This window comes from Salvelinus fontinalis, chromosome 34 (assembly GCF_029448725.1).
Source record: "Salvelinus fontinalis isolate EN_2023a chromosome 34, ASM2944872v1, whole genome shotgun sequence".
NCBI classification, from domain to species: Eukaryota; Metazoa; Chordata; class Actinopteri; order Salmoniformes; family Salmonidae; genus Salvelinus; species Salvelinus fontinalis.
The window spans coordinates 6,023,512-6,080,051 of NC_074698.1; the positions used below are offsets into that span (position 1 = coordinate 6,023,512).

The window sequence follows — 56,540 nt, forward strand, 5'->3', positions numbered from 1 at the left end:
CCATTAGGGTTCTTAAAGCAAATGTACAATCAGAACCGCTGCCTTATGCGGTGGGCTCTGATTGTACACGGATATAATGTGCAGATAGCCTATGTGAAGGGCTCGGCGAATGTGGTTGCCGACGCTCTATCACGGGTTTACTAACTGGGGAAGCGTTGGGTTTTGTTATTACAAACTATGTTTGCAATTTTTGTGGTGGGCGTGTTACGTTCCCCAGTTTCTGTGTTGTGTTTTGTATTTGAGTGTGTGTGTTTCAGGAGATGGCTTCCTGAATTCTTCCCAACCAGCTGATTGGTCGACTCCATGGCTAATTGATGATTGGAGAGCTGACCCCGCCCCTTCGTCAAGAAGCAGCTGTTTCTAATTACCCATTCCGTCTGAAGATATAAAAGTGTGTGTGTGTGTGTGTGTGTGTGTGTGTGTGTGTGTGTGTGTGTGTGTGTGTGTGTGTGTGTGTGTGTGTGTGTGTGTGTGTGTGTGTGTGTGTGTGTGTGTGTGTGTGTGTGTGTGTGTGTGTGTGTGTGTGTGTGTGTGTGTGAGAGATATCTCATAGGCAGGCAGGCAGAGAATAGGCAGGCAGAGAGTTCATTGTAGGCTGAGATTGAATGTTATATAGATCATTGCTGAGAGAGAGGTTTATGGCTGAGGGGTTATAGCATGTTGGTCGTGAGTATGTACTATGTTAGTTGTTGTTGGTAGCTGCTTTGCTATGTTCTGTGTTTGTTGCTTTGTCAGAGCTTCTTTAGTGACCTGAGTTTTTTCTCAGTTTTGTTGTGAAGTGGATTGTTTGTTATTCTGTTTCATTTGTTCCCAGGGGGGAAGGAGAAGGCACTTTGGGAGTGTTTAGGCAAGAGGCCCGTGGGCATACATATACCCGTAGTATATTCACTGTCTAGGCACACTAGGTAAGACCTGGGCGGACCACCCCCTGTATTTTGGTTAGGGCACCAGGTGGTGCTAAGTTAGGTAAGTAGTGGGTAGGCAGGTTAGATAGGAGAGGGGGGGCGTTGATATTTACTTTCTTTGCTTTGGTTCCGTCCAGCCCCTTTTCCCCATATTACCGCGTAAGGAAATAAATCCTAGTAAGCGGTCAATTCTGCCTTTTTGTCATCCTTACTCGCACCTACAGTCCATACCTCTTTCGCTTCATGGAGAGTTGAGTTGTAGCAGGGTGTTGTGTTCCCTCTTCACAGAGGTGTGCGTAACAGTAGATAGTTTTTGTTATGATACTTTAAAACTCTGTTATTTTCTGCTGGTGTTTGAAAAGATCGATGACTATCAAACCAAACATAGTCACCACAGCCAAACCTATCTGAACATACCACAGATCTCCTCCTCTTCCACCCTGGGCAGCTGTGGGGCCCTGGCAGCGTGGCGTGCCACCCTTCCCCTGTCCTTCCCCCTCCGGACCACACCCTCCCACAGCTTCATTAACTTGGCTGCCTCCATCACTGCCCGCAGGATGGAGTATTCTGAGAGCCGCACACTAGGGTGAGACATTATCACACACACAACTCCTCTCTGCCCCTCTGTCTTGTCAGCCCCTGTTAACCAGAGATGATTCTAAAGCCCCACTTTCCTAATCTCAACTTCAATAACCTTCAGTGAACATGTGGTTGGCTTGAAATAGACCTGAGCATATTGTATCTTTCCTATATCACAGTCCAATGTTTACTCCTGACTTCTTTTTTTTCAAGTGGACCTGAGCAGCCCTTTGAGCATCTTCTTGATGTATCCCCTTTTCCTTCCCCATCCAGTTAATATGACCTTACTGTAAAATGACCCTACAGTATGTTTTGCTCTACGACCCCCACAAGTGTCCTGGGACTCGTCTAAAGGTAACCCATACAAGTTAATGGAAGTATGGAGATAGTTTTGTGCAATATATATATACAGTACCAATCAAAAGTTTGGACACACCTATTCATTCAAGGGTTTTTCTTTATTTTTACTATTTTCTACATTGTAGAATAATAATGAAGACATCAAAACTATGTAATAACACATGAAATACTGTAGTAAGCAAAAAATGTTAAACAAATAATTAAAAAAAAGGTGATTTTTCAAAGTAGCCACCCTTTGCCTTGATGACAGCTTTGCACACTCTTGGCATTTTCTCAACCAACTTCACCTGGAATGCTTTTCCAACAGTCTTGAAGGAGTTCCCACATATGCTCAGCACTTGTTGGCTGCTTTTCCTTCACTCTGCAGTCTAATTCATCCCAAACTGTCTCAATTAGATAAGAACAAATTCTTGTTTACAATGACGGCCGACACCGGCCAAACCCGGACAACACTGGGCCAATTGTGCGCCACCCTATGGGACTCCCAATCACGGCCGCATGTGATACAGCCTGGATTCAAACCAGGGACTGTAGTGACGCCTCTTGCACTGAGATGCAGTGCCTTAGACTGCTGCGCCACTCGGGAGCCCTTATCCTTATGATTTATTTTTTTACAATCTTTTTTTGCTGTTTATGAATGTTTTTGTTATTCAATGCATTTATATAGGCTATAGCAGTAAAGGCCAAATTCAATATTTTATCAAAAAAAGTTTTTAATATTATTTTTTGATACCTAAAGGGGTCGTAAAATTCTAAATCAAATAGCTAAATGATCCATGGTATGACATTTCTAAAACAATTCCATATGTCAGCTTAGATTAATAAATGACATATCTATCTACACCGAGAATCCCTATCAACGGGATCAGTGTCCCCCCCTCGCGGGACGGTTGTGCTAACGTGATTAGCATGAGGTTGTAAGTAAAAACAAAAAATCCCAGGACATAGACTTATCTGATATGGGCAGAAAGCTTAAATTCTTGTTCATCTAACTGCACTGTCCAATTTACAGTAGCTATTACAGTGAAATAATACCATGCTATTGTTTGAGGAGAGTGCACAATTATGAACTTGAAAATGTATTAATAAACCAATTAGGCACATTTGGGCAGTCTTGATACAAAATTTTGCACATACACTGCTGCCATCTAGTGGCCAAAATCTAAATTGCGCCTGGGCTAGAATAATACGTTATGGCCTTCTCTTGCATTTCAAAGATGATGGTAAAAAACAAAACTTTAGAAAAAAATTATGTTTTTTTTCTTTGTATTATCTTTTACCAGATCTAATGTGTTATGTTCTCCTACATTAATTTCACATTTCCACAAACTTCAAAGTGTTTACTTTCAAATGGTATCAAGAATATGCATATCCTTATTTCAGGTCCTGAGCTACAGGCAGTTAGATTTGGGAATGTCATTTTAGGCAAAAATTGAAAAAAAGGGTCTGATCCTTAAGAGGTTTTAAAACTACAGTCTGGGATTTGGGAATCTGTTCAATGGTAATCTCAATTCTTGATATACCCATTGATTCCTTTGAAGAATATAACTGATAAATTCACTGCTCGAGTTACAGATAATTAATTGTATGTGTGGGGTACAGAGATGAGTTAGTCATGTTAAAATCATGTTCAACACTATTATTGCACACAGAGTGAGTCATGCAACTTATTATGCGACTAGTTAAGCAAATGTTTACTCCTGAACTTATTTAGGCTTAAACCATACCACAACTGTCTGTCTTTATCATATCCCAAAATGTAAGGTTTTATTACTCCATTGTGAACAAACAACACTGTAAACAAAATGTTTAGCTTCAAAATATGGTTAAATCTATCACGTGGAAGTTGGTCCTTGCATCTAGAGCACTGTCTATGAATCTGAGAGGGGCTGAAGATCCCTAGCCCCATCCCTCAGCTGTTTAACAAAAACAAGTGGCGGGGACCTCATTTAGTTATTTTTCAAATCACATACTGTCCCTTTAACGCTCACTGGTCCAAGATGTCTTCTGTTACACTTGTATAGCCACTCCCATGACCAACCTTAGAAATAATCCATTCTTAATGCTCACCTGTCAACACATTGAAATGGTTTTCTGACATTTTTTCCAAACATAGAAGTCTAGTATTGGACAAAAAGTCTGATGTTCAATGCAAATTTCGCAAGGTTCTTTTGGATACATTTTGATCTAACATCAACTAATAATAGAGGGGTTCATAGTATGTCAAATATATGCCTATACATAGCAAGGAAACTAGGTCAAACAAAGATTTGCCTAAATTAATAACCAATACGTGCAGCAAATAACAGATTTTGTGTGACAGTGAAATTAGGGAAGTGCCTTGAAGGGAGCTACATTATATTTTGATGTGTACCAGTCAGATAAGGCGTTTCTTTCTGCATTGTGAGCCTGCATTCTCTTAACACTATAGTAGCAGTACATATCAACAATTTATCTTACATTTAAAGGGTTAACTTGTTCTAAATTATAGTCTTATAGAAAACTACAGTGCTTTTGGAAAGTATTCAGACCTCTTTACTTTTTCCACATTTTGTTAGGTTACAGCCTTATTCTAAAGTTTTCCCTCATCAATCTACACACAATACCCCATAATGACAAAACAAAAACAGTTATTTATTTATTTTTGCTAATTTTTTATTTTTAAATAACTGAAATATCACATAAGTATTCAGACCCTTTACTCAGTGCTTTGTTGAAGCGCCTTTGGCAGCGATTACAGCCTCGAGTCTTCTTGGGTATGACGCTACAAGCTTGGCACACCTGTATTTACATTTACATTTAAGTCATTTAGCAGACGCTCTTATCCAGAGCGACTTACAAATTGGTGCATTCACCTAATGACATCCAGTGGAACAGCCACTTTACAATAGTGCATCTAAATCTTTTAAGGGGGGGGGGGGGGGCAGAAGGATTGCTTTATCCTATCCTAGGTATTCCTTGAAGAGGTGGGGTTTCAGGTGTATTCTTCTCCACATCCTCTCAAGCTCTGTCAGGTTGGATGGGGAGCATTGCTGCACAGCTATTTTCAGGTTTCTCCAGAGATGTTCAATTGGGTTCAAGTCCGAGCCCTGACTGGGCCACTCAAGGACATTCAGAGACTTGTCCATAATCCATTCCTGTGTTGTCTTCGCTGTGTGCTTAGAGTCATTGTCCTGTTGGAAGGTGAACCTTTGCTTCAGTCTGAGGTTCTGAGTGCTCTGGAGCAGGTTTTCATTAAGGATCTCTCTGTACTTTGCTCCATTAATCTTTGCCTCGATCCTGACTAGTCTCCCATTCCCTGCCGCTGAAAAACATCCCCACAGCATGATGCTGCCACCACCATGCTTCACCGTAGGGATGGTGCCAGGTTTCCTCCAGACGTGACACTTGGCATTCAGGCCAAATAATTCAACCTTGGTTTCATCAGACCAGAGAATCTTGTTTCTCCTGGTCTGAGAGTCTTTAGGTGCCTTTTGGCAAACTCCAGGCATGTTGTCATGTGCCTATTACTGAGGAGTGGCTACCGTCTGGCCACTCTACCGTAAAGGCCTGATTGGTGGAGTGCTGCAGAGATGTTGTCCTTCTGGAATATTCTCCCATCTCCACAGTCACATAGCAAATGGTCTGAATACTTATAAGGTATTGTAAGGTATTTCAGTTTTTTATTTTTAATACATTTGCAAAAATGTCTAAAACTGTTTTTGCTTTGTCATTATGTGTGTAGATTCTTGAGTGTAGATTCTTGAGTGTGTAGATTTTTTTTATTTAATTGAATTTAGAATAAGGCTGTAACATTAAAAAAAAATGAAAAAAATGGGTCTGAATTTTTTCCGGCACTGTATGTTCCCAAATATGTCAAACCAAATCCAACTTACATTTTGCATATCGCACAAGCTAAGTAAGCATTTTCATATCGCACAAGCTAAGGATAATTACACTTCACCCTTTTGCAAAAAGATCAATTTACATAGTGTTCTCCACCGTCAGAAAAATATGTGTGCTTGACATTGAAATGTGCTGACAAATGACATTTAAAATAAGATTGACATCAAATTTACAGAAAGGCCATGTCATGTAACAGCGGGCTCTGAAATTGCTAACGATATCTATTTGCTTTGATATCCTAGTTTAAATTCTTACCCTGCCTCAACACACAGGTGCCTTCTCGTGGATGCACACATACAGTACCTTCAGAAAGTATTCACACCCCTTGACTTTTCCACATTTTGTTGTGTTACAGTCTGAGTCTAAAATGGATTCATGTTCAAGTGGAATTATGATTTTCGAAATCTTCAGGCAATAAGTATTCAACCCCTTTGTAATGGCAAGCCAAAATAAGTTCAGGAGTAAACATTTGCTTAACTAGGCACATACGTTGCACGACTCACTCTGTGTGCAATAATAGTGTTAAACATGATTTTAACATGACTAACTCATCTCTGTACCCCACACATACAAGTATCTGTAAGTTGAGCAGTGAATTTCAAGCACAGATTCAACCACATATCAGTGAGGTTTTCCAATGCCTCGCAAAGAAGGGCACCTATTGGTAGATGGGTAAAACATTTTTAAAAACAATCATTGAATATCCCTATGAGCATGGTGAAGTTACCACTAAGGGATTTTACCATGAGGCCGGTCATAACTTAATATAACTTAAAACAGTTCAATAGCTGTGATAGGAGAAAATTGAGGATGGATCAACAACATCGTAGTTACTCCACAATACTAACCTAAATGACAGCGAAAAGAATGAAGCCTTCTTATACTATTAAAATATTCCAAAATATGCATCCTGTTTGCAATAAGGCACTAAAGTATAACTGCAAAAAAATTACATAAGGTCTTGAATTCAAAGCATTATGTTTGGGGGCAAATCCAAAACAACACATCACAGAGTACAACTCTTCATATTTTCAAGCATGGTGGTGGCTGCATCATGTTATGGTTATGCTTGTCATCGGCAAGGACAAGGGAGGTGCTTAGGATAAAAATAAACGGAATAGCGCTAAGACCAGGCAAAATCCTATAGGAAAACCTGGTTCAGTCTGCTTTCCAACAGACACTGGGTGTCACGCCCTGGCCTTAGTATTCTTTGTTTTCTTTATTATTTTAGTTAGGTCAGGGTGTGACATGGGGAATGTTTGTGTTTTGTTGGTTTTGGGTGTTTTTATGGTAAAGGGGTTGTTGGGTATAGTATATGGGTTTGTGTTGAGTACATGTGTCTAGTGTTGTCTATGTCAGAACGTTTGTAGCCTGTTGTATGTGCACGACGTTTATTAGCTTCACGATCGTTTGTTGTTTTGTTAGTTTGTATTAAGTGTTTCGTGTTTATTTTTCGTCGTCTTTAAAATAAAAGAAGATGGCTTATTTTCCAAATGCTGCGTTTTGGTCCGTCAATCCGCCACACGATCGTGACAGAACTACTCACCAATACAGGACCAAGCGGCATGGAAAGCGGCAACAGGACCCACCTACACAGGATTCGTGGACATGGGAGGAGATACTGGATGGTAAGGGGCCGTGGGCACAACCGGGAGAATATCGCCTTCCTCGTGAAGCGCTGGAGGCAGCTAAAGCCGAGAGGAGGCGATATGAGGAGGCAGCACGGAGACAAGGCTGGAAGCCCGTGAGTACAACCCAAAAATTTCTTGGGGGGGGGGGCCTTAAAGGGAGTGTGGCGAAGTCAGGTAGGAAACCTGCGCCTACTCCCTGTACTTACCGTGGAGAGCGAGAGTACGGGCAGACACCGTGTTACGCAGTAGAGCGCACGGTGTCTCCTGTACGCGTGCATAGCCCAGTTCGGTACATTTCAGCTCCACGTATCGGCCGGGCTAGACTGAGCGTTGAGCCGTATGTCATGAAGCCGGCCCAACGCATCTGGTCACCAGTGCGTCTCCTCGGGCCGGCGTACATGGCACCAGCCTTACGCATGGTGTCCCCGGTTCGCCTACATAGGCCGGTGCGGGTTATTCCACCTCCCCGCACTGGTCAGGCGACGGGGAGCATACAACCAGGTAAGGTTGGGCAGGCTCGGCGCTCAAGGGAGCCAGTACGCCTGCACAGTCCGGTATGTCCGGCGCCACCTCCCCGCCCCAACTCAGTACCACCAGTGCCTCCTCCACGCACTAGCTATATGGTGCGTGTCTCCAGCCCTTTACCACCAGTGCCTAAACCACGCACCAAGCCTCCTGTGTGTCCCCAGAGTCCTGTGCGTCCTGTTGTTGCTCCCCGCACTAGCCCTGAGATGCGTGTCCCCAGCCCGGTGCCACCAGTCCCGGCACCACGCATCAGGCCTACAGTGCGCCTCAGCCGGCAGGAGTCTGCCGTCTGCACAGCGATGCCTGAACTGCCCGTCTGCCAAGCGCCATCTGAGCCATCCGTCTCCCCAGCGCCATCTGAGCCATCCGTCTCCCCAGCGCCATCTGAGCCATCCGTCTCCCCAGCGCCATCTGAGCCATCCGTCTCCCCAGCGCCATCTGAGCCATCCGTCTGCAATGAGCCTGCAAAGCCGCCCGTCTGCCATGAGCCTGCAAAGCCGCCCGTCTGCCATGAGCCTACTGAGCCGTCCGCCAGACAGGAGCCGCTAGAGCCGCCAGCCAGACAGGAGCCGCTAGAGCCGTCCGTCAGACAGGATCTGCCAGAGCCGCCAACCAGACAGGATCTGCCAGAGCCGCCAACCAGACAGGATCTGCCAGAGCCGCCAACCAGACAGGATCTGCCAGAGCCGCCAACCAGACAGGATCTGCCAGAGCCGCCAATCAGACAGGAGCAGCCAGATCAGTCAGCCAGCCATGAGCAGCCAGATCCGTCAGCCAGCCATGAGCAGCCAGATCCGTCAGCTAGCCATGAGCAGCCAGATCCGTCAGCTAGCCTTGAGCAGCCAGATCCGTCAGCTAGCCTTGAGCAGCCAGATCCGTCAGCTAGCCATGAGCAGCCAGATCCGTCAGCTAGCCATGAGCAGCCAGATCCGTCAGCTAGCCATGAGCAGCCAGATCCGTCAGCTAGCCATGAGCAGCCAGATCCGTCAGCCAGCCATGAGCAGCCAGATCCGTCAGCCAGCCATGGGCCGTCCCTCAGTCCGGAGCTGCAGTCCCTCAGTCCGGAGCTGCCATTCCTCAGTCCGGAGCTGCCATTCCTCAGTCCGGAGCTGCCCCTTATCCTGGTGCTGCCCCTTATCCTGGTGCTGCCCCTTATCCTGGTGCTGCCCCTTACCCTGGTGCTGCCCCTTACCCTGGTGCTGCCCCTTACCCTGGTACTGCCCCTGACCCTGGTACTGCCCCTGACCCTGGTACTGCCCCTTACCCTGGTACTGCCCCTTAGTCCGGAGCTGCCCCTTAGTCCGGAACTGCCCCTTAATGCAATGGGGTTAATGTGGAGGGGGGTCATTTGGAGGAAGCCTAGGAGGTGGTTAGGGACTGTGGTGACGTGGGGACCACAACCAGAGCCGGAGCCGCCACCGTGGATGGAAGCCCACCCAGACCCTCCCCTAGACTGTGTAATGGTGCGCCCGGAGTTCGCACCTTAAGGGGGGGGTTATGTCACGCCCTGGCCTTAGTATTCTTTGTTTTCTTTATTATTTTAGTTAGGTCAGGGTGTGACATGGGGAATGTTTGTGTTTTGTTGGTTTTGGGTGTTTTTATGGTAAAGGGGTTGTTGGGTATAGTATATGGGTTTGTGTTGAGTACATGTGTCTAGTGTTGTCTATGTCAGAACGTTTGTAGCCTGTTGTATGTGCACAACGTTTATTAGCTTCACGATCGTTTGTTGTTTTGTTAGTTTGTATTAAGTGTTTCGTGTTTATTTTTCGTCGTCTTTAAAATAAAAGAAGATGGCTTATTTTCCAAATGCTGCGTTTTGGTCTGAAGATCCTTCTCTCCTCACCTCGTCCGAGGATGAGGAGAGCGACAGCCGTTACACTGGGAGACAAATGAACCTTTCTGTAGGACAATAACCTAAAACAGAAGGCCAAATATAGTCTGGAGTTGCTTAGCAAGATGACATTGATTGTTCCTGAGTGACCTAGTTCCAGTTTTGCTTTAAATCGTCTTGAAAATCTATGGCAAGACTTGACAATAACTGTCTAGCAATGATCAACAATCAACTTGACAGAGCTTGAGGAATTTTAAAAATAAAAATGTGCAAATATTTTACAATCTAGGTGTACAAAGCTCTTAGAGACTTACCCAGAAATACTCACAACTGCAACCGGTGCCAAAGGTGATTCTAGCATGTATTGTCTCAAGTAGTTTAATAAATATCTAATTAAGATATATTCGTGTTTTATTTTTCATAATTTAGTTTTTTACAAACGTTTGAATTTTCTTCCACTTTGACATTAAAGAGTATTTTGTGTAGATCTCTGACAAAACAACAGTGGTGTAAAGTTTTTGTATCTGTACTATACTTTACTATTTATATTGTTGACAACTGTTACTCTCACTCCACTACATTCCTAAAGAAAATCATGTACTTTTTACTCCATACATTTTCCCTGACACCCAAAGGTACTTGTCACATTTTGAATGCTTAGCAGGACAGGAAAATCGTCCAATTCACACACTTATCAAGAGAACAACCCTGGCCATCCCTATTGCATCTGCTCTGGCGGACTCACTGAACACAAGCTTAATTTGTAAATGATGTCTGAGTGTTGGAGACTATCTGTAAATCATTTAAAAAAACAATAAAATGTTGCCGTCTGGTTTACTTAATATAAGTAATTTGAAACGATTTATACTTTTACTTTAGATACTTAAGTATATTTTAGCAATTACATTTACTTTTGATACTTAAGTGTATTTAAAACCAAATACTTGTAGACTTTTACTCAAGTAGTGTTTTACTGGGTGACTTTCACTTTTACTTGAGTCATTTTCTATGAAGGTATCTTTACCTTTACTCAAGTATGATAACTGGGTACTTTCCACCACTGCCAAACGATTGTAAAACAACAAAACGTGGAACAAGTCAAGGGATGTGAATATTTTCTGAAGCCACTGTACATGCACACACACACTGTTCTCCCACTCTAACTGCACCTCACGAGAAAACAAACAGGTTTTAGGATTTTTTAAAGTATCTTTAACCATACTGACTTGTCAATTCCGGCAATGACTTTTAAGTTTCATATTTGGTATACCGTAAATCCCCAATCTGAAGCAATGACTTGTAAGTTTCAGCAATGTACGTTTTTCAGGAAATGTAAATTAACAAATTATTTTTTACATTTCAGTGTGAAATAGCTGTCAGCCAAGATTCCATAATGGTTGTGAATTTGTAGAAGTTCATGAATATGATTCAAAAGGTGATTTAAGACATACATTATGTCAAACTGAGCACCAGATCCCTATTACTGACTACATAATTGTGTTTATAAGTCCAGGGCATGTTTTTCGCAGATTGCTTGGTTTCATCTTGTCTGTAGCGAAGATTAAGTATTCATATTGCTATAATTGGCACAGCTTGTACAAACAGTCGCATTCCACATTGCCAAACCACATTCAAAGTTTTATGAACTCATGTGCAAATGTGCAAAGTAAGCATTAGTTTACGAATGCCTTGATACTAGTGTCAAAAGGCCTATGGCAACTTTTTTGAATTTAGTGTTCCCCTGTTTCCTCAGATCTTTCTCATCCCTCTCTTTGTGTAAGACGCTGTATAAAAGGAACAGGGGTACCTCCCTCCTATACTCCCTCCTCTTTACAGACAGTAAGACAGCTGCAGCCTCCATCACCATGATCTCCTTCTCCAGCAGCAGCTTCATGTTCTCTGGTGGATCCGTGAGGGGAACATCTATCGGCACCTCTCTCCTCTCCATGTCTGGATTTGGCAGCCGTATCAGTGGCATTAGGAAAGAAGTGCTTACCGAGATGCAAGTGTCTCTGGGGTACCTCCAGGTCCTTCTCTGCTGGTGGTGGTGGTGGATTCGGCTTCGGCGGAGGTGAAGGAGGAGGCTTTGGTGGAGGAGGCATGGCCATGTCTGAAGCAGCGGACAACAGTGTCAGTGGGAAGTTCGCCATGCAGAACCAGAATAACCATTTAGCCACCTACCTGGGCAAGGTGGCCACGCTGGAGAAAGCCAACGCTGATTTGGAGATGAAGATCCACCTGTTTCTGATGAGTAAGACTCCCCCTGACTTCTCTGCTTTCTATACTATCATTGTTGACCTCCAAGCAAAGGTACATCAGGTCAACCTTTTTTTGTGTGATTTAGCAGTAATGTGCTCAATATACACTGTGTTGTTGGATTGGGGTTATGTACACTGGGTTGTTGCTGATTTAACTTTTGGGTCTGTCGTGGCAGAGATGGACCATGTTACAAAGATTTGACTAGACAGCTGAAAATGCCCTCAGGCCCATCAAACCCAGAGTTGATGATGATGAGGAATATTTCAATAGAGCAGATAATCTGTTGAAAGGATTCATATTGCATCTGATTGATTTATCTTGAATATGGGTGTTGGTAATTAAAGTTGTTGTTAAGACTGAGGCGTAGGTCATGCCAAGCAACACCGCTTAAGAATGTTCACAAAATACCACCAGGCCCCTTTGGGCCTTATTGCTTGTATAGTCATGACGATGACCTTTTCATTTCCTGGCTGCCATCCATCTAAAAGGAACTATTCTTCTGAGCATCGACAACGCATGACTGGCCCATGATGACTTCAGGGAGAAGGAGCTTTTCAAACCATATGTCACCCATGTGATCATATGTCATCAGGACATTCATGTAAACGCATGCAGGTATTAATAACATAGAAACGATAGACAAATCTTAATAAACCTCATATTATCATGACATTGAACACTTTTAATAAAATCATATGCATATGATGATGTGCATGATGTTATGATTTGGATGGTATGTTATATATATGGTTATTGATAATCATAACCTGTAATGTCTTTGGCTTCTGAAAAGATGAAGATAACCCTGTAGAATATTACATGCAGTAGGTCTCATATGATTTTGTTGACTATTATCTTACATGTTGAAATCTACTAAAGTGATATCTACATGCTAATAAAGCTCAATTCGATGTAATGAGTTGTATGCAGTAAGGTGGAGTAGCACTCCATCCGATTGGCTCAGGCTCTATAGTAGGATAGTTCCGACACTAGATCGCCTCCAGTCCCAGTCTCAAGTGCAAGATCTTTTCATATACAGTGCAGTCGGAAGGTATTTTGTTATGTCACAGCCTTGTTCTAAAATGGATTCAATATTTTTTCCCCTCTTCAATCTACATACAATACCCCATATGTCACGCCCTGATCTGTTTCACCTGTCCTTGTGCTTGTCTCCACCCCCTCCAGGTGTCGCCCATCTTCACCATTATCCCCTGTGCACTTATACCTGTGTTCTCTGTCTGTCTGTTGCTAGTTTGTCAAGTCAACCAGTGTTTTGTTTCTCAGCTCCTGCTTTTCCCCAGTCTCTCTTTTCTCGCGCTCCTGGTTTTTACCATTGCCGGTGCTGACTCTGAGCCCGCCTGCCTGACCACTCTGCCTGCCCCTGACCCTGAGCCTGCCTGCCGTCTGGTGCTTTTGCCCCTACTCTGGATTACCGACCCCTGCCTGCCTTGACCTGTCTTTTGCCTGCCCCTGTTGTTGTAATAAATATTGTTACTTGACACAGTCTGTACTTGGGTCTTACCTGAAATGTGATAGTACGAACTGGCCCTGACTGACCAAGCAGACTTGGACCAGCTCCGCAATGCCATCTCCTCCCAAGGAGCCCTCATTGGTAGACACGAGGTGTTACTTTGAGGTCTGATGGAAGGGTTCCAGGATGTGGCCAAACGTCACGACCTAGCATTGGATGCTTTGCGGGAGCAATTCCATGGGTTGCTTACTAGGCAGCCTACCACGACAGTAACCTCCCAGCCCCTCAGTAACCGAACTGGTAGCAGCGCCATGACCCCGGTTTCCCGGGAACCTCCCCCGGAGCGCAACGATGGAGATTCCAGAACCTGCCTGGCATTTCTCTCCCAGTGCTTCCTCGTTTTCGAGCTGCAGCTTTCTTCGTTTCCCTTCGACCGCTCGAAGATACGAGGTATAGGAGGTATTTGTGTCGGAGGTGAGAAAAGTTTAAGGCTACGGTGTCCGGTAGTGAGGCTGCCCGGAAGTTACTCCAGCTTCAGCAGGACTCCCTCTGTGTATTTCCGCATGCTAGCAGCGGAGGATGCCTGGAACCCGGAAGCGCTGTTTGACACGTTCCTGCACGGATTATCAGAGGAAGTAAAGGATGAGCTTGCAGCCCGGGAACAACCGACGGATCGACTCACTCATCACTTTAACCATCCGGATCGATGGTCGGCTACGGGAACGTAGGAGGGAGAAGAGGTCTGATTTTTTAAAACATATTTAACCTCTTATTTTTGTTGCCACAACTACCTCAGTACTTCCATTCGTTTGTATGGGTAAAAGGCTCTGCATGGTAAATCTGCCTTCTAGCATTTACTGTGATACAGCCTCTGCAGAAGTATTTTTTAAAACATTTTATTTCACCTTTATTTAACCAGGTAGGCCAGTTGAGAACAAGTTCTCATTTACAACTGCGACCTGGCCAAGATAAAGTAAAGCAGTGCAACAAAAAACAGCAACACACAGTTACACATGGGATAAACAAACATACAGTCAATAACAATAGAGAAAGCTATATACAGTGTGTGCAAATGGAGAAAGGAGGTAAGAAAATAAATAGGCCATAGTGGCGACGTAATTACAATTCAGCAAATGAACACTGGAGTGAACGATGTGCAGATGATGATGTGCAAGTAGAAATACTGGTGTGCAAAAAAAAGTAAATAAAAACAACATGGGGATGAGGTAGGTAGATTGGATTGGCTATTTACAGATGGGCTGTGTACAGCTGCAGCGATCGGTGAGCTGCTCAGATAGCTGATGCTTAGTGCTAGTGAGGGAGATATAAGTCTCCAACTTCAGCGATTATTTCTTTTTTTTTTTTTTTGTTTTTTTTTTGCAATTCGTTCCAGTCATTGGCAACAGAGCACTGGAAGGAAAGGCGGCCAAAGGTGTTGGCTTTGGGGATGACCAGTGAGATATACCTGCTGGAGCACGTGCCATGGGTGGGTGTTGTTATGGTGACCAGTGAGCTGAGATAAGGCGGAGCTTTACCTAGCAAAGACTTATAGATGGCCTGGAACCAGTGGGTCTGGTGACGAATATGTAGCGAGGGCCAGTTGACGAGAGCATACAGGTCGCAGTGGTGGCTGGTATATGGGGCTTTGGTGACAAAACAGATGGCACTGCGATAGACTGCATCCAGTTTGCTGAGTAGAGTGTTGGAGGCTATTTTGTAAATGACATCGCCGAAGTCAAGGATCGGTAGGATAGTCAGTTTTATGTTTGACAGCGTGAGTGAACGAGGCTTTGTTGTGAAATAGGAAGCCGATTCTAGATTTAATTTTGGATTGGAGATGCTTAATATGAGTCTGGAAGGAGAGTTTACAGTCTAGCCAGACACCTAGGTATTTGTAGTTGTCCACATATTCTAAGTCAGAACCGTCCAGAGTAGTGATGCTAGTCGGGCGGGTGGGTGCGGGCAGCAATCGGTTGAAGAGCATGCATTTAGTTTTACTAGAGTTTAAGAGCAGTTGGAGGCCACGGAAGGAGTGTTGTATGGCATTGAAGCTCGTTTGGAGGTTTGTTAACACAGTGTCCAAAGAAGGGCCAGAAGTATACAGAATGGTGTCGTCTGCGTAGAGGTGGATCAAAGAATCAACCACAGCAAGAGCGACATCATTGAAACCAAGGCTGTTGAGTCTGCCGATAAGAATACAGGGATTGACAGAGTCAAAAACCTTGGCCAGGTCGATGAAGACGGCTGCACAGTACTGTCTTTTATCGATGGCGGTTATGATATCGTTTAGTACCTTGAACGTGGCTGAGGTGCACCCGTGACCAGCTCGGACCGCGGCAGCTTTCCAATCTTTAGGAATCTTAAATGATACGAAAGAGAGATTGAACAGACTGGTAATAAGGGTTGCAACAATGGCGGTGGATAATTTTAGAAAGAGAGGGTCCAGATTGTCGAGCCCAGCTGATTTGAAGGGGTCCAGGTTTTGCAGCTCTTTCAAAACATCAGCTATCTGGATTTGGGTGAAGGAGAAGCTGGGGAGGCTCGGGCACGTAGCTGCGGGGGGTGCGGAGCTGTTGGGAAGGGTAGTAAAAGCATTTATACTTCTTGCACTTTTGTGAAGGAAGTTGTCAAGGAAGTAAGTTTGTGTTTATACTGGACCTCCCACCACCACCTATCGTCAACCAATCATGTCAAGCTATACAGAGCTACACGGAGCCCTCCGCATTGTTACATATATATATACTACAGGTAAAAAGTTTTAGAACACCTACTCATTCAAGGGTTTTTCTTTATTTTCATAATTTTTTACGTTGTAGAATAATAGTGAAGACATCAAAACTATGAAATAACGCATATGGAATGATGTAGTAACCAAAAAAGTGTTAAACAAATCAAAATATTTTTTTTTATTTGAGATTCTTCAAAATAGCCACCCTTTGCCTTGATAACCTCGTAATGATGCCCCAAGATGGCATAGCAGTCAGACGTCCTTTGTCCTCGTCTTGTCATGTCCCGTGTATATATATATTTACATTTTTCTTCGCATATCTTTTATATATTTTCTTTTCCAAAAACTAAACTTCAAAACACTCTCCTCACCAATTATTTAAAAAAAGTATTATTTACCTCAAATCTGAAATCCACAATAGAAGCTAGCCAGAAGCTAACCAGAAGCTACCCAGAAGCTAACCAGAAGCTAGCCAGTTTACTGGCTAACGTTAGTATTCAGCTAACCACGGTTTGTGGTCATCAGCTGTCCTTTAGTTTAAAGCTATTGCCAGTTTTGTACAACGTGACTCAGACCAGAACATACCGGACCTATTTTTCTCTCCATATCCCCAGATTTCAACCGCAAGCTCTGGACATTTACACCTGGATCTCGCAGCTAGCTAGCTGCTATCCGTGTGACTATTGGCTTACATCGATCCCGGAGCAAACATCAATTATTCCAGAGCTAGCCAGCTGAAGAGTTCCATCAGCCACTCCTGGGCTACAATCCGGACCCGTTTTACTGCCGATGCGGAGCCCCACCGGGCCTTCACGACTGTACTACCGACGTTATCTGCCCGAGGGAGTTATCCAACTGGCCCCTCCGTCGCGGCGTTACCTGAACGCCCATCTGCGGCCCGCTAATCGTTAGCTGTCTTATCGGCTGCTATCTGAATAGGTCTATCTATCGGACAATTTTTCTTGGGTCACTATAACTATATCTATTTTGCCAATTGGATTGATCCCCTCTACCACACGGAACCCAACTAATCTACCGTCGGAAACGCACGAGGTGGCTAAAAGCAGACTTCCATCCTATGCTAGCTTGCTACCGATGGCTCAGCTAGCTGTCTGAATCGCCGTTACCCTAACCAACCTCACTACTCACTGGCCCCTTATGATCACTCGGCTAAGCATGCCTCTCCTTAATGTCAATATGCCTTGTCCATTGCTGTTCTGGTTAGTGTTTATTGGCTTATTTCACTGTAGAGCCTCTAGCCCTGCTCATTATACCTTATCCAACCTTTCAGTTCCACCACCCACACATGCGATGACATCACCTGGTTTCAATGATGTTTCTAGAGACAATATCTCTCTCATCATCACTCAATACCTAGGTTTACCTCCACTGTATTCACATCCTACCATACCTTTGTCTGTACATTATTCCTTGAAGCTATTTTATCGCCCCCAGAAACCTCCTTTTACTCTGTTCCGGACGTTCTAGACGACCAATTCTCATAGCTTTTAGCCGTACCCTTATCCTACTCCTCCTCTGTTCCTCTGGTGATGTAGAGGTGAATCCAGGCCCTGCAGGGCTTAGCTCCACTCCTATTCCCCAAGCGCTCTCTTTTGATGACTTCTGTAACCGTAATAGCCTTGGTTTCATGCATGTTAACATTAGAAGCCTCCTCCCTAAGTTTGTTTTATTCACTGCTTTAGCACACACTGCCAACCCGGATGTTCTAGCCGTGTCTGAATCCTGGCTTAGGAAGACCTCCAAAAATTCTGAAATCTCCATTCCTCCATTCAACATTTTCAGACAAGACAGAACGGCCAAAGGGGGCGGTGTTGCAATCTATTGCAAAGATAGCCTGCAGAGTTCTGTCCTACTATCCAGGTCTGTACCCAAGCAATTTGAACTTCTACTTTTAAAAATCCACCTCTCTAAAAACAAGTCTCTCACCGTTGCCGCCTGCTATAGACCACCCTCTGCCCCCAGCTGTGCTCTGGACACCATATGTGAACTGATTGCCCCCCATCTTGCTTCAGAGCTCGTGCTGCTAGGCGACCTAAACTGGAACATGCTTAACACCCCAGCCATCCTACAATCTAAGCTTGATGCCCTCAATCTCACACAAATTACCAATGAACCTACCAGGTACCACCCCAAAGCTGTAAACACAGGCACCCTCATAGATATCCTCCAAACTAACTTGCCCTCTAAATACACCTCTGTTGTTTTCAACCAGGATCTCAGCGATCACTGCCTCATTGCCTTCATCCGTAATGGGTCAGCGGTCAAACGACCTCCACTCATCACTGTCAAACGCTCCCTGAAACACTTCAGCGAGCAGGCCTTTCTAATCGACCTGGCCGGGGTATCCTGGAAGGATATTGATCTCATCTCATCAGTAGAGGATGCCTGGTTATTTTTATAAATGCCTTCCTAACCATCTTAAATAAGCATGCCCCATTCAAGAAATTTAGAACCAGGAACAGATAGGTCTGGAGAGAACCGAGGGCTATGACTGCCCTTAACCAACACAAAAACATCCTATGGCGTTCTGCATTAGCATCGAACAGCGCCCGTGATATGCAACTTTTCAGGGAAGCTAGAAACCAATATACACGGGCAGTTAGAAAAGCCAAGGCTAGCTTTTTCAAGCAGAAATTTGCTTCTTGCAACACAAACTCAAAAAGGTTCTGGGACACTGTAAAGTCCATGGAGAATAAGAACACCTCCTCCCAGCTGCCCACTGCACTGAGGACAGGAAACACTGTCACCACCGATAAATCCACTATAATTGAGAATTTCAATAAGCATTTTTCTATGGCTGGCCATGCTTTCCACCTGGCTACCTCTACCCCGGTCAACAGCACTGCACCCCCCACAGCAACTCGCCCAAACCTTCCCCATTTCTCCTTCTCCCAAATCCAGTCAGCTGATGTTCTGAAAGAGCTGCAAAATCTGACCCCTACAAATCAGCCGGGCTAGATAATCTGGACCCTTTCTTTCTAAAATTATCTGCTGAAATTGTTGCAACCCCTATTACTAGGGTGTTCAACCTCTCTTTCGTGTCGTCTGAGATTCCCAAAGATTGGGAAGCCGCTGCAGTCATCCCCCTCTTCAAAGGGGGATTTCTAATGTCTTCAAAAGCCAAGTCAACAAACAGATTACCGACCATTTCGAATCCCACCATACCTTCTCCGCTTTGCAATCTGGTTTCAGAGCTGGTCATGATTGCACCTCAGCCATGCTCAAGGTCCTAAACGATATCCTAACCGCCATCGATAAGAAACAATACTGTGCAGCCGTATTCATTGACCTGGCCAAGGTTTTCGACTCTGTCAATCACCACATCCTCATTGGCAGACTCGATAGCCTTGGTTTCTCAAATGATGGTTCACTAACTACTTCTCTGATAGAGTTCAGTGTGTCAAATCGGAGGGCCTGTTGTCCGGGCCTCTGGCAGTCTCTATGGGGGTGCCACAGGGTTCAATTCTTGGACCGACTCTCTTCTCTGTGTACATCAATGATGTCGCTCTTGCTGCTGGTGAGTCTCTGATCCACCTCTACGCAGATGACACCATTCTGTATACCTCTGGCCCTTCTTTGGACACTGTGTTAACAACCCTCCAGACGAGCTTCAATGCCATACAACTCTCCTTCCGTGGCCTCCAATTGCTCTTAAATACAAGTAAAACTAAATGTATGCTCTTCAACCGATCGCTGCCGGCACCTGCCCGCCCGTCCAACATCACTACTCTGGACGGTTCTGACTTAGAATATGTGGACAACTACAAATACCTAGGTGTCTGGTTAGACTGTAAACTCTCCTTCCAGACTCACACCAAACATCTCCAATCCAAAGTTAAATCTAGAATTGGCTTCCTATTTCGCAACAAAGCATCCTTCACTCCTGCTGCCAAACATACCCTTGTAAAACTGACCATCCTACCGATCCTCGACTTCGGCAATGTCATTTACAAAATAGCCTCCAATACCCTACTCAATAATTTGGATGCAGTCTATCACAGTGCCATCCGTTTTGTCAGCAAAGCCCCATATACTACCCACCACTGCGACCTGTATGCTCTCGTTGGCTGGCCCTCGCTTCATACTCATCGCCAAACCTACTGGCTTCAGGTCATCTACAAGACCCTGCTAGGTAAAGTCCCCCCTTATCTCAGCTCGCTGGTCACCATAGCAGCACCCACCTGTAGCACGCGCTTCAGCAGGTATATCTCTCTGGTCACCCCCAAAACAAATTCTTCCTTTGACCGCCTCTCCTTCCAGTTCTCTGCTGCCAATGACTGGAATGAACTACAAAAATCTCTGAAACTGGAAACACTTATCTCCCTCACTAGCTTTAAGCACCAGCTGTCAGAGCAGCTCACAGATTACTACACCTGTACATAGCCCATCTATAATTTAGCCCAAACAACTACCTCTCCCCCTACTGTATTTATTTAATTATTTTGCTCCTTTGCACCCCATTATTTCTATCTTTATTTTGCACATTCTTCCACTGCAAATCTACCATTCCAGTGTTTTACTTGCTACATGGTATTTACTTCGCCACCATGGCCTTTTTTTGCCTTTACCTCCCTTATCTCACCTCATTTGCTCACATTGTATATACTTATTTTTTTCTACTGCATTATTGACTGTATGTTTGTTTTACTCCATGTGTAACTCTGTGTTGTTGTATGTGTCGAACTGCTTTGCTTTATCTTGGCCAGGTCGCAATTGTAAATGAGAACTTGTTCTCAACTTGCCTACCTGTTTAAATAAAGGTGAAATATATATATTTTTTTAAAATAGCTCCACAATGAGATGGGTGCAGGCCAGGCAGCAGGCTGTTAGACTGCCAGCTTAGTGGCGTCTGCCACTAGCACAGTCAGTGTAGTCAGCTCAGCTATCCCCATTGAGACTGTGTCTATGCCTTGATCTAGGTAGGCCAAAACTAAACATGGCGATGTTCGCCTTAACAATCTCACTGGAATAAAGACCTCTTCCATTCTTGAAAGAGATTGTGATATCTCACATCTCAAAATAGGGCTACTTAATGTTAGATCCCTCGCTTCCAAGGCAGTTATAGTTAATGAAATAATCACTGATCACAATCTTGATGTGATTGGCCTGACTGAAACATGGTTACACTAGTGACCATATCCCCTGCTCATCCCACAAAGGCGGAGGTGTTGCTAACATTTACGATACCAAATTTAAATGTACCTAAAAAAATACTGCGTTTTTCGTCTTTTGAGCTTCTAGTCATGAAATCTATGCAGCCTACTCAATCACTTTTTATAGCTACTGTTTACAGGCCTCCTGGGCCGTATACAGCGTTCCTCACTGAGTTCCCTGAATTCCTATCGGACCTTGTAGTCATGGCAGATAATATTCTAATTTAATATTCACATGGAAAAGTCCACAGACCCACTCCAAAAGGCTTTCATCATTGACACAGTGGGTTTTGTCCAACATGTCTCCGGACCTACTCACTGCCACGGTCATACTCTGGACCTAGTTCTTTCCCGTGGAATAAATATTGTGGATCTTAATGTTTTTGCTCATAATCCTGGACTATCGGACCACCATTTTATTACGTTTGCAATCGCAGCAAATAATCTGCTCAGACCCCAACCAAGGATCATCAAAAGCCGTGCTATAAATTCTCAGACAACCCAAAGATTCCTAGATGCCCTTCCAGACTCCCTCCATCTACCCAAGGACGTCAGAGTACAACAATTGGTTAACTACCTAACTGTGTAAATTAATTTACCCTTGCATAATACCCTAGATGCAGTCGCACCCCTAAAAACAAAAAACATTTGTCATAAGAAATTAGCTCCCTTGTATACAGAAAATACCGAGCCCTGAAGCAAGCTTCCAGAAAATTGGAACGGAAATGGCGCTACACCAAACTGGAAGTCTTACGATTAGCTTAGAAAGACAGTACCGTGCAGTATCGAAGAGCCCTCACTGCTGCTCGGTCATCCTATTTTTCCAACTTAATTGAGGAGAATAAGAACAATCCAAAATTTATTTTTGATACTGTCGCAAAGCTAACTAAAAATCAGCATTCCCGGGGCCTCCCGGGTGGCGCAGTGGTCTAGGGCACTGCATCGCAGTGCTAGCTGCGCCACCAGAGTCTCTGGGTTCGCGCCAAGGCTCTGTCGCAGCAGGCCGCGACCGGGAGGTCCGTGGGGCGACGCACAATTGGGCTAGCGTCGTCCGGGTTAGGGAGGGTTTGGCCGGTAGGGATATCCTTGTCTCATCGCGCTCCAGCGACTCCTGTGGCGGGCCGGGCGCAGTGCGCGCTAACCAAGGGGGCCAGGTGCGCGGTGTTTCCTCCGACACATTGGTGCGGCTGGCTTCCGGGTAGGAGGCGCGCTGTGTTAAGAAGCAGTGCGGCTTGGTTGGGTTGTGCTTCGGAGGACGCGTGGCTTTCGACCTTCGTCTCTCCCGAGCCCGTACGGGAGTTGTAGCGATGAGACAAGACAGTAATTACTAGCGATTGGATACCACGAAAATTGGGAAGAAAAGGGGATAAAATGTATTTTAAAAATTAAAAAATAATTTAAAAATCAGCATTCCAGGGCCTCCCGGGTGACGCAGTGGTCTAGAGCACTGCATCGCAGTGCTAACTGCGCCACCAGAGTCTCTGGGTTCGCCCCCAGGCTCTGTCGCAGCCGGCCGCGACCGGGAGGTCCGTGGGGCGACGCACAATTGGGCTAGCGTCGTCCGGGTAAGGGAGGGTTTGGCCGGTAGGGATTTTCCTTGTCTCATCGCGCTCCAGCGACTCCTGTGGCGTGCTGGGCGCAGTGCGTGCTAACCAAGGGGGCCAGGTGCACGGTGTTTCCTCCGACACATTGGTGCGGCTGGCTTCCGGGTTGGAGGCGCGCTGTGTTAAAGAAGCAGTGCGGCTTGGTTGGGTTGTGCTTCGGAGGACGCATTACTTTCGACCTTCGTCTCTCCCGAGCCCGTACGGGAGTTGTAGCGATGAGACAAGATAGTAATTACTAGCGATTGGATACAACGGAAATTGGGGAGAAAAGGGGATAAAATAAAATAAAATAAAAATACATGAAAAAAAAAAAATAAAGAAATAAAGAAAAAAAATAATAATCAGCATTCCCCAAGAGAGGATGGCTTTCACTTCAGCAGTGAAAAATGAATGAACCTCTTTGACAAAAAGATCATGATCATTAGAAAGCAAATTATGGACTCTTTAAATCTGCGTATTTCTCCAACGCTCAGTTGACCTGAGTCTGCACAACACTTCCAGGACCTAGGATCAAGGGAGACTCAAGTTTATTAATACTATATCGCTTTACACATTGATGAAAATAGTCATGGCATCTAAACCTTCAAGCTGCATACTGAACCCTATTCCAACTAAACTACTGAAAGAGCTGCTTCCTGTGCTTGGCCCTCCTATGTTGAACATAATAAACGGCTCCCTATCACCGGATGTGTACCAAACTCACAAAAGGTGTCAGTAATAAAGCCTCTCTTGAAAAAGCCAAATGTTGACCCAGAAAATATTTAAAAAACATTGGCCTACATCAAATCTCCCATTCCTCTCAATTTTTGGGGAAAAAGCTGTTGCGCAGCAACTCACTGCCTTCCTGAAGACAAACAATGTATACGAAACGCTTCAGTCTGGGTTTAGACTCCATCATTGCACTGAGACTGCACTCGTGAAGGTGGTAAATTACCTTTTAATGGCGTTAGACCAAGGCTCTGCATCTGTCCTCGTGCGCCTAGACCTTAGCGCTGCTTTTGATACCATCGATCACCACATTCTTTTGGAAAGATTGGAAACCCAAATTGGTCTACATGGACAAGTTCTGGCCTGGTTTAGATCTTATCTGTCAGAACGATATCAGTTTGTCTCTGTGGCTGGTTTGTCTTCTGACAAATCAACAGTAAATTTCAGTGTTCCTCAAGGTTCTGTTTTAGGACCACTATTGTTTTCACTATATATTTTACCTCTTGGTCATGTCATTCAGAAGCATAATGTTAACTTTCACTGCAATTCGGACAATACACAGCTGTACATTTCAATGGAACATGGTGAAACAACAAAATTGTCCTCTCTGGAAGCCTGTGTTTCAGACATAAGGAAGTGTATGGTGGCAAATGTTTTACTTTTAAATTCGGACAAAACAGAGATGCTAGTTCTAGGTCCCAAGAAACAAAGAGATCTTCTGTTGGATCTGACAATTAATCTTGATAGTTGAACAGTCGTCTCAAATAAAACTGTGAAGGACCTCGGTGTTACTCTGGACCCTGATCTCTCTTTTGACAAACATATCAAGACTGTTTCAAGGACAGCTTTTTTCCATCTATGTAACGTTGCAAAAATCAGAAACCTTCTGTCCAAAAATGATGCATAAAAATTCATCCATGCTTTTGTCACTTCTAGATTATACTACTGCAATGCTCTACTTCACGTCTACCCGGATAAAGCACTAAATAAACTTCAGTTAGTACTAAAACACGGCTGCTAGAATCTTGACTAGAACCAAAAAATGTGATCATATTATTCCAGTGCTAGCCTCTCTACACTGGCTTCCTGGCTAGGGTTGATTTCAGTGTTTTACTGCTAACCTACAAAGCATTACATGGGCTTGCTCCTACCTATCTTTCCGATTTGGTCCTGCTGTACATACCTACACGTATGCTATGGTCACAAGACGCAGGTCTCCTTATTGTCCCTAGAATTTCTAAGCAATCAGCTGGAGGCAGGGCTTTCTCCTATAGAGCTCCATTTTTATGGAATGGTCTGCCTATCCATGTGAGAGACGCAGACTCGGTCTCAACCTTTAAGTCTTTATTGAAGACTCATCTCTTCAGTAGGTCCTATGATTGAGTGTAGTCTGGCCCAGGGGTGTGAAGGGCAACGGGATGGCACTGGAGCGACGAACCGCCCTTGCTGTCTCTGCATGTCTGGTTCCCTTCTCTCCACTGGAATTCTCTGCCTCTAACTCTATTACGGGGGCTGAGTCACTGGCTTACTGGTGCTCTTCCATGCCGTCCCTAGGAGGGGTGTGTCACTTGAGTGGGTTGAGTCACTGACGTGATCTTCCTGTCTGGGTTCGTGCCGTGGGGGAGATCTTCGTGGGCTATACTCGGCCTTGTCTCAGGGTAGTAAGTTGGTGGTTGAAGATATCCCTCTAGTGGTGTGGGGGCTGTGCTTTGGCAAAGTGGGTGGGGTTATATCCTGCCTGGTTGGCCCTGTCCTGGGGTATCGTTGGGTGGGGCCACAGTGTCTCCTGACCTCTCCTGTCTCAGCCTACAGTAATTATGTTGCAATAGTTTATGTGTCGGGGGCTAGTGTCAGTCTGTTATATCTGGAGTATTCCTCCTGTCTTATCTGGTGTCCTGTGTGAATTTTAAGTATGCTCCTTCTAATTCTCTCTCTTTCTCGCTCTCTTTCTTTTTCTCTTTCTCTTCTCTCAACGAACCTGAGCCCTAGGACCATGCCTCAGAACTACCTGGCCTGATGACTCCTTGCTGTCCCCTGACCTGTTCTCGGGACGTGCTACCTTGTCCCGGACCTGCTGTTTTCGACTCTCTCTCTCTCTCTACTGCACCTGCTGTCTCTAACTCTGAATGATCGGATATGAGAAGCTAATTGACATTTACTCCTGAGGTGCTGACCTGTTGCACCCTCTACAACCACTGTGATTATTATTATTTGACCCTGCTGGTCATCTATGAACGTTTGAACATCTTGGCCATGTACTGTTATAATCTCCACCCGGCACAGCCAGAAGAGGACTGGCCGCCCCTCAGTCCCTGGTTCCTCTCTAGGTTTCTTTCAAGGTTCCTGCCTTTCTAGGGAAATTTTCCTAGCCAGCTTGCTTCTACATCTGCATTGCTTGCTGTTTGGGGTTTTAGACTGGGTTTCTGTATAGCACTTTGCGACATCGGCTGATGTAAGAAGGGCTTTATAAGTATTTCATTGATGACAGCTTTGAATACTCTTGGCAGTCTCTCAACCGGCTTCACCCGGAATGATTTTTTCCAACAGTCTTGAAGGAGTTCCCACATATGCTGAGCACTTGTTGGCTGCTTTTCCTTCACTCTGCGGTCTGACTCATCCCAAACCATCTCAATTTGGTTGTGGTCAGGGGATTGTGGAGGCCAGGTCATCTGATGCAGCACTCCATCACTTTCCTTCTTGGTAAAATAGCCCTTACACAACCTGGAGGTGTGTTGGGTCATTGTCCTGTTGAAAAACAAATGTTAGTCCCACTAAGCCCAAACCAGATGGGATGGCGTATCGCTGCAGAATGCTGTGGTAGCCATGCTGGTTAAGTGTGCCTTGAATTCTAAATAAATCACAGACAGTGTCACCAGCAAAGCACCCCCACAGCATAACACCTCCTCCTCCATGTTTTACGGTGGGAAATACACATGCGGAGATCATCCGTTCACCCACACCGCGTCTCACAAAGACATAGCAGTTGGAACCAAAAATATCCAATTTGGACTCCAGACCAAAGGACACATTTCCACCGGTCTAATGTCCATTGCTCGTGTTTCTTGGCCCAAGAAATTCTCTTCTTATTATTGGTGTCCTTTAGTAGTGGTTTCTTTGCAGCAATTCGACGATGAAGGCCTGATTCACGCAGTCTCCTCTGAACAGTTGATGTTGATGTGTCTGTTACTTGAACTCGGTGAAGTATTTATTTGTAATGCAATTTCTGAGGCTGATAACTCTAATGAACTTATCCTCTGTAGCAGAGGTAACTCTGGGTCTTCCTTTCCTGTGGCGGTCCTCATGAGAGCCAGTTTCATCATAGCGCTTGATGGTTTTTGCAACTGCACTTGAAGAAACGTTCAAAGTTCTTGACATTTTCCGGATTGGCTGACCTTCATGTCTTAAAGTAATGATGGACTGTAATTTCTCTTTGCCTATTTGAGCTGTTCTTGCCATAATATGGACTTGGTATTTGACCAAATAGGGCTGTCTTCTGTATACCCCCCTATCTTGTCACAACACAACTGATTGGCTCAAAAGCATTAAGAAGGAAAGAAATTGCACAAATTAACTTTTAAGAAAGCACATCAGTTAATTTAAATGCATTCCAGGTGACTACCTCATGAAGCTGGTTGTGAGAATGCTAATAATATGTTTCCTTTATTTTGGCAGCTACCAGTATATATACACTACATGACCAAAACTATGTGGACACCTGCTCGTCGAACATCTCATTCCAAGATTATGGGTATTAATATAGAGTTGGTCCCCCCTTTGCTGCTATAACAGCCTCCACTCTTCTGGAAAGGGTTTCTTATAGATGTTGGAACATTGCTGAGGGGACTTGGTCCATTCAGCCACAAGAGCATTAGTTGGTGGTTAGGCTTGGCTCGCAGTCAGCATTCCAATTCATCTAAAAAGGTGTTCGATGGGGTTGAGGCCAGGGCTCTGTGCAGGCCAGTCAAGTTCGTCTACACCGATCTCGACCAACCATTTCTGTATGGGCGTTCGCTTTGAGCACAGGGGCATTTTCATGCTGAAACAGGAAAGGACATTCTCCAAACTGTTGCCACAAAGTTGGAAGTACAGAATCCTCTAGAATGTCATTGCATGCAGTGCCGTTAAGATTTCCCATCAAAACACATTTTATTGGTCACATACACATGGTTAGCAGATGTTAATGTGAGTGTAGCGAAATGCTTGTCCTTCTAGTTCCGACGTGCAGTAATATCTAACAAGTAAAATAACAATTCCACAACAACTACCTTATACAGACAATTGTAAAGGAATGAATAAGAATATGTACATATAAATATATGGATGACGATGGCTGTGCAGCATAGGCAAGATGCAGTAGATGGTATAGATTACAGTATATACATATGAGATGAGTAATGTACGGTGTGTAAACATTATATGAAGTGGCATTGTTTAAAGTGACTAGAGATACATTTATTACATTCAATTTTTTATTATTAAAGTGGCTAGAGATTTGAGTCAGTATGTTGGCAGCAGCCACTCAATGATAGTGATAGCTGTTTAACAGTCTCTCGGTCCCAGCTTTGATGCACCTGTACTGACCTCGCCTTCTGGATGATAGCGGGGTGAACAGGCTCGGGTGGTTGTTGTCCTTTATGATCTTTTTGGCCTTCCTGTGACATCGGGTGCTGTAGGTGTCCTAGAGGGCAGGTAGTTTGCCGCCGGTGATGGGTTGTGCAGACCTCACTGCCCTCTGGAGTGCCTTCCGGTCGTGGGCGGAGCAGTTGCCGTACCAGGCGGTGATACAGCCCGACAGGATGCATCTGTAAAAGAGTGTTTTTGGTGACAAGCCACATTTCTTCAGCATCCTGAGGTTGAAGAGGCGCTGTTGCGCCTTCTTCACCATGCTGTCTGTGTGGGTGGACCATTTCAGTTTGTCCGTGATGTGTATGCCGAGGAACTTAAAACTTTCCACCTAATCCACTACTGTCCCATCGATGTGGATAGGGGGGTGCTCCCTCTGCTGTTTCCTGAAGTCCATGATAAGCTACTTTGTTTTGTTGACGTGGAGTGTGATGTTATTTTCCTAACATCATACTCCGAGGGCCCTCACCCTCCTCCCTGTAGGCCATCTCATCGTTGTTGGTGATCAAGTCTACCACTGTAGTGTCGTCTGCAAACTTGATGATTGAGTTGGAGGCTTGCATGGCCACTCAGTCATGGGTGAACAGGGAGTACAGGAGAGGGCTGAGCATGCACCCTTGTGGGGCCCCAGTGTTGAGGATCAGCGGGGTGGAGATGTTGTTTCCTACCCTCACCTACCTGGGGGTGCCCGTCAGAAAGTCCAGGACCCAGTTGCATAGGGCGTGGTCGAGACCCTTGGTCTCGACCTTAATGACGAGTTTGGAGGGTACTATGGTGTTAAATGCTGAGCTGTAATCGATGAACAGCATTCTTACATAGGTATTCCTCTTGTTCAGATGGGTTAGGGCAGTGTGCAGTGTGCAGTGTGATTGAGATTGCGTCGTCTGTGGACCTATTGGGGCGGTAAGCAAATTGGAGTGGGTCTAGGGTGTCTGGTAGGGTGGAGGTAATATGATCCTTGACTAGTCTCTCAAAGCACTTCATGATGACGGAAGTGAGTGCTACGGGGCGATAGTCGTTTAGCTCAGTTACTTTAGCTTTCTTGGGAACAGGAACAAGGGTGGCCTTCTTGAAGCATGTGTGAACAGCAGACTGGGATAGGGATTGATTGAATATGTCTGTAAACCCACCAGCCAGCTGGTCTGCGCATGCTCTGAGGATGCGGCTAGGGATGCCGGCCCAGACGGCGAGGGTTAACATGTTTAAATGTTTTACTCATGTTGGCCGCGGTAAAGGAGAGCCCGCAGGTTTTGGTAGCGGGCCATGTCAGTGGCACAGTATTGTCCTCAAAGCGAGCAAAGAATTTGTTTAATTTGACTGAATAGCTACACTGTTAGTATTCCTTTATGTTCCCGGTCACCTTGCCATGATTAAAAGCAATGGTTTGCGTTTTCAGTTTTGCGCCATCAATGCTGCCATCAATTGGGGAAGGTTGGGGAAGGTTTAGTAGTCACCGTGGGTACAACATCACCGATACACTTGCTCACTGAATCAGCGTATACATCAATGTTGTTGTCTGAGGCTATCCGGAACATATCCCAGTCCACCTGATGGAAGCAATCTTGAAGCGTGGAATCCGATTGGTTGGATCAGCGTTGGACAGACCTGAGCACGGGCGTTTCCTGTTTTAGTTTCTGTCTATAGGCTGGGAGCAAGAACTAAGGGGCCTAGCTCAAACCATGAAAAACAGCCCCAGATCATTATTCCTCCTCCACCAAACTTTACAGTTGGCATTATGCATTGGGGCAGGTAGTGTTCTCCTGGCATCCGCCAAACCCAGAGACGGTGAAGTGTGATTCATCATTCCAGAGAACGCGTTTCCACTGCTCCAGAGTTCAATGCCGGCAAGTTTTACACCACTCCAGCCAAATCTTGGCATTTCGCATGGTGATCTTCGGCTTGGAAGCCCATTTCATTAAGCTCCCGAAGAACAGTTCTTGTGCTGATCTTGCTTCCAGAGACAGTTTGGAACTCGGTAGTGAGAGTGGCAACCGAATTTTTACTCGCTGTGCGCTTCAGCACTCAGCAGTCCCATTCTGTGAGCTTGTGTGGCCTACCACTTCGTAGCTGAGCCGTTGTTGCTCCTAGATGTTTCCACTTCACAACAACAGCACTTACAGTTGACCGGGGCAGCTCTAGCAGGGAAAATTTTTGAATGACTGACTTGTTGGTATCCGAATACAACAAGTGTAGACTTTAAGGTGAAATGCTTGCTTACAGGCTCTAACCAATAGTGCAAAAAAGGTATTAGGTGGACAATAGGTAGGTAAAGAAATAAAAACAACAGTAAAAAGACAGGCTATATACAGTAGCGAGGCAATAAAAGTAGTGAGGCTACATACAGACACCGGTTAGTCAGGCTGATTGAGGTAGTATGTACATGTAGATATGGTTAAAGTGACTATGCATATATTATGAACAGAGAATAGCAGTAGCGTAAAAGAGGGGTTGGCGGGTGGCGGGTGGCGGGTGGCGGGACACAATGCATTTAGCCCGGGTTAGCCAATGTGCGGCAGCACATGTACAGATGATGATGTGCAAGTAGAAATACTGGTGTGCAAAAGAGCAAAAAAGTAAATAAAAATAACATGGGGATGGGGTAGGTAGGTAGGTAGGTAGATTGGATGGGCTATTTACGGATGGGCAATGTACAGCTGCAGCGATCGGTTAGCTGCTCGGATAGCTGATGTTTAAAGTTAGTGAGAGAGATATAAGTCTCCAACTTCAGTGATTTTTGCAATTTGTTCCAGTCATTGGCAGCAGAGAACTGTAAGGAAAGGCGGCCAAACGAAGTGTTGGCTTTGGGGATGACCAGTGAGATATACCTGCTGGAGCGCGTGCTACGCATGGGTGTTGTTATCGTGACCAGTGAGCTGAGATGGCAACAACAACTGCCCGAGTTACACCAGAAACGCACAATCCCTCCATCAGTGCTCAGGCTGTCCGCAATAGGCTGAGAGAGACTGGACTGAGGGCTTGTAGGCCTGTTGTAAGGCAGGTCCTCACCAGACATCACCGGCAACAACATTGCATATGGGCACAAACCCACTGTCGCTGGACCAGACAAGACTGGCAAAAAGGGCTCTTCACTGACGAGTCGCGGTATTGTCTCACCAGGAGTGATGGTCGGATTCACGTTTATCGTTGAAGGAATGAGCGTTACACCGAGGCCTGTACTCTGGAGCGGGATCGATTTGGAGGTGGAGGGTCCGTCATGGTCTGGAGCAGTGTATCACAGCATCATCGGACTGAGCTTGTTGTCATTGCAGGCAATCTCAACGCTGTGCGTTACAGGGAAGACATCCTCCTACCTCATGTGGTACCCTTCCTGCAGGCTCATTCTGACATGACCCTCCAGCATGACAATGTCACTAGCCATACTGCTCATTCTGTGTGCGATTTCCTGCAAGACAGGAATGTCAGTGTTCTGCCATGGCAAGCGAAGAGCCCGGGTCTCAATCCTATTGAGCACATCTGGGACCTGTTGGATCGGATGGTGAGGGCTAGGGCCATTCCCCCCAGAAATGTCCGGGAACTTGCAGGTGCCTTGGTGGAAGAGTGGGGTAACATCTCACAGCAAGAACTGGCATATCTGGTGTAGTCCATGAGGAGGAGATGCACTGCAGTACTTAATGCAGCTGGTGGCCACACCAGATACTGACTGTTACTTTCGATTTTGACCCCCCTTTGTTCAGGGACACAGTATTTCATTTCTGTTAGTCACATGTCTGTGGAACTTGTTCCGTTTATGTCTCAGTTGTTGAATCTTATGTTCAAATACTTACACATGTTAAGTTTGCTGAAAATAAACGCAGTTGACAGTGAGAGGACGTTTCTTTGTTGTTTCTGAGTTTAAATGAGCAGTCTTGTGGAAAACTAAAAGTCTAACTTGATGGAGCTTTCTTTTCCCAACACTCACTCCTCCAATAACAAACAACAACTCAAACAAATGTTGAACATTTGACAAAGAACACATTTTTGTTCATTTCAGTCAGTTTCCACTCACAAAATGCAGCAACACAGGTGGTGATTATATACAGGTATTTCACAGTTACATCTGTGTTTACTGTTAGGTACAATGTCCTTTTCATAAAACTATAAAAATGTGATATTATATGATCCAACTCCTAACGGTCCTATCTTGTCATTCTTGGATTTTTGATTGATGTTCACACTTTTCTCCACAGAGTGAGGTACTATCGAAAGAGGTGATGACCAGCACGGACATCCTGCAGAGCTCCTCCACAGAGATCCGAGATGTGAAGAGCACGCTGCAAGCTCTGCAGATTGGGTTCCAGACCTTGTTGAGCATGGTGGGATACTAGAAAATGACAATGTCCCCCGATGCAAAAACAAATTCTGTTGTGTTGAAAAGACCTAATTCGAAACATGCATTAACTTTTAGATGACTTTAGAGTGGGGTGATAAAGCAACACACAAGAAATTACAGAAATAATAACACTTTTTTGCATTCACATTTCTTGCTGTCCACCTGAAATCACATGATGTATCCATACCATATGCATTAAACTCATTGCCTTTCCTTTCGGTCACAGAAAGCATCAGTGGAAGGTAACCTCTTTGAGACAGAGCCGTTACTCCACCATGCCTAATTATCAGATACACGTCACCAGCATGGAGGAACAGTTGGGAAATCTCACGGCTTACATGAAGCGTCAGGGACACGAATTCCAGATGCTGCTGGACATCAAGACCAGGCTGGAGATGGAGATTGCGGAGTACAGGAGACTACTGGAAGGAGAGGGTAGTGAGGTGGGGTTAAAATATGAATAAAAGTTTTGAAGCTTTGTTTGTGAATGTTTATTTTTTATCCATCTCTTCTCTTATTTGTCTATCAGCGGTGGAATGTCCTCCAGCATGACCACGATGGGGAAAGTAGTGAACGGCAGGGATCGTCTGAGGTGGGAAAATGTTTGAAGTGAAATAACATTACAGTAATAAAGGTTTTGATGCCCTCTGGTATTTTAATTGAATTAACTTACTTTGCTCTTATATGTTTTGCAGTAACAGTGGAATGTCCTCATCCACCACAACCACGACCGTGATCACTAGGATGGAGGATAGAGGGGCTAGTCTGGACCTGGAGTGGGAAAACTATTAGGACTTAAAAATGTATGATATGCTGTTGGTTTTGTGGCAGTGCAATATTTAAATGTCATTCATCTCTTTATAACTTATGTGTCTTGTAGTAACATCGGTGGATGATACTCCCCCACAACCAAGACAGTGACCATGGTGGATGGGGAATCAATGTGGTGGGAAAATATTTTAAATGAAATAATTCATTAAACAAAAATTGAAATGAAAAATACAAGCTATAGGTTTGTGACTCACCGTCTCTCCTGTTTGTCTTGCAGCAGTAGCAGCTCCACGGTGGTATCTGTGATAAAGGAGGTGGTTGAGATGGCCTCATGCCATACCGAGTCACACACCGAATGAGGTTCTAGTCATAGCTGGGGTCAACCCAACTAAATCAACTAATAAAGCTATTCTTTATCACTACAACATGAATTCCATTCCTTTTCAAGATAAACCTGTTACATCTTAAACATAAGTGTGAGTTCTTGTGAATCTATTATAAAGGTATAATACTCAAGTAGCATGATATGTGGGTAAAATTCCATTCAAATTCAGCCAAAGATATTGTGAACCTACCAACTATGTCATGCTGGTGGTTGAAGGATAAAAATTATCAAATGACCTTGTCTGTGGTTACTGGTATCTTCATTCTGTATCTCAGAGCAAACATGTCTATAGAGCCATAGCAGTAGAATGTGCAATAATTAAGTGTTGTTATAACTAAGAATTATAGAAACGACCATGAAATCACATGCCAACAGGCAGTGGTGTAAAGTAAAATTACTTTAAAGTACTACTTAAGAATTTTTTTAGTGTATCTGTACTTTCTATTTTAGACAACTTTTACTTCACCACATTCCTAAAGAAAATAATGTACTTTTTACTCCAAACATTTTCCCTGACACCCAAAAATACGTATCAATAGAACATCCCTGGTTATCCCTACTGCCTCTGATCTGGACTCACGAAACACACATGCTTTGTATGTGTTGGAGCATACCCCTGGCTATCCATAAACGTAAAAAACATTAAAATTGTGCCATTTGGTTTGACTAATATGAGCAAATTGAAATGATTTATACTTTTACTTTTGATACTTAAGTGTATTTAAAACCAAATACTTTTACTCAAGTAGTATTTGCCTGGGTGACTTTCACTTGAGTCATTTTCAACTAAGGTATCTTTACTTTTACACAAACAACAAAGGAGTGAGGTAGTCAGCTTTTCTACAATGAAAATACTACAGTACCCATTTTAACTACATAAATGAATGTCCTATTACATAACAGCTAACTAGTAGTGGAAACATTACTGTAAAATATTACTACCGGTATCTATACTACTTTCTCAGATCTGTACACTTATAATAATGAGCATAGTGGCGATACAGTCAGGGTGCAACATTCGGTCTTGACCTGTTACCAATGCTCCAGTAAAGAGATTCATTTGCCACTCTGGTAGACAAGTTCATAATTCAGGACGAGACAAAAGAAAGGAGAGATTTGGTGTTGCATTAGTTTCTTTAATAATGAATTCCAGTACATGGTTAGGAATTACATGTTATCAATAAGGTTGTACACAATGAGTGATTTTTCTGGAGGAAACTGGAATGGCACTCACTACAACACAGATCAGACGAGATACAAAGTTTTCTATAAGTCCCTTAGTAACTTCACTGATCCCAACATAGACATTTGCATAATAGCAAATCAGTCAAGTTGACCCCCAAAGAACATAACGCAAAAAAGCACAAAATGTATGAAATGTAAGAAAAGTGTAAGGAAAAACATATATATATAGTATTTATATATAAAAAAAAGGAATAATACTTTGAAGAGGTTAAAGGTATTTAGCTACTATCAGTACTGCGGCTGCTGCTACCACCACTGCTGCTGGAGCTGCTCATGTCTGATCTCTCTCTTTTGTGAATTTGCTCATGTGCTTTGAGATGGCCTGACTGGCTGAAGTTCTTCCCACACTGGAGGCAGGCGAAAGGTCGCTCCCCAGTGTGGATTTGCTGGTGTGCTTTAAGATGTCCCAAACGGCCAAAGCTCTTACCGCACTGTGTGCAGCCGAATGGCCTCACCCCGGAATGTATCTTCTCGTGTGTTTTGAGGACCCCCGAGTTGCTGAATGTCTTCCCGCACTGAGAGCAGCAGTACGGTTTCTCACCAGTATGAATCTGCAGGTGGTTGTGGTAGCTCATTTCCTTGGTGAAGCTCTTCCCACAGTGTTGGCAGCAGAAAGGCCTCTCTCCGGTGTGGCTTAGCTGGTGGGCTTTGAGCTCCTTGGACTGACTGAAGCTCTTCCCACACTGAAGGCAACAGAAGGGCTTCTCGCCGGTGTGTAGACGCTGGTGTGAGCGGAGGTCATCTGCTTTGGTGAAGCCCTTGGGGCAGTGGGCACAGACGTAGGGTTTCTGACCCGTGTGAATGAGCTGGTGCCTCTTCAGGTTCCCTGCCTGGCCGAAGCTCTTGCCGCACTGCGAGCAGGTATATGGCCTCTCTCCTGTGTGAATACGCTGGTGTGTTTTGAGGTTCCCCAGAGTGCTGAAATTCTTCCCACACTGGGTGCAAGAGAAAGGCTTCTCACCACTGAGGTTACGAGGTTTGCGTGGGGTTGTGCTATGCCCTTTCGGGCTTGTGTGGCCTGGGCCTTTGCCAGCATGGGTGGACTGCAGCTCGTAGAGGCCTCCTGCGCCAGGGAACTCGTTGTCCAGTCTATGGCCTTCCATGACCCCGTCATGGCTGAGCTTGTTTAGCTCGGTCCGGAGCTCGGCCATGTGGATGGACTCTAGGCTCATCTCTGTCTTGATGTGGTTGGACATCAGGTTGGGCTCATACTCAGTCTTGATGGCCCCGAGCTCAGTGGTGTAATAACACTGCAGGTCGGCGTGCTGTTCCGACCTGATGTAGTCCAGGCTGTCGGACACGTGGGTGATGTAGTCGAACACCAGGCTGGGCTCGTAGTGAGACTTCATAGAATACGAGTCACTCTCGTACTCAGAGCTGTGGAAGCAGTGGAGGTCATGGACGTGGTGCTCAGACTTGATGTAGTCCAACCCACTGATCTCCATCTTGATCTGTTCGTGGCCCAGCTCCGCCGTGCTCAATGGCTGGATCTCTGACAGGTCCACGGTGCGGATGGGGTCCAGGTCGTCTGCAGGCTCAGTCTTCACGCAAGGCAGCATGACCATGGGCTCTGCAATCTCTGCCGCCAGCGTTCCGAGCGTGCTGCAGTCAGACGAGAGCAGGTGGAGGGTTGGCGAGGTGCACTCAGGCCGAAGTGTATCCAGCGGCAGTGAGCCACACTCTGATGCTTGCAGCGTGTCAAGTCCTAGCGTGATGCACTCTGTCTCTAACTCTGCCATGGCTGCAGAGTCCTTATGCACCCGTCTCCAGTTAGTCCCGTAATGGATCAGAGAATAGTACTACTTTGCCCTGAAAAGAGCCTTGGCCCACTTGAGTGTCCCTCTGATAGTACAGCTTGTTCTGATGCCAAGCCTTCTTCCTTGGGTTAGGAGCAACACCTATCTTTGAAGCCCCTGGAATGAAAGAAGACACGGGATATGAAATAATTCAGAGTAATACAAAATAAACAGGTCTGTCAACTCATAACATTGGCTTATAATTACACAAATAAAACAAGCACACAGAATACTAAAAAGACAACTACACATTGTTACACTGAATCACAATACCTAGTGGAAAGCAAGCTATATGTATGAGAAACACATACAGATGTGCAATGACAATAGAGATGTGCAAACTTCGAGAACTGTGTTCGTATTTTAACTGTACTGACATTCTAGAAAAATGAAGTAGGCCTTATATTTTTTAAGTTTTAATGATGGCTGGTGAGAAGTTGGCAGCCGAACGTCCTGAAATAGTTTTGGCTACTTCTAACTTCACAACATTCATGCTCATCAATTCGATTACTATACAATAACTCGCCTTGAAATCTAAGTAGCACATGCTACCAGAATTAAGGACTTTAATCTAAGATACAACATGGGTGTTCATGCAATACCTGCATGTTCTGACCAGCTAGGTAGGACGCCAAACCCGCCACGCACATCATGCACTAGTTGGCTGCAAGAATCTGGCGGTGATTTTTTTTTCTCACCCAGTTGGTTGAGGATGGCTATAAGCAAGTTATTTGTGTGACATATGAAGCGCTTACAACCAGCAAAAACTTCTCAGAGGGGTGATTTTTTTCACCGGCCAACTCTTTGCATTATTTTTAAAAGGGCATATTTCAGTTTACCAGCTGACTACTATCATACAAAGACAGGGCAAGATGCCATTTCTAGCTAACTAGCTAGCCAGTGGCCATCTTGTTTATCGCTAACGTCGATGCTGCTAGGTAGCTAGCTAGCTTTACAGATGCGCCTAACTAGCTCGATGACATGTAACGTTAGCTGGGAAGGAAAGAAAGTGGGACAGCTATACTGTACTGTTACTAGCTACTTTTTTAAAAATTAACTTTGAGCGTGCATCCTGGACCAGTGCAGGTAGTACTAGGCAAGTGTCGTTAAACTAAATAAATTGTGTCGAATTACGAAACCTGTGCTGGGCCATACACATTCACACACTGGCATATGAGAGAGGTGGAAAAATAAAGAAATCAGTCTAAAAACAGCAAGCTAGCAATAGCTACCTGCGGTTTCTCCGATTCATGGCTTTTTTAGCCTTCGGCTCGCCGTCGCCACAGTTGCTTGGCTTCAAACTGAACCCGACCCGCCACGTCCACCTCTACCGCGCAACCCTGCAGCCTCCGTATTGCTTTCTCTCCTTTCTTTCCCTTACTCCCTCTCTCTGTCATTGACTAATTCTGCTTCGTTTTCACTCTCTGTGTCGCTTTTCCTCGATGTTTCTGCTGTGCACTTCCGTCGTCTGATGTAAATGCGCGCGCAGCATGCATTCATCTCGCGTCATATATTGATATGAATTGTTGGCACTCGCAACATTGTATCATTCTCCACTGATCCATGGACTCGGCTTGTAAACGCAGTTGTAAATCAATCAGAGTATTGTCAAAGACCAGACACCACGCCCTGTCAGAGACCACTCTTGTAAATCGTCCAGGCTACGTCTTAGGCCAGTCTAGTGCTTGCAAAAACATTACAGACATGTTTTATGTATTTATTTATTTAACATGGCAAGACAGAACAAATTCTTATTTACAATGACGGCCTACACCGGCCAAACCCGGACGACGCTGGGCCACTTGTGGAACATAAAGCCAGTAACTGAACTATAAAGGAACGTCTTTGATTGTATTTTCCAATAACGTATATATAACATGTTTTAATTATTCATAAAACTTGACATACACTCAAAGTATACCAGTAGTTCAATAGTGTCTAACTTGCACTTTTTGTTGCAGTACTTCTCTCTGTTTCTACTTCTCTCCACTATTTATTGTTTAAATTACATGTTCACTCCAGATGTATATACCCATGACTAATAAAAGCAACACATGTCCAAATGGTTATATTTCATAGACATATTAGAGTTGGTAATAATAACTGGGTCCCTGATTTGAGTCAGAATTTGGGTCGCAGGAGGTATCGAGTGGGTCTTGGGTGTCTGAGTATTTTTTTGTTTTTTTGTTGTGAAAATGTCCAAATTGGGCCCAATTAGCCATTTTCCCTCCCCGGTGTCATGTGACTCGTTAGTGTTACAAGGTCTCAGGTGTGAATAGGGAGCAGGTGTGTTAAATTTGGTGTCATCGCTCTCACACTCCCTCATACTGACTGGTCACTGGAAGTTCAACATGGCACCTCATGGCAAAGAACTCGCTGAGGATCTGAAAAAAAGAATTGTTGTTCTACATAAAGATGGCCTGGGCTATAAGAAGATTGCCAAGACCCTGAAACTGAGCTGCAGCACGGTGGCCAAGACCATACAGAGGTTTAACTGGACAGGTTCCACTTAGAACAGGCCTCGCCATGGTCGACCAAAGAAGTTGAGTGCACGTGCTCAGCGTCATATCCAGAGGTTGTCTTTAGGAAATAGATGTATGAGTGCTGCCAGCATTGCTGCAGAGGTTGAAGGGGTGGGGGTCAGCCTGTCAGTGCTCAGACTATACACCGTACACTGCATCAAATTGATCTGCATGGCTGTCGTCCCAGAAGGAAGCCTCTTTTAAAGATGATGCACAAGAAAGCCTGCAAACAGTTTGCTGAAGACAAGCAGACTAAGGACATGGATTACTGGAACCATGTCCTGTGGTCTGATGAGACCAAGATAAACCTATTTGGTTCAGATGGTGTCAAGCGTGTGTGGCGGCAACTAGGTGAGGAGTACAAAGACAAGTGTGTCTTGCCTACAGTCAAGCATGGTGGTGGGAGTGTCATGGTCTGGGGCTGCATGAGTGCTGCCGGCACTGGGGAGCTACAGTTCATTGAGGGAACCATGAATGCCAACATGTACTGTGACATACTGAAGCAGAGCATGATCCCCTCCCTTTGGAGACTGGGCTGCAGGGCAGTAGCCAACATGATAACGACCCCAAACACACCTCCAAGACGACCACTGCCTTGCTAAAGAAGCTGAGGGTAAAGGTGATGGACTGGCCAAGCATGTCTCCAGACCTAAACCCTATTGAGCATCTGTGGGGCATCTTCAAACGGAAGGTGGAGGAGTGCAAGGTCTCTAACATCCACCAGCTCCGTGTTGTCGTCATGGAGGAGTGGAAGAGGACTCCAGTGGCAACCTGTGAAGCTCTGGTGAACTCCATGCCCAAGAGGGTTAAGGCAGTGCTGGAAAATGATGGCGGCCACACACAATATTGACACTTTGGGCCCAATTTGGACATTTTCACTTAGGGGTGTACACACTTTTGTTGCCAGCGGTTTAGACATTAAAAGGCTGTGTGAGTTATTTTGAGGGGACAGCAAATTTACACTGTTATACAAGCTGTACACTCACTACCTTACATTGTAGCAAAGTGTCATTTCTTCAGTGTTGTCACATGAAAAGATATACTCAAATATTTACAAAAATGTGAGTACTTTTGTTTACTCTCACTTTTGTGATATACTGTATATATTTTTAAAGAACCATAGTTAATGTCAGTTCTCACTTTACATGATTCTCAGTTATCTGAACCATGAGTGGTCAGATGTGTGTGGATGTGGACATTTTCTTCCATTAATCTCCCTCTAACCTGGACATCCGCCTCGTCCTTGTTCTGACCGGACATTCTGTAGTGGTTGCTACCGGCCTTAAGCCAGCACCTAAGATTGCTTATTGCATTCATGGTCCTTCGATTCTCTTCAACCCTACCCCTATTTTTCACCTTGGTTCATCATAACCATGTGTGTACACTACCTAAGAGTTATGTCCCAGAGCATATATTGGCTTTCCAAACAGGAAGCGATGGGACGGGGCAGAGTTCGCCCAAATAGAGCAGATTCCTATTTTCTCCGCTTCTCCTGAGCGGCTTTCACGTGCATCGCCGACCGCTCCGCTTGGATAGAATTCCGACCACTGCCTAGCTCCATTGAAAATAAATGCTAATCTCTGCTACAGCTTCCTGACTAAATACAATCCCAGAATATTACATGATTTTCAGGTTTACCTTAAATTGTATGAGAAATTGTCTCCCATCCCACATTTAGATCGTAATTACTTGGAAATTAAAATCTCATTGGATTCCATCCAAGTTTCAATTATCTTTTGGGTTTACTTTACCATCCCATGGCAAAATGAATAGAATTGTATGAAATGAATAATACAATTGCAAAATCTTTCCTCCGTCCCATGGTAAAAATGTGAATTGCAGCAAACTTGTTTTAAAACTGCAACATTTTCTCTCCGTTAAAATGTTTTGCTTGCAAGGTGGGGGGGGGGGGGGGGCTCAACAAAATGTCCCCCCAAAAGTGTGTGGATATGAACGTGGATATACAGACTGGTAAACCACTGTGGCCCCTCCATGATTTTTTCTGTGGACTCCACTCCCATCAAAGTTGCCAATCCCTGACCTAAATAATAAGGAAAACAATAAAAGGTTGATTGTTAACATTTATTCTTCTTACACTAAGAACCCAGTTGTTATTTTCTAATATGTATAACACAACGTCCCATTGCCTACATAATTATATTATCTTGGCAGAGTTGACTTGGCATGAATAGCATTTCAGAAGTGCTCTCTTGTTTTTAAGAAATACAGAACCCAAACTACTCTACAATTTGGCAAAATTTAGTTTCAGCATGCCGAATTAAAGGGTATACAGATGTAGGATCTTAATTTGATCACCCTGTTGCAGAATAACTTTATTGCAATGCAGGACATTTAAAATGTGTAAAGACTTCTGAAGTTTGTAATTTCCACTTAAAAATTTGACTTGATTTTCCCTTACAAAAAATGTATCAACCCCTACAAAAATGTCCATTTAATTATAATCCACATAGTTCGAATTTTCTGTTGCTGCAGCAAACTGGCTCAAATTAATATCTTACATCTGTATGTCCTACAAACCATCACATCTTATCAGAATATAATTGGGTGAAGAACTAAAACAATTTTACAATGCCACAAATGGAACATAAAATAAATAAAATCATTTTTTGAAATAATTGTTTAATTTGGATATCAATTTGAAATCTGCACATGTTCCCTGGATTACAAACATAATTCTAATACTTCTAAGAACAACCAAAATCATATTCTAAAAAAAAGAAAAAAAGAGTCCATTTAATTCCCTCTTTCAAAATGTTGCATCACAATTCAGTTTAAATCCCTTCTTTAATAATGTTGCACCTCCTTCACGTTTGGTTCAAATGAGGTTGAGGCTTTTACTCAGTTTATATTCTAAAAGGGAACCATTCAACCACTTTTCAGGAAATAGCCTAAATGTCTAGAAGCGGACACACAAGATTTCTTTACAATAATGCAATGCTCGATTGAATGCACTTCTTAATGACGACAAATCTGTGTGCATGCTCTTAGTAGGTTATAACTATATCCCTCTGTTACGTGCATAAGCATAATAGTTGTCTCTGTGACAAATGTGTGATATTAAATGTCCTACATTTCTGCAGTGAGCCATCTTTGCCAGGTAACTAAATAACATTTGTGTGGGTCCCATCAATGTTTGCAACCTTACAAACAGGTAACTGCCAAAATAAAGGAAACACCAACAGAGTGTCTTAATAGGGTGTTGGGCCACCACGACCCAGAACAGCTTCAATACACCTTGGCATAGAGTTCCAGACCCTTGTAGAATCTATCAGGGATGAGACACCATTCTTCCATGAGAAATAATTGTCCAATTGGGTTGAGATCTGGTGACTTAGACAGCCATGGCATATGGTTTACATCCTTTTCATGCTCTTCAAAAGATTCAGTGACCACTCGTGCCCTGTGGATGGGGGCATAACCATGGTAACCAATATAATGGCCTGCCCAGCATTTTTATACATGACCCTAAGCATGATGGGTTGTGAATGACTGGCTTTCAATATACTTTGTATCCCTCATTTACTCAAGTGTTTCCATTATTGTGGCAGTTATCTGTATGCCCATGTGACAAAGGAAGAGAATATGGCTTAATAGTGAACTGTTTTGGTAGGAATCCTTAAGGTTGTGCTAGTTAACGCTATTCTACTGTCATGCAGACATATGTGACAGTATTGAGGTAATTGTGTTTCAAATAACCAATTTGCTGTGTTTACTCTTTTCTGATATTCAAAATGAGGTATGGAGGTATTGTAAAGTAACAGAAAAAATAAAAGTGCTCTAAATTAGAAGAACGAGTGTCAGAATAGGCATTTGAAGAAAAGTGGTTTGGTGATTCATAAGCAAAAACGACAAAATTAGGCATTTGAACACAGTCGTCACAACTCTTTCAAGGGGTGTGTTAAAGTCTTGATTACACTTAGCGGGCATTAGAAGACAAAACATCAATGTGAGCGCAAAGTGCTAGATAGGAGAAAGACGGGGTCGGGATATGGCTAACATTGAAACGTAAAACAAATAAAGCAGATGTTGTCAAGTTTACAGTTCCAATGAATGTAGTTCAGACAATACTGATGCGTCACACCAATCTACTTGAAATTTGCAATTCGGCACTGTTCAAGGTTAGCTTACTGCGGAGCACAAACGTGTTTTGAGTGGTGATGTGTCTATACAAGACACTGCTTTTAGTGGGAATGAAGTGCACTATGTGAGTTCTAGATAGGACAAAGTATAGGCCAATCATCAATAGCAAGTGTGCAGCACTGGCTGCAGGTACAATCAGCAAAATACATTTTCTACCACTTAAAGCCTTTAAGGGTTTCTACAATGTTTCAGTCTTAGGCCGTGTTTACATAGTTAGGCCAATTATATTTTCCAATAATCAGTTCAGCTCTTTTGCCAATAATGCTCTTTGGCATTAGAGACCAGTCTTAAACAATTTAAAATCATCAATTTGCACATTGGTTACAACCCTGAAGTCAAGGAGGGAAATCCTCTCTCCATACATTGTATCTTATGAAAATGTGAATACGTTGCATGCAATTTCTTTAAATTGGTTACAGTTGAAGATGCGAGAGGCTGTGTACCAAACCATTTTTAAATTGTGCCCATGTAAACTTTGATGCTGGTTTGACCTGAATAAAAGACCCATATCTTTTGTAATCTATTGTCTTGTCAGATTCCGATAGAATTAGAACATATGGTCCTGATGGTTTCTGATACATAGTAATTCATCTACACTTGTCAAGGACTTACATGAGTTAAAGCACAAGGGAGTGTAAACTAAGATGTAATCTGTGGCTACAATTAAGCAAAATATGAAAAGGTAGCGCAGGAGCACAAATTCAGAACAGAGCTAGTACGACTAATTTAACAGAAAAAGTCAGTGGGCACGTGAGTACGACTACAATGGACTGGGACGTTGCCGTGGGTTTCCTGCTCTGGTGTAGAAGCCGGCCTGATGCCTTGAAAACAGAGCCACAGAAACAACCTTCCCTGAGGAAGACAAAACAAATCCAGTGGATTAGGGAAGAGATGAGTATTTCTTTTCAGCGATTGTTGTTTGAAGTGCACGTACATCAACAATAGGTTACTGGCTTCGCCATGAACATTACAATGGTCTCAATGGTACAGAGTATTGCTTGCTATTACATGCATGCTTTGTGCTGAGTGATTAACCATCATTTCAGTTATTTTTCAGTTTCTAAACAACTAATTGACTAATGGTAAAATTACTTGAATTCTTTTTTTTGTTTTACTCTGAGCTCAATGTGCACAATGCAACATTTCTCTAAAGATAAATCATATTAAGCCTAAACTGTGCGATATAGTAGGGAGTTGCAGTTTACAACAGGCCAAAGTACTACATTGTTTGGCACAGAAAATGTGGTAATTAACTACTATGACCATAATCCATTGCGTGCCTACTTGTCCCGCCTGTGTGTTTCGCTACGTTAGTGTGGGGCAGAGAGAGAAAGAGAGAATGTGCGATCAAGAGGGATAGAGAGCAGTTGCTTCACGAGGTATCTCTACCTGAAAATACATGATCTAAGTCATTGATAGTTGATATTCAGCAGTCATAAAAGTATGCGTTATTTACTTTGAAGAACTACTAAAATAGTAATTGTCAGACAGCATAGGCAGCAGCTCTAGAGATTTGAGATGACTTGGAATGAAATAAAGCCATCAAATAAAACAAATGTGATATACACAACTTAAATATTTTATTAAACTAAAGTCATGCAAATAAATGGTTAATAAGTGTTAAGCAGTATCATGTGACTTTAATTGTTTTTCTGTCTTACAGCATTCAACCCACAATGCATTTATTAATGTTTTTTATTTAAAAACCGAACCGAAACTAAACCGACCTCAAAAAGCACTTATCGCTCAGCACTACAAGCTGCAGACGCATCTACAAGAGACAAAGCACAATCAAAACGGGAAGACGCTACGATACTTAAGGAATCTGGCAGAGGGGCTTAAACAGTGTTTGCCTCCCAAGATATCTGTAGAAAAGCAAAGGGCAATCCTGCAAACACCAGGAAGTCTCAAATCTATACAACCCGGCCCCCCCCCCCCCCCCCCCCCCCACCCATCCATTAGAATGCCCCTCCCTTCAATATTTTATGTTCCAACAAAGTATTCTGGTAGGCATGGCGATTTGAGCAGAAACAATATTCCTGATGTCCAATCAGATGCTCCACATGCATTTGACTCATCCAGAGGTCAAACATGACAAATAAAACAAACCAAAAAGTGTGTTTTATCAATGTGGTATTTCTATACTTCCCATGACACTTGAAAACCCAGCCTGCACAATCAGCACGAGGGCGAGTTTCCATTCTTTCCCTCACTTTATCTTCGTAGACTTGTCAGGAATGGTCCTTCCAGGGCAGACATGGATAGGATGTAGAAAAGCCCAAGAGGGACCACTGTGCCACGTCAGTCACACAGCTTGTGCAAGTCATCAACTAGAGGTCTGTAGGCTTGTGATTCAGGAGTAAATTGCACGATGTTCTAAATTGTTCGGAATCTGTGGATCTTAAAAAAAAAAAAAAGGGCTACCAATGTAACAATACCTTTATCAAAATTAGAATATTTGACTGTTTAAAGGAGGTATTTATGTTGAGTGAAAAAATACAAATACTGTCAAGTGAGGACTGTAAATAGTGAATTGCATGAAGGTAAAGAGAAATACCAGGTTCTTTCCACCTGCACAGAGATTCACATTCAGAGATAAGCAAAACAAAGGTATTACCTCTGCTATCGACTCCAGCAGTCCGTCTCTCTCCCCTTTACCCTGGGCACATATGCCCTTTGAAATTGAGTCACTGCTTGTAGCACCGGGAAAAAGATGAGACAATGCTTCTGCCACTGAAAGATACAATTCTCACAAATCAGTGTAATGTTTATTGAAGTTGCCGTCCACAAAAGCCAAGATTATGGCCTCCGGTATAGCAAATAACCTTGATGTGAAATAATAAAGCACAGAGAGACCAGTTTGATATTCCAAAAATGTAGAAAGGTATATATTGAGAAAAGTAAAAAGATCACTTAAAAATGTAACTTCATTGTTTGTTGTGAGCGCCACTGTCCCATGCTATAGAGAATGTACAATGGCGATACATACTAACCACAACTACCAGCGAGATCCAAACTATTACAAAGTATTTACCTTGTCGCCACATGTAAGAAATCAAAATGGTGGTAACAATTAAGAAACAGCAGTCAGCAAAACTGTACCTGGAAAAAATGCCTCCGATTCCAGACTTAAGGTACTTAAAAGTCAACTCATGTATGAACTCGAGTACCGGTGACAATCCTGCTACTGATATGGCTATGTGAGATATGGACTGAAGATCGACTTTGATTCCAATTCTCCTTTCTTTTTTTTTTGCTTCAATCTTCCAATTCCCTTTTCCACCTGCTCAAGACTTTTTCCCAGTGTGTGTTCGTAAGTGCGCCTGTAGCCGGGATGCCTGATGGAAGCGTTTCCCGCACTCGGAACAGCAGATTGCTGTCGCCAGTGCTGTGCTGATATGAGTCTGCTGGTGAGTTTTCAGGAGCGGCGCTCGGCTGAACTTCTTGCCGCATACTTTACACTCGTAACCCTTCCTGCCTTTGAGAGGCACGGTCTTCACCTTTGAGTCCAGCGTCGTTGTCCCTTTGTCTTCCTTCTCTTCGTCTTCCTCCTCCTCCTCCTCCTGTGAAACAGCAACCTTTTTCTTGGGAGGAGATGGGCAGCTCTGGTTAGGCGATTCTGTGTTTTGCCGGCGCACAGCTACTCTGCCAGGTGAAGCGTCGGAGAGCAGGGCGATGGTTTCCATGGTGTTCTCGTCTTCCTCTAGGAGCTGAGCGGGGAGTGTGAGGAGCCGATGAAGCATCGACGGAGACCTGAGGGACTCCTCAACTGAAACATAGACGGAGGGATAGAAAGAGACCAAAAAATTGTGAGTGAAATGAAGATTATAGGCAATAAAGGGTGACAGATTTTAATAATAGGGGAAGGAAATCCAATTGGTCCAAGAGGATGTGACAATGAAGCTACAGCCATCTTATTTTGTACAAGACTCAGAGAATAAACATTAAGGAGAACAGATGCCTGAATATAATACAAAATTAAGCATAAAGAGTCATGGGACTTAAGAGTAAGTGTGCACATAACTGGCCATGTCACGTAGGGATATCATTTCAGTACTTCCCATGCGCACCTGTGGCTGTGGTGCTTATGGTAGCAGAAGGGTCTTGCGGAGTGTCCAAGGTCGAGGAGAGGACCTCCATGTCCTCCAGAGGCATCCACTGGGGTTCTTGCAGGGGGCTGGTGGGGGTGGGCTCCAGGTTCTCACGGATCAGAGCGTTCAGACTGGGGAAGGAGCCCACAATCCCCAGCCCAGATCCCCCGGTTCTCTCCTCACCCCCCTTCCCTGAAGCCAGCTCTTTGATTTGCCACAGGTCGCTGCACCACTTCTGCCCAAACACCTTGTCCAGGATGGGGACCCAGTCCTGGGCTACGGTCAGGACAGCCTGCTTGTCACTGTCTACACACAGAGGGGGAGAAAGAGCAACAGATCTGAGAACAAGACAAACCTGAACTGGAAAACAAATACAATTCATACAGGCTGTGGTCCAGACAGCTTTCTTGTCACTGTCTGCACAGAGGGGGAGAAAGAGACGAAATAAACTTGAACAAGACAACTGAACTGGAACGAAAGTGCAAAACGCGTGCACGTTTGTGTTTGTACATCATTGCACCTGAAGAAGCAGGTAACAAATTTCAGTGATTATTTCCATCACTATAGAAGTCATTTCTAATGTCGTACATTTTAATATTGATCAATTTGACAAAAATGCTTACATTAAGAGACCCAAGGCAATATACACATAGGAAGTGTTTGTTTGCTGATACTGAACCAGCTTAATAATATCTAAGCACTATTACTAGCACAAGTATAAGACTGGACTCTTAGAGTAGAGGGAAGCCTATATCTGCTGTACATGGCATGACGCCATATATACTGTAACAGATTGCAGGCGCTTAACTGGAGCAACTATTTGGCACTGACACGGTTAATAGTTAACTATAAAAGGTGAGCTTCAGCTCCCATTTTGACAGCTACTAAATAGGTCAATTGACCAGTTCAACTGAGACTGGTGTTGTGTGCAAGGCATGGCTTATAACGTGGTTATGAAACACATGAACATTTTTATTTCGAAAATGGGGCCTCACGAGCTCTGGTTAGTCCATATTGACTCCTATTCAAAATGTTTTTGTGTGTGTTTTACAGTCTGACTTCTTGGCCACAAGCATATTTTCAGCACCAGAAATTAAGGGAACACTTAATTTGTTTCAATTTCAAGTGTTTACTCAGACATAACATGGTCATTGTGTACTTTCTGGCAATTCAAAGAATTCAACACAATTGGTAACCAACTGGTATGTACTGGCACTTGTTTCAATGTAGAATGACTCCCAAAATAACCTTCATTATTAGGTCATTACCAATTTATCAAATAAGCAAAAATAGCAGCTTGTAAAATCAAGCATACCCGAGATTAACAATAGCCTTGTATTCAACTTAATATGTTGTGTAAATCCATTCGAATTCAATCACTTTTTGACAGCATCCCTTTTAATTTAAACAAAACTTTCCACACGTGTTTGCCCATGGACAAAGTGGTCAGAAAGTTACTTTTTGGATGCATTCAGGAGAGAAAGGTCCTCAAAGTTGACCCATTTTTCATACCATGAGACATCCATGTCTTCATCACTGGAAAAGATAAATGGTTGAGCTAGATATCATTTAAAAGCCTAGAAAAACAGGGTTGTCTATTTTATAAGTTCTTGAGAACAAATGTAAAAAGAAATGTTTTAAAAAAATTATTCTTCGTATTATCATGTTGTAGCTCAGACCCTAGTTTACATTATCTGAGGTTATGTCGTGCCCGCCATCAGTTGAGACACAACATGCTCTTAAATACAGGTTGGGTGTCATTTCAATCATAGAGAAATAAGTCATAGAATGGACATATCCCTTCAGATCACTGCAATTTAGCTGCTACACCATTGAAATTTAAATGGAATATTTTACTTCTAATTAGTACCATAAAGGTGGCCACCGGTCCATCCAATGTCAAATGTCAACTTTTAAATGGTCATGTCTATTCTGTAATCTATATTTCAAATTGGTTTCCTATGGAGGATTGATAGTATAATTTAAAGCAGATATTCCCATTCATGTCAACATTGTCAGAAGTGTGGACCTCCAACCATCTTTGTGGTACCATTCAAATGTAGAAATGTCCATTTTATTCCAGTTTAAGTACAGTTATCAGCTAAAACATGACAACCGATAGTGGGCACACTACAAAAACCTCAGATTATGTAAAATAGGGGCTAAGATACAACACGTGAATATGAAAAACCACTTTACGTGTTTTTAGATAATTGAGGTAAAAAAATCACACTTTATTTAAAAAAATAAATTCTGGACATTTTCCAATTTATTGACAACCCTGTTTGTAGGTTTTTAAAATGAAACTCAACCGTTTATCTTTTCCAGTGATGAAGACATGGATGCCTCATGGTATTTTCTGAGCACATCTACAACAGGTAAATATGTTTGGAAGGTTTCGTTCAAATCAAAAGGGCTTCTGTCAAAAAGTGATTGAATTCAACTGGATTTACCCTGTGGCATTGCAAGTTGCAACTTGAAACCATATGAACAGGAAGTTACTGGCCTCTCATAAGTAATTTAATGTATAGGCAGAGGAGGTGCCGAGCAGTGGCCGTACTGTGGTACTTTCCACCCCTACATTTTCGATAACAAAGCATAACCTCCAGTGCTGTGGGATTTGACTGGTATCCTAGCAAACTTCCCTTTTATGTGTGTGTCACATTTGGGGCTGTAAATAAAGCATGCAGTTGATTGTCATGTTGACTAGAACATCATTTTAATGTTAAAACACAGACCATTTGTTGTCTCTGTTTGCTCCCTTTGTCCCCGGACAATTTTGACTGTGACGTTTCTGGATTCCTGCCTAGTGTCCTCTGAGCCGCTGGGAAATGCTGTGTTGTTTTCCGACCCACACCTCCTCGACACTCCACCCTTCCCGTTCTCCTGGTGAGCCACACGGCGTAACTGCTCCTCCAGAACGCTGTGCTCCCGCTCTTTCTTGGTCATCTCCAGGAGCAGGTCATCGAAACTGGCCTCCACGATTTTGGTCAGCTCGCACACAGCAAACTCCAGCACATGCTCCATGACCATCTTTAGCTGACCTGCAGAGAAGGAAGCAGAGACAAAATAGTTATAATGAAAGACAGTAGGCTAATTCTGATAAGGAAATAGATCAGTAAATAATGGAGAGGAGAGTAGAAATAAAAACCTGTTGTGAGTTAAGAGGAAATTATTAGGCAAAGGCTGGTATGTTTGTAGATCGTGACATTTGAAAGTTGGCACCGATTTAAGGTTAAAAAAAATAATAATAATGTAAATCACATTGCGCACAATGCTCTCATTCTAGGATATTTGTTGAACAAAGTAGGCAAAAACAACCCTGTATCCTTGCAGGGAAACTGCTCTCCAAAACGACTCTTTTTACTATGTAAATGACTAGGGTTTCAATTATTTGTGTAGAGGATTTAATCAAATAACACATGTATTCTGCAATGAAATCACAAGCCACACTATTTCCAAACTTGGTTTGGGGAAAATGGCGTCTCATCCATTTCAAATGTTAAGGTTTCTTTTTGGCTCAGCCATTAGAATTGGAAAAATAACAGCCATGGAGTCCTTTTGAATCCAGTCCAAAACACCGAAAAAAAAATCATCCCATAGAGTTTTACTTGGCATCCTTTGAGATCAACCACTTTTTAGTGACCAGCAATGGGTATTAACTTTCGCCTGTGCAATACAACGACTCAAAAGTTACAGATATCAGCCATGTTAAATGTCTCGATTGAATTGTTGTAGCACTGCCAGTGTGAAAATCACTTGATTGATAACAACCACATGAGACCCAGAAAAGACATGTCTAAGGGACAGATTTGAGCTTTCCTTATAAATGCCAATTTCTCAATTTTTGATTGGTTGCTGTTACAAATACACCAATCAAAGACTGTTTAAATGTGAGGCAGGATTTATTGGGCACTTCATTCATGGTGGCAATGACAATAAATGTGTTATATTCAATACGAGTGAATTACTATAATTAAGTCTCCTACTTTTATAGAGCAGTAAAAAATATTTAAGGGAATCCTTTATAATACCATGAGAAGGCTTCATTGCTCAGATAGCTCGGTCACATCCCCCTTTGCAATAGGTATAATTTGGGAGCGGTAAACATTCCCTTGAAGTAATCAAGGGAGTTTTCACAGATCCCATAATGGTTTTGAAGCTAAATCAAATTACCACACTTGATATTTTCAAACATATCCAATCACAGACAAAATACGCTTTCCGTTGCACACACTGTCGTGCAAATATCTCCATGATGATATCTGACAAATGAGCTAGACTACTCTTTCCAAGAATTAACACCTGTGTAGTAGAAAGCCTAGGCCTAGCCGACATGCTGAATCATACAATGGCCTACACACACACACACGATGACTCTCACCCTCTGTTCTTAACCACAAGTTGTGCAAAACATTTTACATATCCATCACCACACATAGGTAGCGTTAGGTCTTAGTTACAGATAAAGCTGAGAAGAAACGGAACTACTTAGTCATTGATCACGGTTTCGTGCGCACAATAATAAGATTGTGGATAGTCAGATTAATAGACTAGATTGTTTAAAGATGCACTACGCAGAAATCGCTCCGCCATTTCCTGGGTGCTAAAATTCTAATAGTTAACCTAATTTCAGTTTGTGACAAAACAAGCAAACATAGTGTTGAGAGTAATTGTACCATCCCAACTGCTGTGAAAGATATTTTCCATGAAGCTGGTGTACAAAACCGAAAGTAAAAGATGATAAATCGAAACTTAAGAATGTGAATAATAGAAAATAACACACATTGAACAGATCTACCGCCTCTTAGACTTGACAGATATATAAAACTCACATTTCTATGTGAATTTGGTCAGGATGCCCAAAAAGTGAAATATTGCAGCTTTAAAATGTTTACATGCTCTGAAGAATAACAATTTCACTAATAATCTTATTTACATGGACATCTGAAATCAGGCTTTTGATGGGACTTTTGATAAATCGCCGTTCAAAATAAACATTCTACCACAGTGACCATGTTATTTTTGCGAAGACTATTTTGTTCTGAGGTTGGACATAACGTGTGTATGTGAAAACTATTTCTAAGATGCATACTTTCAGTTTTTCCAAACTCAATTCACTTGTGCATAAAAAGAAGGCTTGCACTCCTGGTGCTGGCAAACGTAGACCAAATACACTGCTGGAACGCCAATTAAGTTGTTTTACATGTCTTAAATATTTTAAAGATTGCTCAGAAAACCAGGTGTTTTAATCAACATATGCTTACTTCGATTATGACCTTACCGATTAAGATAAGCAAGGTGTTTACATTATTAATGCCATACTCAGCCTTCTGCCATAATCAGTTTCATATAAAATGATTAGTGTACATGTAAACGTACTCATTGATGTGATTTGACTAAAGTAGGAGTGGGATGGCAACTGCTTTAAAGCTGTGGTGAGCAGCAGAGCACCAAGCTGCTGCAGACAATGACAGCATAGGCGTAGTTGGTTTCTGGCAACCTTAGATCATCTACAATGCCGCTTGACAAAGCAAACAGGGTTTTACACACACGGATTTACAGAACTAGAAAAGAGAATGGATTACATGTCCAAATCCCTGAGGAAGAAAACAAATCAAGTTGGAAATCAAGTGTGAAAACGTTATGGTCTCTACAATTAACCCTTTTTGTTAAAACCACAGGATATAAATAGTAAGTGAGCTGAGTCAGAGGGGTTGAAGCCTACTAGCCTAATTGTTGCATTGTGAAAGTATGACATCATGCACTGTATGAGTAGCTACCTGTGTGGGTGTCTGAAGGATGAATGTTGCTGCCAGGTTTCATTTACCTACAACATCAAAATGGCCTCCCTGGCCGTCACAACTTAAATATCCTAATAAGTGGCGAGATACAGCTCCAGCCTCAGCTTTGTCCAAAATGTGCAAATTGAGTTGAAGGTCTGCCAATGGCCTCAGCATTTTGGTGTCTCCTCCACCCGCCATTTAATATCTCACACCCCTCCTCTCCCTAAATGTATCCCCTCTGAGAACTGAGTGGGTGTGATTTGCGCTTGTGACTGTCATTGGAGAATTATTGGGGGGGGGGGGGGGGGTAAAGGCATCATATCCTTTGCTGCCACTGCTAAGTAAAGGCTCAACAACAATAACGTCATTGCTTTACCAACCACTGATAGTCCTCTCATCCCAACCCATCTTCAATTACAGAGAAGAATGTAGGAAGGGATGCATGTTGCAGTAGTCAATAAGTAGGCCTATCATTTTTACCGATAGGAAAAATGAATGGGGATGGATGTGCAGCCTTTCAGTGAACCGTTTGCTTGACACAACCAGTGACAAGGTTGGTGATGTTGTCACTGGTTCTCAACCTACAACGTGTACATTGTAACAATCTCAATGGCAACAATGTCACCGCAGATGACAAATTGGCCTCGACACATAATTATTGTTAAGTGTACACCTCGAGACAAGGGCCCATTGTAAGCGTTCACAAGGACACATGCCCGAGTCAAATAAAACCCAAGTCAAACAAAGAAACCAAGGTAATAGAACCACATTGAAAACGACCGTTTTTAATATCCTGAAGATTTTACCACACATGTCATTAATTCTCAGCGTGCTGCAGGCTACTACTGCACGTCATATTTACATATCAACTCTGGTTATTATTATCAAGCTTTTTCCGCTCTATGCGGATGCCTATACCAGGATGCTGTGCTTTGTCCTGTTGTTGTTGATTTCGCCACTATATGTAAAAGGAGTGTGTGAATACGTTGTGCCACAGAAACATAAACAAACAGTCGGCGGTCAAACTGACTGTAGGGCTACAGAATGGAGTTATTGCCTTGTTTCAAATGTATAAACCGCTAGGTTCCTTGGGAGTAAACTTGCCTAACTAGCAACCTTACCTAACTAGTAACCTTACCTAACTAGCAACCTTACCTAACTAGCAACCTTACCTAACTAGCAACCTTACCTAACTAGCTACCTTACCCACTACTCGTCCTTTTTGATCCAGTCTTTGAGTGTTTTCGTGCACGCCGCGCTCTGTGCTGTGGCTGGGGGTGTGTGTCTCCGGCTTTGTTCGATCGGTGGCCGCGTTGTCCTCCATGCCACCGTTGAACGCGGCTCCATTTTCTACCCCATTACATTCAAACTCCAGTGATTGAAGCTTTAACTTAAGTCGTTGGTTTTCTTGTTCTTTGGCGGCCGTTTTCATTAACACAGAATTCAAGCTTGACCCAACAGTCTTGGTTATTTCCTGGACTGCGAGTTGCACTACTTGCTCTAGTGCAGATTCCAGCTGACCTTGAAAAAACGAAATGTATACGGCGCCGTTCATGATTTCGTCCGTTTTGGTGGAAGACCTCTTTCATTCTTTCACCCACATCCCCAAAATATAAAATAGAAGTCAGCGCACAACTGATTCACACAGAGAACTAGCTACCTCTATCAACGCATCATGTGTGTACACCCCTTGGATGCTACCGTAGTATCACTAGTGCAAACGCAATGTGTTTCCCGTATCTCATTCATGACAATTGTGTTTCCAGTCCGGAGAGGGTATAGGGACACGCCTGCTGCCTACATTTATGTCGTAGGATATGTCGTGCACCTGAGAGCGCAGTGTGGAGACGAATCGACTCGGTTAAGTCAGTCGTCCTGATAAACCCTTTTCAGCTAGTTTATGCTGACTAGCATACAACTATACTGAACAAAAATATAAACGCAACATGTAAGTGTTAGTGCCATGTTTCACGAGCTGAAATAAAACATCACAGAAATGTTCCATAGGCACACAAAGCTTATTTTTCTCAAATATTTTTCACAAAATTGCTTACAACCCTGTTAGTAAGCATTTCTCCTTTGCCAAGGTAATACATCCACCTGACAAGTGTGGCATATAAAGAAGCTGATTAAACAGCATGATAATTAAACAGGTGCACCTTGTGCTGGGGAAAATAAAAGGCCACTAAAATGTGCAGTTTTGTCACACAACACAATGCCACAGATGTGAAGTTGAGGGAGTGTGCAATTGGCATGATGACTGCAGGAATGTCCACCAGAGCTGTTGCCATAGAATTGAATGTTCATTTCTGTACCATAAGCTGCCTCCAATGTCATTTTAGAGAATTTGGCAGTACGTTCAACCAGCCCCTCACTAATCATGCCAGCCCAGGACCTCCACATCCGGCTTCTTCATCTGTGGGATTGTCTGAGACCAGCCACTCGGACAGCTGATGAAACTGAGAAGTATTTCTGTCTGTGGGGGAAAACTTATTCTGATTGGCTGGGCCTGGCTCCCCCAGTGAGTGGGCCTATGCCCTCCCAGGCCCACCCATGGCTGTGCCCCTGCTCAGTCATGTGAAATCCAGGGCCATAGTGTCTAACGAATTTATTTCAATTGACTGATTTCCATATATGAGCTGTAACTTAGTCAAATTGTTGAAATTGTTGCATGTTGCGTTCATATTTTTGTTCAGTATAGTTAAGAAACTAAAAGAAAGTTATGTTTATTTCGATGGGCAAGGAGAAATAACATATAGAAACGTCACTATCTCCAATTTGGTCCATCCCACTTGATTTTACTTCGAGTAGTAGGATTGCAGCCTACACGACAAATATTGGTAGTAACCATTTGGATGCCACCGTCATACGGTCTACACTGCTCAAATGGGTGAGTTTGCACTGCAAGCCGACAGACAACACAACACAGGGCACACTTCGCTCCCGCAGTAAGGAGGGGGAAGTAGCTAGATAGTGTAGCCAATATCAGGCCAGGGTGACGACTAAACCACATTTATTGTTGTGATTTTCACCGAAAATATACAGCTGCCGCATTAACGTCTAATGTTACATTTTTGTAATAATTTTTTTATATCCGATATTAAATGAATGATTCGGAACACTCCCAGGTTCCAACTTTGGCTGAGTAAAACATTATCTCTGAAGTTTCT

At 43.4% G+C, this 56,540-nt stretch overlaps 2 protein-coding genes, 1 long non-coding RNA gene and 1 pseudogene across 3 annotated transcripts; 2 read left to right on the forward strand and 2 right to left on the reverse strand.

Moving 5' to 3' along the window:
• The first annotated feature begins 11,553 nt into the window (after positions 1-11,553).
• Positions 11,554-13,610, forward strand: LOC129833907 (keratin, type I cytoskeletal 50 kDa-like; annotated as a pseudogene).
• An 18,760-nt stretch (positions 13,611-32,370) lies between these two features.
• Positions 32,371-33,795, forward strand: LOC129832931 (uncharacterized). Its single transcript, XR_008756027.1, has 4 exons — positions 32,371-33,056; positions 33,143-33,205; positions 33,309-33,559; positions 33,662-33,795. It is a non-coding gene; the product is annotated as an uncharacterized LOC129832931 (long non-coding RNA).
• Positions 33,796-34,884: 1,089 nt separating this feature from the next.
• LOC129832929 (gastrula zinc finger protein XlCGF57.1-like) lies at positions 34,885-38,411 on the reverse strand. Its single transcript, XM_055897062.1, has 2 exons — positions 38,043-38,411; positions 34,885-36,927 (listed from the first exon to the last, which is right to left on the reverse strand). The coding sequence occupies exon 2, from the start codon at positions 36,751-36,753 to the stop codon at positions 35,233-35,235; it is 1,521 nt and encodes a 506-aa protein (XP_055753037.1). The 5' UTR covers positions 36,754-36,927; positions 38,043-38,411; the 3' UTR covers positions 34,885-35,232.
• A 7,028-nt stretch (positions 38,412-45,439) lies between these two features.
• On the reverse strand, positions 45,440-55,105 carry LOC129832930 (uncharacterized). Its single transcript, XM_055897064.1, has 4 exons — positions 54,577-55,105; positions 50,323-50,628; positions 47,564-47,890; positions 45,440-47,262 (listed from the first exon to the last, which is right to left on the reverse strand). The coding sequence occupies exons 1-4, from the start codon at positions 54,923-54,925 to the stop codon at positions 46,781-46,783; spliced, it is 1,464 nt and encodes a 487-aa protein (XP_055753039.1). The 5' UTR covers positions 54,926-55,105; the 3' UTR covers positions 45,440-46,780.
• Positions 55,106-56,540: the final 1,435 nt, after the last annotated feature.

Bases quoted from the DNA above. Each gene is read 5' to 3' on its own strand.
- LOC129832929 (XM_055897062.1), bottom strand. From the start codon at position 36,753: ATGGCAGAGTTAGAGACAGAGTGCATCACGCTAGGACTTGACACGCTG.
- LOC129832930 (XM_055897064.1), bottom strand. From the start codon at position 54,925: ATGAACGGCGCCGTATACATTTCGTTTTTTCAAGGTCAGCTGGAATCT. The intron at 47,891-50,322 runs GTCTGTGTTTTA...CTCTGTGTGTAG, and splicing joins GCAAACAGAGACAACAAATG to ACAGTGACAAGCAGGCTGTC. The intron at 47,263-47,563 runs GTGCGCATGGGA...TCTATGTTTCAG, and splicing joins CATAAGCACCACAGCCACAG to TTGAGGAGTCCCTCAGGTCT.